General features: G+C 34.4%; 3 protein-coding genes, 1 long non-coding RNA gene and 1 pseudogene across 12 annotated transcripts; 2 read left to right on the top strand and 3 right to left on the bottom strand.

Annotated features, from left to right (window-relative positions):
- Positions 1-12,035: 12,035 nt before the first annotated feature.
- On the bottom strand, positions 12,036-16,267 carry LOC145115929 (uncharacterized). Of its 8 annotated transcripts, none has more exons than XR_013711774.1 (11): positions 15,774-16,267; positions 15,623-15,703; positions 15,254-15,459; positions 15,104-15,176; positions 14,785-15,026; positions 14,533-14,629; positions 14,295-14,343; positions 14,151-14,202; positions 13,683-14,010; positions 12,381-12,972; positions 12,036-12,292 (listed from the first exon to the last, which is right to left on the bottom strand). It is a non-coding gene; the product is annotated as an uncharacterized LOC145115929 (long non-coding RNA). The 8 variants fall into 8 exon arrangements; XR_013711773.1 differs by having other exon boundaries at positions 15,254-15,703; positions 15,774-15,963; positions 16,039-16,267; XR_013711772.1 differs by having other exon boundaries at positions 15,254-15,703.
- A 301-nt stretch (positions 16,268-16,568) lies between these two features.
- Positions 16,569-17,813, top strand: LOC145114244 (uncharacterized). The gene has a single exon (XM_079050247.1). It carries the CDS (start codon positions 16,569-16,571, stop codon positions 17,811-17,813), a length of 1,245 nt encoding a protein of 414 aa, XP_078906373.1.
- A 28,417-nt stretch (positions 17,814-46,230) lies between these two features.
- LOC145114243 (uncharacterized) lies at positions 46,231-46,977 on the top strand. The gene has a single exon (XM_079050246.1). It carries the CDS (start codon positions 46,231-46,233, stop codon positions 46,975-46,977), a length of 747 nt encoding a protein of 248 aa, XP_078906372.1.
- Positions 46,978-50,777: 3,800 nt separating this feature from the next.
- LOC145117974 (small nucleolar RNA R71) lies at positions 50,778-50,877 on the bottom strand (annotated as a pseudogene).
- Positions 50,878-57,658: 6,781 nt separating this feature from the next.
- On the bottom strand, positions 57,659-63,452 carry LOC145114124 (nuclear transport factor 2-like). Of its 2 annotated transcripts, none has more exons than XM_079050128.1 (9): positions 63,252-63,452; positions 63,024-63,090; positions 62,002-62,139; positions 61,620-61,908; positions 61,113-61,535; positions 58,651-58,772; positions 58,510-58,575; positions 58,371-58,437; positions 57,659-58,294 (listed from the first exon to the last, which is right to left on the bottom strand). In XM_079050128.1, the coding sequence occupies exons 2-9, from the start codon at positions 63,069-63,071 to the stop codon at positions 57,990-57,992; spliced, it is 1,458 nt and encodes a 485-aa protein (XP_078906254.1). In that variant the 5' UTR covers positions 63,072-63,090; positions 63,252-63,452; the 3' UTR covers positions 57,659-57,989. The 2 variants fall into 2 exon arrangements, with proteins under 2 accessions (XP_078906254.1, XP_078906255.1); XM_079050129.1 differs by having other exon boundaries at positions 58,510-58,569.
- Between the last annotated feature and the right edge of the window lie 8,637 nt (positions 63,453-72,089).

The raw sequence follows: 72,089 nt of genomic DNA, 5'->3' as shown, positions 1-72,089 counted from the left end.
TCATTATTCATTGCTTACTGTTTCAGAAAATAAACTTATTACTCGAATTATAACCACAATTGTCCCATGCTCCAAGCATGCACACTTTGGTTTCCTATGGTCCATACTCTGTGAAATAGATCAATTGAAAAACTTTTCTAATGAAACTCATTTCACAATCCCCAATCCTTATTATTAGTATAAGAATACCAAATTCTTGCCACTTTTAGAATATGCCAGATTCTAACATTTTATGCAATGATTCTTTCGTAATGTCATAGCACAAAAGTCACCAAGACCCGGCTAATGAAATTACAAGGTATTATATCGGAAATTGCTTCAAGACAATTCCATAGACGTGAAGTCTCACATTCAAAGTACATTCCTTTGAACATCCTTCTCGCATAAAAGTTTCTAATCTAGACATATTTCTTAATATCCAACTCCCATTAATGGAAACATTTCCATATTTGCCATATGACAACTCATTCTTAATAGAATCTTATCTATTCATAATAATGTCAATATAGTCCATCCAGTACTATACTTCCAACTACTCATAAGCGACAAATCCTCAGCGAACCTTAGATCGTCCTTTGATAGTTGTTTAATTATTTTAGTCAAATCCAGTTCTAGTCCTTTTTTCCCTCTTAATGCCCTAGGCATTTGGAAAATTTTAGAATGGTCAAATATTATAGCATTTGCAATCGATCCTATACCCTAAGCGTATGGGACACGATGCATAATGTCTTACAGAAAGATATGATACTTTATCAATCTTCTCCCATAATATTTTATGTGTCACGTTCTCACAATTCGAACTATGAAGAGGGATGTCGTAATCATAATCGAAATTTGAGAACACACTATGTATCCTTTGACAATATTATATTAAAATTTCTCAATCTAAGCTTTAGATATTGAAACGAAGTATAATATTCTCTCCCTTAATTATAGCAAAACAATTTTTCAACCCTTGCGACTTTGCAAAGTATAACTCTTGTTTTCTATAATTAATATCGCTAACTTGCAATACTTACCATAATAATCATGCTCCCACTATCATGATGATTATTTTCTTACCAGCATAACACTTATGCTCCCACTAGCTTTGACATGTATTCAGAAAACAGCTGAACTTCCAGAGAACAATGCTTATTGAATTCCTTAAGTTCATATTTCTAATACTTGATGCTTTGGTAAGCCTTTATCTAAGCTTCTTAAACTTGTACACCTTTGCCTTAGAAAGCTCATATGTGTGTCTAGACAAATTCAGAACTTATGTTACTAAGTCCCAAATGTTCAGACTAATTGCCAAATCTCACAATTCGAACTATGAAGAGGGATGTCGTAATCATAATCGAATTTGAGAATACAATTTTCACAATTGCTATCTTCTTAAAATCTCTCTTAGTGAAAGCATTTCCTCAATCATTTTCATGAAGGAGGGAAACCTTATGTCATTTAGCTTTTATGGTGTATGTGTTCCTATCCATGTGAATTTGCCAAAACGAAGGTTTGCGACAAATCCAAAAACATATGGACTGAACTTTCTCAATCTTGATTTCTTGCCTCATGGTAACACGAGTGCCCACCATGTCTTCCAAGTAGTTTAGCAACTCACCCTTACATATCAATGTACCTTCCATTGATCAAGGTGCTTGCCTTTATGCATACAAATGAAAACTCATAGAACTCAGATGCATAATTAACTTAATCTGGAATGGCACAGAAACAAAATTATGTCAACACGATAGGTCGCCAACCTCAAGTCGTGTGCTAGTGATTAACTATTGGTTTATTCTTGATTAGCTCTTGAACTTTTCAAGACAATTGAGACTCCCACTGACTTCTTGACATATATGATTCTCTTTTTCAAGGAACTTTTCTTGACAAAACAAATATTCAAGAGTTAGTGCGAAATCCCATCAAGACTAACACTTAGCTCAATTGGTTCTTGTTGGTCTTTGTCTTCTGCAAGACATCACAACTTACCAATTTCAAATGTGCAGGAATAAGAAGACTTTTTCCAATTCCACATTTGTTGAGTGTTATAAACCTACTAAAGACGTGTCACTCAATTCGCAATCTTGGAGTATGACTCTAAGATTCGATATTGGAACGAAGTATGATTGACTTCTTGATTTAACCATTTCCACAATTCCCGATTCCTGTACTAAGACTTACTTAGAGGATCAATTGAGATATGGTTCTTAATCATTAAGATTTATCATAAAACACAATAAAAGGTACTCTCCCTTCTTCTTAGAATAGAGAAACTTTTATCTTTCTGCCTACTTGATTCTTCTTATTCGTTCTGCTATTGATTGAAACTCTTTCAATCAACTCAGAATTAAACTTAATCTTATAAGTATAACCATATTTACTAAACTTTAGTAAATCATGACGAATATCTTTATCACTCTTGTGGTGGACTTGATCAACTCACAACCTAGTGTACTCGATCTCCTAGTCCTTCACTTGACACTTTGTTAAAGAATTAGTCTAATTTCGAAATATGAAGTTTCTCATTCATTCTTCACACAACCAAGTTGTATGATTCCAAGTTTCTGTCCATTTGAAACTTGGGCGATGAGAATCTTCCCTTATTTGGCAAATTCTCGACATTTCCACAAATAACATAATTAAGAATCAAATCCATTATTGCTAATAATAGAAACAATTAAACATTAATTTTTCATACACACCATTGCAAGGATAAATAAATAAGATAAAATCAAAATTTATTTTATTGCGGAAAAATTTGTCCTTACAATGCAATTCAATTAAAAACTATGCTATTTCATATTTCTTATCATTCTATCCTAACTCTAGAGTAGCAGCTCAAAAATTTGATCTTCGAATCCATGCGATCGAAATCCATTTCTTCATGATCAGATTCAGCACGCTTCTTCCTTAAGCTTCCTCTCTTTTCTTCGATCCTGCAAAACGTCAAAATGTAATCTTATCACATCATGTATCAAGAATCAAAAAATAGGAACTTACAGAGTTAGTTAGTGGATTTTACCTGAAGTAGAGCCATACGTCTTAACTCTCCCATCTCTTAGATCTCTCAGGTAGTTTGGGCAGCTTCGTCTCCAATGCCCCTTATCTAGGCAATAAAAGCAAATGGACTCCTTTGGCACAGCACATGGGACAATCTCATGCTCAGTCCTTTCTGGACTTCCAATGTTGCCAGTGTTCATTGAAGTTTGGGAGTTTGATTCACCAGACAAAGTTGCTTGACCAGCACGCCAAATCATCGCTGATTCAGCAGCTATAAGCAAATAGGTGAGATCAATGAGGGTCACGTCATGGTCCATCATATAGTACTCTCTAACGAACTCACTATATGATTCAGGAAGCGACTGAAGAACCCAGTCAACAGCCAACTCACCTGAAATCTCGACACCCAACATCCTTAACCTATCAATGTGTGACTTTATCTCCAAGACGTGTGCACACACAGGTTTCCCATCTTCGTGTTTACTTGCCAATAGGGCTTGAGTGAGTTTGAACTTTTCAAGCCTTTGAACTTGTGGGTTAGGGAGAATAATTGGAGGAGGTGGAGGAAGTGAAGCATGACTCTCATTTCCTTGATCGTATCGTGGAACGTCATCTTCATTTGGAAAGCTTGTTCCAAGGGACTTGGGAAGACCATTATAAGATTTAGACATCTACAAAACGGGAGAAAATTCAAGTTAGTTGATAAGAATCCTTGATGTAACACCCAAATGAAACATCAAGGCTAGGATCCAACACAATACTCTACAACCTAGAAGAGGGATGCCGTAATCTAGTTGCAGAATATTTGAAGGTAGGTAAATGACGATTGACCAATTTCCACCATGAAAAACAAAAAAAAAAGTTTTAAGTTTTAAATGAATTGAAACTCCTAGATCTTTTGAGATTCATTGAACTTTTCAATGACATGTTTAATCTCGATTATGCCCTTCAAATTTGCGACTGGGATGCCGAGGATCACAAACAAGGTGTGAATAACCATACGAATCTACGTGATGCACTCAATGATACTATCACCTAATCAATGTGCCGGTTAACCACACACGCTCCATTGATCTATGATAAACATCGAGCCACCCTTCACAACCAATGTCAACCCCAAATTAGTGTGCCGGTTAACCACGCACGCTCCACTAACGTTTGGCAAGGGTGTGAAGTGTAATTCCATGGATTAGCATACAATTTCACTTTTGCCTAAAGTAACTATGATTTGGGAATTTATAAAAGCATTTAGTTACTTTGTACTTCATTATACTTATAATGGAAGGTTTCGTCCTATCCTACCCGTTCGGCTAACGACCCTCCACTAGTCAAGAATGCGGTGGGTAAGAGTGGATACCCATTCAATCGTCATTTTATAGGCAATTTCCTTAAACACCCCTTATAGACCAGCTTCGTGAATGAGGCCTACTAACGGTAAGACTGACTGTTTACTCATACATATATAATATTAGACTTTTAATGTTACATATAATATAAGGGTGTATTTTATACTTTTAAAATACTAGGTGGTCTAATTTAATAAATTATACTTTTAATTTAATTAAATGTAAACCAAAATTTTATGGAATTATTAACTCTCTTTTAATTATACACTTTAATTAATTAATAAAACCATAAGGGTGTAATTTGAACCTTTTCAAAAAAAAACGAGGGTTTTTAGAATTTAACATTTCAAAATTAAACTTTTAATCAACTTTTAAATTTCAAAACTTGAGGGCAAGTTTTGAAACATTTCAAAAAATCAGGGTTTAACTATTTAAATTTCAAAAACAAAACTTTTAAGTTCAAATTTAAACTATAAAACTTAAAGGTAGTAATTTGAAACTATTCAAACTTTGTCAAGAACATTCTAGATCAACAATTCAAATAAGGCAATTATATAGTTTTGACCTAGTCTAATTTCTTGCAAGATAATACACCAAATAATTCAAATAATTAAATTTAATCATATAAGGAAGTAATTATTCAATTAATATGAAATTATCTTTTATTTAGGCAAAGATAATCACCCAATATCATAAAAATCCGATTTCTATCAATAAAAAACGTTTTGGTAATTATCCCACAGCAAAAATAGGCAAGAAACCCGAAAAATCCTCCATCTGACCCTCTGACTCGTCGAGTCAGGCTTGGACTCGTCGAGTTCACTATGGACTCGGCGAGTCACCCAGTTGACTCGGCGAGTCAAGTCGAAAAACCTCAAAAAAATCGATTTTCAGCCAAAATTTGATCAAATAAGCATCAAATTTACTAACAAACAGCCCTAGGCTCTGATACCACTGATGGGTTTTGAGCAATACATCATTCCTATGGTGTACATGCAAACCCTAATAGCTTTTGGATCTAGTTTGTCTAATGAACATGCAATCGAATATCCAAAGCTATAAACCCTAGATCTATCATATAAGAACTGAAAAAAGGGTTTAGTAATTACCTTTGATTGTTATATAGTAATAACAATCAATTCCTTGCTTTGATTGGCTTCAGAAATCTTAGTGCCTCAAGTGTTGCACCTCTAATGGAGTCACAAACACCACTAAGCAATTGGATGAAGGAGAGAAGAGAGGGGAGGCACCAAAAACGGCTGGGAACCCTAAAGGAACACTTAGCCACGTTTTTTGGGGTATAGGGGTCCTTTATATACATGTAGGCTATTAGGGTTTACAGCCAGGAAACCCTAATCTGACTGCTTAAGCCCTAAGCAGCCCATGGACTCCTTTAACATATCCCTTGGACGAATTCCTCATGGGCTTTCCATAGAATTCGTCCAACCTATATATTATTAGGTGATCCATAGCCCAATTGTAATTATCTTATAATTACAACTCCAGTCCCCTAAGTTTAATTAATCTCTTTTAGCCACTAAATTAATTCTTAATTAATTCTTGACTAATATTAATTAAACAATATGATTTCTCCTTTAATATATTATTCTTATAATATATTAATAAATCATAATTACTCTCCTTAATTCATCCTACATATTGCTATGGTGAAGGCAACCTAAAAGGACCATGCTCATAATCGGGTCAAGTACATACCAAAATAGTTATGGACTTATATACTAATCCAACACATACTTCGTTCCAAAATCAAGTCTTAGATTCATACTCCAATATTGTGAATTGAGTGACACATCTTAAGAAGATCTAACACACTCATCAAATGTGAAGTAGAAAATTGTTTTCTTACTCTTGCGCGTTTGAAATTGGTAAATTGTGATGTCTTGGATAAGACAAAGACCAACTAAGACCAATTGTGTGTAGTGGTTTGTCTTGATAAAGACACACACTAATTCTTGGATATTTGTTTTATCAAGAAATGTTTCTTGATAAGAGAATCTAATATGTCAAGAGGTCAGTGGGAGTCTAAAGATCTTGAAAAGTTTCAAGAACTAATCAAGAGTAAATCTATTAAACACTAGCACACGACTTGAGGTTTGTAACCTATCGTGTTGACACAATTTTATTTCTATGCCATTCCAGTAAAGATACCTATGCATATGAGTTCTACGAGTTCTCAATTGACTGCATAAGGGCAAACACCTTGTTCAATGAAAGTACATTGACTGGCATAAGTGAGCTGCTAAATAACTTGGAAGCAATGGTGGGACCCTTGATGGCAAGAAATTAAGTATGAACAAGTTATGTCCATAAGAGTTTGGATTTGTCACGAACATTATCTTATGATTATGGTTATGACAAATTCGCATGGATAGGAACACATGCACCATAAGATCTAAGTGTCGTAAGGTTTCTCTCCTTCATAAAATGATTGTGAGGAAATGCTTTCACTAAGATAGATTTTAAGGAGATAGCGATTATGTAAATTGCATTCTCAAAGTTCGATTATGATTACGGCATCCCTTTTCATAGTTCAAATTGTGAGATTTGGCAATTAGTCTGAACATTTGGGACTTAGTAATATAAGTTCTGAATTAGTTTAAGACACACATGTGAGCTGTCTAAGGAAATGTGTGTGAGTTTGAGAAGCTTAGATAAAGGCTTATCGAAGCACATCGTATTGGAAATATGAACTTTGGAAGTCAATAAGTATTGTCTTCTAGAAGTCCAACTGTTTTCTGAATACGTGTCAAAGCTAGTGGGAGTATAAATGTTATACTGGAATGGATATAATCATCATGTTAGTGGGAGCATGATTATTATTATTTTAAGTGTTGCAAGTTGGCAATATTAATTATAGAAAAACAAAAGTTTCACTTTGCAAAGTTGCAGGGGTTGAAAAGTTGTTTTTGCTATAATTAAGGGAGAGAATGTTATACTTCGTTTCCAATCTAAAAGCCTAGATTAAGAAATTTTAATTCAATTTAGTCAAGGATATATTTATTAATTACATTCTCAAAGTTCGATTATGATTACGGCATCCCTCTTCATAGTTCGAATTTTGAGAACACGACAAATAGAAATATCGTGGCAATATTATAGCAAGAAACTGGTAAAGTATCACGTTTTTCATTATGAATCGTATCCCATACGCTTCGGGTATAGGATCGATTGCATATGTTGTAATATTCGACCGTTCTAAAATTTTCCAAATGCCTAGGGCATTTAGAGGGAAAAAGGGAATAGAACCGGATTTGACTAAAATAATTAAACAACTGTCAAGGACAATCTAAGGTTCGCCAAGGATTGGTCGCTTGCGGACAATTGGAAGTATAGTCATGGATGGACCATATTGACATTATTATGAATAGATAAGATTCTATTTAGAATGAGTTGTCATATGGCAAATATGGAAATGTTTCCTTATTGGGAGTTGGACGTTAAGAATCTATGTCTAGATTAGAAACTTCTATGCAAGAAGGATGTTCAAAATAATGTACTTTGAATGTGAGACTTCATGACTATGGAATTGTTTTGTTACAATCTCCAATAGAGCACTTTGTAATTTCATTGGCAAAGTCATGGTGACTTTGGCGCTGTGATATTACGAAAGGACCGTTGCATAAAATGTTAGAATCTAACATATTCTAGTAGTGGTGAGAATTTTGTATTCTTACACTAATTGTTTAGGATTAAGAATTGTGAAATGAGCATCATTGGAGATGTGTTCATTTGATCTATTTCACAAGGTAAAGACCATAGATAAACATAGTGTGCATGCTTGGTGCATGGGACAACTGTTGTTATAATTCAAGTAAGAAGTTGATTAACCGAAACAACAAATAATGAGTAATCAATATGGTGATTAAATAAAAGGTGTTTTATTTATACTCAAAAGTTTAGGGCCATATTGGATTCGATTATTCTTGTGTTTCACTTTGCATGTTTTGACTTCCTGAATAATAAGATTATTCAAACGTTCCACAGTCGCTCGTATTTTGGGAGTGAGTATGAAAGAAGATCGTCATGAATTGGCTTGTAGATTGTCTAAAGTGTCTTAGACATAGCAAATGTTTGCTACAACGTTCATGAGTGCTTATGAATTAAGATTTGAGCATTGGATTAAACCCACGCTCACTTGGATCGCTTCATGCATTTTATCACGGGTGATTGGTGAGACGATAATATCTTATATTCTTGAAACCGAGACGTGTGAGTTGTAATTTACAAGTCGGTTGCACATTGATAATATGTAAACGCACCAGTAACTTGGTGTTATAAAACATATTGTTGTGTGTGATTTGATGAGTAGGTACAAGCGAGCATTTGAGTCGAAGTTTATCTGTTCCTTTTACCCAAAGTGGGATAAAAGCGATATCTGTAGGCCCCTCGATGATTTAGTGATGACACCCTAAGCGCTTGGCCAAGCCGGGACTAAGTTGATGTGTTCAATTGTAGTCTGTTGTCAGTTGTCATAAATCGGAAATCGGGAAACAACACGTGAACAGAGAGTATGATTAAAATCCATATCTCAGTTCATACGATATCTAGAATGGAGGAATATATGATCCCTTATCTAAAGGACAGGTTACTGATAAGATCAGAGTTCGACAGTGTCTTTGAGAGCTACGATTGCTAATCGGATAATACTTGCATTTATAGTTACTATACTTATCCAAGTGGGAGATTGTTGGATTAGTGTCTAAGCCCGTAACTATATTTGGTAAGTATTTGACTCGGTTGTGCATGGTCCTTTTGGGTTGCCTTCACCAAAGCAACTTGATAGGATGATTTATGGAGGAAGAGGATTAATTATGATTTATTAATATATTATATGAATAATATATTAAAGGAGAAATCATATTGTTTATTTAATATTAGTCATAAATTAATTAAGAATTAGTTTTGTGGCTAAAAGACATTAATTAAACTTAGGGGACTGGAATTGTAATTATAAGATAAATACAATCGGGCTATGGATCACCTTGGAACATAGGTTGGACGAATTCTATGGGAAGCCCATAAGGAATTCGTCCAAGGGGTGTTCTAAAGGGAGTCCATGGGCTGCTTGGAGCCTAAGCAGTCAAATTAGGGTTTCATTGTTTGATAACCCTAATAGCCTCACTATATAAAGACCACTATGGCCCCAAAAACGTGGCTAACTCTTTTGGAAGAACCCTAGGACGTTTTTGGTGCTCCTCATCATTCTCATAAGTCATCCTATTGCTTTTGGTGTTTGTAAACCATTAGAGGAGTGACATTTGTGACTCTAAGCTCCAAGGAACGAGATTCAAGCCATTCTATAAGAGGTATTCATCTAGATCTGTTCTTACATGTTAATTTCGATATACATATGCTAGATCTAGGGTTTATGAGCTTTGGATGATTATTGCATGTTCATTAGACAAACTAGATCCAAAGCTTTAGGGTTTGCATGTACACCATAGGAATGATGTAGTGCTCAAAACCCATCAAACATATCCGCAGTCGTCATAACTGTCACTCCTAGATCCTCTCAAACAAACTGGTAGGCACTCCCTTCAACCCTAGGTACCTCAACACTCCCCTAACACCCATCCGACATCTGCCAAGATAAAGGTACAGGGCTCTGCAATGCACCTGCAATGAAAATGGGAAAATTGGCATTGATGTGGCCAACCTAATCACAATAAAAACAAACTCGCGTGCCCTACCAGCAGTCCCTGCCGAAATGTCCCTCTTTGTCGTATTTGCGGTAGGAAAACAATTGGCATACCCCATCATGAAACTTCTCACTGTTACCACACTCAAAACTCCTCTGATCTTCTACACCTGATCTCATGTCAGCGGACTTGAACCGCTTGGTCGTCGGCTGCGACAAAACTGGAACTAGCCTCTCCTATTTCCTTTGGGTCTCTATCTCAATCTCTCTCATCCTGACATTTAACTAAAGCTCATCCAAAGTCCTGTACTGGGTGTTGGACATGAACTCTCTCATCTCAGTCTTGAGCATATTCAAGTAACGGGTCATCTTCACCTGCTTTGAGGATGTATACACAGGAAAAAATAGGACCCTTTCATGAAACATCTTGGTGATCTCGGTCACCGAATCTGTCGTCTGCTTGAGCGACAGGTACTCATGTGTCAGTCATTCTCTCTCTCTCTCTCTCTCTCTCTATCTCTCTCTATCTCTCTCTATCTCTCTCTCTCTCAACAAGCAAAACATAATTAGTGTAATGCATCTCCAAGAACTGCTCCCAACTCACTGCAGCTCGCTCCGCAGAAGAAAAGGTTTGAGTCGCAAACTTCTACCAGTCCTTTGCCCCTAGGCGAAGCAGGTTTAAAGCAAATCGAACCTTCAGGTTCTCTGGACAAGAACATGTGTAGAAACATCCCTCCACATCAGATACCCATCTCAGAGCAACAATTGGGTCCTTAACCCCGTCGAACTCTGGAGGCTTCGTATTACTGAATTCCCGGTAATACATCGATTCACCTCCCTGAAGTCCTATATCAGCGACGACTGCAGTGGCTGCGACAACAACAACCTCAGTAACGGTAGCATAACGCTTTTCAAACATCTCAATCAGATTGTTCTTGATAGACACGCACCTCTGGAATTGCCTCTTTGATCGCCGCAGACACCTCGATGACAATAAACTCATGGATCTCCTCATCATCCGAACCCGACCTCTCCAAATCGCTAGTGCCCGAACCTAAACCTCTGGTCATCACCATTCTGAAAATATACAAATGAAAGGGTCAAAAACATATCATCGCTATTGCAGGTTATACACTTAAGGGTTCTAGAGTTCACTCAAACTCCAACAACAAGAAGATTTGGACCAAAAAGCTCATAAAATGACATCACAATAGATCTAGAGAAGTAAGGAGCAAGATAGTAACTTTATACCTCCAAATGATCAGAAATGTGATGAAGATGATGGATCTAAGTTGTAATTAAGCACACAAGCAATAAGAGAGACTCCTTCTTCCTTCAACCTTCACAAAATGGGCTCACACACTCAAAACACACACAAGAAGGCTAGGTTTCGTGTTAGAGGGCTGGAGGCTGAAGATGAAGACCTAATCCAAGAGTTCAAGCCTTTAAATATGGAAGAAACCCTAAATTTCAAAGGCTTGGGCAACAACATTTACCACGTCGTGGCCATCCTCTTGCCACATCGTGGTGACCATCTAAAGTGTGTTCTTCATTAAGCAACATACCATATCGTGGTTATCAGGCTACCACGTTGTCGTGCGTCCTAGTTAGCAACCCATAATCTGATTTAAGCCCAATATCATCTTAAACCCAAACTCTTAATTCCAAACCCAAAAACCTTATTCCTTAAGGTCCAAACTCGATTCTTTTTGACCCGAGACCTTTACCAGATCGATTAGCGCTGAACCTTCAAGTTATGATTGTCTCGAAACGGGATGTTACATATATCCAACAATTGTAGGTGGCTAGATAATATATCAGTGACCAGTAACCGAATGCACATATATTAGCAGCGATAGATTGTGTCTCCAAGTTAAAAGCAAAAACTAAACACCGTTAAAAAGACAACTAAATACGAAACAATTTAAATTTCAAGGACCACCAAAATCAAAAACAAAAGGTAGGGATTAAACACACACTTAGGACCCTAACCACATTAATTTAGTATTTTAAATGTAACTTAAAAATACAATTTGTAAAATATAATATAAACTAGATGAGGAGCCCCGCGTTGCGGGGCATGGAGCTAAACAGATACGATCGAAAGTTTTACGGGAAAAAATTTCAATAAAAACAGGAAGGATTTTTTAAATTTGAAGTACAGTGCTATTCACTACATCTATAACCTAAAAATGGAAAAGTCACAGTCTCACGGTGCCGTCAATAGGTACTTCAACCTTATGTCACGTTGCCGATTGTAGACTTGGAATGTCCCTTGCATTCATCCAAAGTTCAGATGTCTCTGCATGGAATGGAATCAGTCTTTGCATTCCATTGTAAGAATGGAATGAGTTTCTTGTATTAAATATATTAACAGCAATGAGCTTTACCTAAGGATTAGGGACATAAATATTCTCATCTTTGTACATAAGCCAGGCGGAATCATCAATTCCGGAGGCTTGCTGCTGTTGTACCATGGGAATTGTTGTTGCAGGAATGGTGTTAGCCACATGAGAACTAAATCCTTGTATGGAAAAAAAAACACACAAATGATCAATTATCAAATCAGTCATTTTTTGAATCAAACCATCTACATTTTTTATTTTACCCATAAATCCAATAAAATACATTAAAATAATATTTTTTGGTGAATTTCGCTTCACGTTGTCGGTGACTTCATTGAAGGCGATGAACAGACACCGAAGGTTTGGGAGGAGTTCAATCGTTACTCCTCCCGCCACCCTGACGGAAAATCGAGGGTTGCATTGGTAGCGAACTCGATATCCCCATCGGCGACATCCACAGATGGCGGATTCCCTGTTCAAAAGTTGGGTGAAACCAAAAACACAACACAAACAGTGATGAAATCTGGAGGGAAGTTACAATAAAATCAAAGTCTAAGCTAGTTAAAATCCGAAATTAGAGGTGAGATACCTGGAATTCGGAAGCCGACCTTGAAACCCCTTTCAAATTCGTCGAAACCTACATAAGAATGAAATGAAATTAGACCCAGCCAGCTGATGCAAAACTGGAACGAAGCGGAGTGTTGTAACCGAGGAACAGTGAAGCGGGGTCCGGATTTGTGTACTTTTTTTTGGTCCTAACCAAATTAACAGTATGTAGGGATAGTTTTGTCCAGAACTGTTAAAATAAAAAAAAATAAAAGATTAACTATAAAAACAGTATGTAAGGGCAGTTTCATCCAAAATTGTTAAATTAAAATTTTTTTATGTATAAAAACATTATGCAGGGGCATTTCAGTCCAAAACTGTTAAAATCAAAAAAAAATTAGCTATAAAATAGTATGCAGGGGCAGTTTGGTCCAAAATTGTTAAAATGATTTTTTTTAAGTTTAAAAACAGTATGCAGGGGCAGTTTGGTCCAAGAAAATTTAAAATCAAATTTTTTTTAAGTATATAAAAAGTATGCAGGGGCAGTTTGGTCCAAAAATGTTAGAAAAAAAATTTCTAACTATAGAAACAGTATGCAGGGGCAGTTTGGTCCAAAAATGTTAGAATCAACAATTTGTAACTATAAAAATAGTATGTAGGGGCAGTGTTCAGATACATTTTGGTAAATAGTTCTGTAACTATAAAAACAGTATGTAACATATAAAATATATATGTTACAGATAATTACCATATGAAGGAAATAGAGTGTTTACAAAGAATAGAAGAGTGATAGGAACATACTGGTCTTTGAATCTAGCAAACCAATTGCACCGGCAAAGCAGAATTCAACGGAGAAGGCAAACTTAGGTGTGGTTTCCTGTCGATGTTCTCCAATCTGTAGCAATCGATTCCAAAACTTTGTTAATACACCCGATGAGGCTGATCTAAAACCGATTGATCTGAAACTACTTGATTTGAGTGGATAAAGAATCCATCAGGAAAAAAATCCCGGATTCCCAGACACCGCTATCACCGGCATCGGAGACACCACCGCATAAAAAACAAACAGACACCGTCCGGATTCCCAGACACCGCTATCACCGGCATCGGAGACACGACCGCATGTCGCCTACACCACCAAAGCATGCAAAAAAAAAACAAAAAAAAATCTTCATTTTATAACATTTGGATTAACATGAAAAGAACACCATAACCAATATATGTGATTATGTCAAAAAATCATTCTCTTATAAGCCTTTATATTATTACCAGTAAGCACAAGTGCACATGGAGGCATAGGCTCCCATCCAACCAAGTTGGCCTGCAGAAACCAATGTCAACAATAATATATCAACGAATTGCATTCACTGGCTGTTCAAAAATAGAGACATTATGATCTGAAAAACGACTCGCCTCCAAGTCATCATAATTCTTGTAATACTCATATTGATCAGGATTTTGTCTGCATATATTCAAAAGAAAAAGAAACGGTGTAAATAACTTGCATCAGTCAACAGAGAGGATGGCTAAAAAAATTTACATTTGGCATATATGACAGGTGTAATGTTCGGTAGACATATGTGTGTAAAGCTCATTGTCCCCATAAAATGGTGAGCTGCAAAATTCACATAAAGGATGTCCTGAAACCAACCTCTTTCATTTTCAGTTCCATCAACTTCAGAGTCGCCTGTGTTTATATGTTGTTTTAATTGCGCTTTGGAATAAAGCTTCTGTTCACAGATAAATACCTGATGCATTCCATATGTAGATAAAGCAATCACATCAGACAACTAAGATATAAACAGAAACTCCAAAGGGTAATGAAACAACCTTAATAAATAAAGGATCAAGAAACGAAACATGCATCAAGTAACATAAATCATAATAAGCATTAAAGAATTACCAAAATATCTTATTTAGTCTTTTTCATAAGACCAGTTGTAACACAGATCTGAGCTTGGGAATTATGCTCCACGTAACCATGTTGCATCTGTCATAAATGGTTAGCATTTGAAGTTAAGAATCAACATCAGGACAACATGTATAATAGTAACATAATTTTAATTCAATTTTTATCTTGATATGACAGTAACGAATCGGCAGATCTGAACGTGCTATATGTCACCAGAAACACAGGGCCATTATCTAAATCACACACACACCATAATTAATCAATCAATAACAATAATCACAAGGAGAACATAAAAGATGTCTTCAATTACCTTGTTGAAGATGGCTTCAGTAAGTTTTATTTCATGTATTTACACAATCTCCATCCAAAAACACATTCGTAATCTGCAAAAAAGAACCTCACCTTAGCTTTATATCATGTATTCCTTTGTCATATTCGTACACCAAGATAACATCCATACTTTGCAGATTTCTTGCATGTTTTGCAAGTTATAAAGCAGTGTGATTAGCAAACTGAATATAATCAATCACCAAGGCCAAATGGGTAAACCCTTCCAGCATGAGCATCCGCTGCTTTTAAGTAATAGGGCATCAAGCACCTTATCTTCTACAGGGGCATTCGAATCAGCAACCGTCTTCTTAAAAAAATTCCCTCAACAAACCCCCACTAAAAAATCAACAAAAAAAACAATATTCAACATACATTACACAGATCGAGGCTAAAAGTGTGCGAACATAGATCTACAATAACCAAAAAGTGTAGAAACAAAAACAATCTACGAACATAAATTTAAAATTAAAAACCCTAATAAGAAAGCAAACTAAGTAACCCAATTCACAGCAGGCGGCAAACAGCCGGAGTGGAGAAAGTGGAAGGAGGTGTCGATGGAAGTAAGGTGTATGATACTCATCTGCAAAGACCAAAAGAAAAGGGTTATGCGAGAAGGGTCATAGACACCGAACAAATTCTTATCGACTTACAGAGTGGGTGAAGCGAGGTTGAAGTGATGAAGCTATGCAAAAATTATGTGCTGGTGACTGGTCCGACGATCTATCACTCTTTCGACGTGTCGATTTCATATATCGATGGTGGAAGTGTCGAATTCACATACCGACTGTGGTTTACCCCCGAATTCTCTTTTCCCTTACTTCTGTCTTGTGTCCGTCTTCCCTATTGGCCGATGAAAACAAAAGAAACGGGTGGAGCCAAAGAATAGAAGGCTGGAAATCATAATAGAAAACCTACCGGAGGAACAGTGCCCTGGTTATTACGTGATGGCGGTGCTCAATCGGTTCTAAAGAGAAACCCTCACAGAGGGTAAAGGAAAGACAGTGGAAGGATCGGGAAGCAGAGGAAAAAGAACAGAAGGTTTGGATAAGGAACGGTGGAAGGAAGAAACTGGAAGGATCGATTACCTACAGGTGTGGGGATAAAATGACCGGCAAACCGGCACTATTCCTAAAGATGGTCATCTTTAATATATACAAGAGTCAAAGGGCTAATTTTGCCAAAAACACAGGAGTTTACTATTCATCTTTTAAGACAAGTTTAATATATATATAATAATAATCATAATCATGAGAAAAGGATTTATTATCATTCTCTCTCTCACGTTATACAGGGACCAACCAAAAAGTCTGTCACTAACACATTACAAAAGAGAAGTCAACAACAAAAAAGTGTCAAAACCCAGAAGACCAAAACCGGCTCACTGATCTTCTTCACCCACTCACCACTTTCCTCCATTGTTGTCCTTCTCTCCCAAAGAGACAATAATGGCCGATGGCTTCTCACCACCCTCTTACAACCCTAATTTTAAGTTAATACCATATATAGTCCTCCATGATTTGTCTCTTCTCTGTTCCTTCATCATATCTCACCCTCTCTACTCCTCTTACTTCATCTACTTCGCTCCTTACTTGATCAAACTCGTCTCCCTTGTGTCTCCTCTGTTCATCGTCACCGTACTTCTCTCCCTCCTCCTCACGACCACCACAGCATTCTGCCCTAAGTTGCCGGAATTGGAACTTGGAATTCTTCAAATTGCCATAGAGGAACTCCGATCGAACTTGGATAATGTTAGCGGAGACGTGGAAGAGTGTAATTATGAGGATTTGGAGGTTTATAAGATCTTATTTGATTGTGCATTATCGATCACGTTTTGTACCGAAGAAGCGTCGATTGCAGAAAATTCGGTTCACGGCAGTGTGACAAATGATGTTACAACTAGCGATTCTGCTTTGGAAAAATTATGTTTGGAGAAGATTCAAGTAAGCCGGAGAAATGATGATTCAGAGGTGGTTAACCTAAAAGAGGAAAAAGGCTTGGAAAAATTGTTTCAAGAGTTGGATAGATTTGAGGAATCTAAAACGGCGAATCAAACAAGCGCAGATTTTGATAAAGTTGTTGAAGAATTACAAAAAGCTGAGCCAGCTCCGGTGAAAAATATCAGTAGCGGATCCGATGTGAAGTCGTTGGCGAGAAATTCAAGTGATAACAATATATTCAGTCAATATTCCGGTAGATCGAGCTCCTGGAGATCGAATTCTTCGAGTACACTCAGCAGCCATGGATCCATGAGAGACGAGAAGGAATGGCGGAGGACATTAGCGTGTAAGCTTTTCGAAGAGCGCCATAGTATACGAGGAGGTGGGGAAGGTATGGATTCATTGTGGGAAGCTTATGAGAACGATAGTTCAAAGGATCGAAAGGAAACCATGAACAGTACAATGAACAACAAGAAGATGATGCTGATGAAGAACAGCAATGGCGACATCAAAAGCTCAGACTCAGAAAAAGCAGAGGAAGAAGAAGAAGATGATGATGATGAAGATGAACCTGAAATGAGTAATGGGCCTTTGTGTTGCTTACAGGCATTGAAACTATCAACAGGGAAGATGAATTTGGGAATGAGGAAACCGAATATTGTGAAGATTACGAGAGCTCTCAAAGGGTTTGGATGGTTGCATCATGTGAAGAAAAAGCATGGTAAGAAAAGTTCTGGTTCTTTCACGGATTAATAACCAACTAATTTTTAACTATTGTGTGTGTTTTTTTTAAGTACATATATATGATCTTGATATATCTTATGCATTTTCTTTTGGTGTTCTTAGTTCAATCTTTATTTTTATCTCATTTTGTAATTACACTAAATTATATAGGAAATGGGCAAACATTCTTAAAATCAAGCGATTCTAACAATCCCCGTCTTATTTTTATGGCTACTTGATGATGCAAATTTTTGCATACAATATTTTTTTTTTTGGAAATAAAACATTCGATTATATATTTTTAGAATTTATATAAATGACTTATTTTTTTTATTACCCATATTTGGAGGGCTTCTCGTGTTCTCAACCGATAAATGACTATTAGCGTGTTCGGCAAAATTAGCTGGTAGTGGGTGGCTTGTAGCGGGTAGCTTGTAGCTTGTAGCGTTTTGTTAAACGCTACATGAAGTAGCATTTGGATTTGGAGCGTTTTGTTTAAACCAAAAGCTAGAAGCTTGTAGTGCCGAACAAGACTTTATGTTCAAAACGGAGCGTGTTGTCAAAAGCTAGAAGCCATCAAACGCTCCATGTCGAACACGCCCTATATGTGAAAAAAATAATTCAAAATTTAAAAATTAACCTTATAAATTTACCACTTCAAACATTTATTCTTAACACCATTTTTTTCTCATTCTATTAACATACACACAGACATTTTGCCATATCTCGAACCATGAAACAAAATCCCAACACCTACTGACAAAATCTATCCCAAAATTTCGACGGGACGTTTTCACTATAATTTTCGATCTTAGATTCACCACAAGTTGGTTTCATAAATTTGATTTAAGCTCCCCTATCCCAAAACAAGAACTCTTCCAACATCCTTTTCTTCAACAAAAGTTTTTCCAACAACTTGTTTCCGCCTACCAACAACCTTTTGTGTAACAACAATTTTCACAACCACAATCTGCCGCCGAATTCTCCCAATGAAGTTGAAGAAATACAATTCAAGCAACCAAATTATCGAAGCTAAAAGGAAAAAAAATCATAAACATGTGTTTGATGGGAGTGTGTAATTGGAAAGAAAAACAAGAAACCACTTTAGCTAAGACTTCGATTGTGGCTAGCCAAGACCCGATCAAAGGAAATGCGCAGACGGGGGATGCATTTTGGGAAGCCGTTTAAAACATCTTCCATGAGTAAATGGGGAAAGGTGTGTATCATGTGGCTGACCAAATAGCATCCAAATGGCATGGCATGAGGTTTAAAATAACATAATTCAACGGAAATTCACAATAACCTCAAGAACATGAACAAGTGTGGGGCGCACGATATTGTTTCTTCATGTTCAAAGCATTCGAGGAAATCCCAATCACGTAGCCATTATAACAATCAGATGGGTGGACATTTATCGACAACAACAATGATCCATATGATTTTTACCCATAAGAACATCTACCTCGGGCCATGGGAAGGAATAAAGCAAAGAAAGCTAATTCTGGTTCTAGTTCACAATTTTGGAGGTTAGCGGTATCAATCATTTTAAAGATAAATTAAAGATAAATTTGATCGATACGTCCAACTCCACGAGTGGAAGGTTGAGATCTTGGAGGAAGTAAAAAAGATATTATAAAGAAATTCAACTTGTGAAACAAACTAAGAATGATTTGAAAATTTTAAGATGAAAGCTGAAGATTGCGAGAGGGATGATCTAAAGATATTCATTGCAGGTCAAACAAAACATCAAAGATAAATATAGGAATATCTAATTTCATTTTTCAATGTTCGGTATTTTTTTGTATGTTTGTTGTTTATTTTTTCGGGTTTCTTTTAAATTTAATTTATGTAATGTTTTAGTTTTAATAAAAATCTAGTATTTTTATTTCTTTTAATTAATTAAAAAATATATAATTTAGTTAATTAAAAAAATAAAAGATAAATTATTTTGATGTTATGATGTGGTGGGTATACCAAGTTCATTATGATATGGTTTTGGTACTAAGTTGACAATATTTTTCATGTGAACATGTGGTGAATCATGAGGTATATTGCAAGAGGTATTGATATCAACTTTGTTATGCTGTTTTTCTGTCATATTAATGTCACATCAAATTTATCATATCTATCCAATTTTTTGTCATTTGGAAGAAATAATTTTCCATTTGAAATGATTGGTTGTCACGGAAGGGTCCGTCGATACAAAGACACATGCATGGGCCAAATCTATATCTTCTATCGGGTTCCATGCTCTCATCACAGATTTCCCACAGTTTAGAGAGCCATTTTCTAAGATGGAATTGAGAGAGATAAAATTAAGGTCGTAAGTTTGAAAAATGAAATTTTGAAAGTGGTAAGGATTGATAGTGGTTGTGGATATTTAAATAGGAGAAAAAGTAGGTAAAATTTGAATTTAGGGTATTAAAAATAGTAGAAAATAAGTAAAAGAGAGATAAGAAGCGTAACAAGTTTCTACGGAATGAGAAATTCGATCTCAACATGTTGAGCTTTTGACACATTGTTTTACCGAGCCAACTCAATATTATCGAATACTTTGGTAAGGCAACTGCTTCTAATTTAAGAGAATCTCAAAATGGACTTATTTGATAGCCTTTTACTATTTCATTGACCACTCATAATCATTTAATACAATCGGGTTTTTTTTGTGTATTTGTATTAACCGCTCAATATATATTGAGCGATAAATATATTATGATCATTTATACATCTAACCCCTTCATCTTTCATCATATTATAATTTCACCTTTTTAATTATATTATAGTTTTAAATATCTTCTAATTCTTTAACTAATTAATTATTTTCATAGTTTTCTATTTATTAAACATATATTCATTAATCTACAGTAATAATATTTATTTAATATATTCCGTATTAAAATATGATGTGTTTAGAAATGACTAACTAAATGAGATGATTTTATGAAACACTTTAAATAGAGAAGAACCAATATGTTCAATTAAGAAAAAAAAACTATTGAAAAAGTTTAACCATTGAAGAGTTCATTTAATTAGAGGTCAAAATTAACATAATAATGAGGTGACAAAAATAATAAGTTATAATATAGATCTACCATTAGATATTCTCTAAATCTTTAAGTCGTTTATCATTTCAAAACTTTAAGGCTGGATAGAATGGTGTCACAGAAGTTGTACTCACTTCACTGTCACGTAAGCGTCACGTCAACTTTTACTACAAAAGTATGGTTCCTTGCCAAACCCAAGAAGTGGTGTCACACCTTTTTTTTAATAATTTAATTTAAATAAAACTACATTTTTAATAAAAAAAACACAAAATTTCATTACTTCAAAATAAAAAAAACATTGCATTACTTAAAATTAAAAAAAAAATAACATGAAATTAAAAAAAAAACTACAAACTTAAAAAAACACACATCAAATGATTAAAAACTTAGGAAAAAAACTATAAATCTCAAAACCTATTAGCATAACGTTTTTTTGAGATCGACTTTCATCGCCAAAACAATTTCAAGCTCCTCCCTAGTCATCTGAGATGTGTCCATCGTTAGTATCCTCATGTCACTATCCCTTTGTTTCTGAAACTCTCATTCAGATGCAAGTTGCAAAATTTTCTGTCTATTCTATCTTTTATATCCTTCATACTGGACTCCATTTCTTTCAACTCATCCGAATCCAACGCTTTGCCTTTGCCTTTGCTTTTTGCTTCGTCCCTTCCCATTGGTCGGGAAGGCGGTGAAACTTGAACGGGTTCATCATCGTTGAGCTCGAAACCAACACGAGCCTCGGATGTAGTGTGGTCGGATTCGAATGTTCTTGAGTGTTTTGAACCACTATCGATATACTCGTTAGATGTTTTGTTGTTTTGCCGTTTTTTGTTATCTTTCACAAGACTCCAAACTTCAAGAAACATGAAAGCCTTCTTGTTTTCTTTTTGGTAAACTTTCAACACTTTCTACAAAATCACATCATCACTTTCTCCGCTTTTCCATTAACGTTTCATGTTGTTGTACAAGTCATTAAACAACAAGACTTCGTTATTCATCTTCCTCCATTCCGAGTAAACTTGGTGTTTTGAACGATAATATACATTGTTCATTCCTTTATGGAACCTATGTCGAACCTGCATCCAAAAATGGTCATGTTTTTGTCTTTTCCTGTCGTCGCATCTTCTGAAATATCGATCCATGATTGTGCTAATACTTAACACTTCTTGGGGTTTCCATCCTTTAGCCTTCGCATTTTCTTTTCTTTTAGTTGGTGATTGAGTGAGTTGAGTTTCTTGAACGAATTTAGGTTCAGAATCAGAAATGGGTGTTTGTGGTTGTGATTGAGTTTGTTGAACAAACTCAGGTTGAGACAAAAAATCAAACGGATTCAAAATTGGGTCGTGTTGTGGTTATGTTTGTGGAAGTGTTAGTGTTTGTCGATGTGGTTGTGAAAATTGTTGTGGAAAATACGGTAACATATCGTTATAGTAATAATACGGGGGCGAATAAAGCGGTCGATCATATGAAGGTCTTAGGGTGGGGATGTTTCTAGTGGGTTTTTTTTTGGTTGTTGGAAGAAGACATCTTAAGTTTTTTTGAAGAAAATATGGAAAAAGATGAAGAAATTTGAGTGAGTTGTGGGCACAAGGTGTAAAGGGGGGGGGGGGGGGGGAGGGGAGGGTGTTCCCCTGCCTATGTGGGCACAAGGTGCGGGCAAACCACGGCCCACTCCTCCGAGTCTAGAAGCCCTTAGAATCTTTGGAAAGTGTGCCGAAAGTAAAAGTGTAAAACAACTCTACAAAGCCTACAAAACTTGTAACTTTTAGAAATTAATTAATATTAATTTATAAAATGACGATTTCATGTTGAAGGTTGTGGACCAAACGAACAACCTTTAATTGACCAACCAAAACTAACCTAAGTCCCATTTGTTATTATCTGCCAAGGTTCCAAGGCCCAAATCAACCATTCAAGGTTTTGAAACAAAGACCGGGCCATCCTCGGATCCGATCAAGATTCAAGAATATAAACTCCCCCACTTTGCCTGCCCCGTCCCCTTCGGCCTTTTGACCATATCTAGTGCACTTCCGCCCATATTCCCATTATCCACCATTTGCACCCTCTTTGGAAACCTTCAAATGACGTCGGTCCCCCTCCCATCCACCAACTCACGCACCCCTCCCCTCATTTTCTTCTGATCGTACTCCTCCTATGAACCACTACCAGCGGTGACATTAATCAAGAAAAAATCACATACTAGAACCCAAATGAAAACCAGAATCAAAAGACTAACACATGTAAACACACCAGAAACAAAAAATTGATATCTAAATAAAACCCAGATTTGGAAATCAAAATCTAAAATTCAATCATCGCATATGCTTTATCCAGTGACCCGTCAGTCTATCACCAAGAATCGCATAAACCCAAAGAAAAAATGACACAACACTTCGACTAATTGACCTCTGTCGGTTTCAATGGAAGGAGACAAGATCTATAGAGAGAGATTGATTTTCAGGGGAGGTGTTTCTGTTCGCCGGTAACCCAAATCTAGGGGTGATTATTTTTCGTCGTGTTTCCAAACTCGTCGGAGGTAAACCGATTGTAGTGTTAATCGTAGAGGTAGAAGAGAAGGTGATGATGAGTAAGGAGTTTTCTCCAACAAATAAATAAGAGAGGCTGACATATATTTAATTAATATTTTTTTCCACCTTCATTAATATTTTTTGAATTAACTGATAATTTAAAAAGAGTAAAAAAATCAGTAACGGTAAATCAGTCTTTTTAGAATGGATAAGGATCAAGCGTGTAACAAAATTATAAAGTAGGTTCGGTCCGAGTTAAAAAAAATTGTTAGGGACCAAACACGCAGATTACCCTAAACCACAGGGACCATCCATGTAATTTACCCATTTATCTTCGTAAATTCTTACTATTTCTTAAGATTTGATTTTAATCAAATAAAGTTAAAATATATAACTAGTATACCTAATAACTATATCCATTCTTCGTATTATCTTTGTATTAATCACTTAATCAAATAAAGTTAAAATATATAACTAGTATACCTAATAACTATATCCATTCTTCGTATTATCTTTGTATTAATCACTCAGAAATAATAATCCAAGCCTTAACACACAAAAACTTGATATCTCAAACGTAGAAATAACAATTCATCCGGACGAGAACTGGAACTCAAACGTAGAACTGGAACACAATGATATGATTCATCCAAACATCAAACTATAACAATCTTCCTATTCAAATAAAAGAATAGTTTTATTCTGTTTTTGTCATGTGTCACTCTATTAGACATCCTAGTTAATGTCATGTCACTTGTCAACCTATTGATTCTCCATCTCAAATTTCAAAATTTAATTTGTTACTCTAATTAGACAAAACTGCAAAATTGGTCCTTGTGGTTTCATAAAAACTTTGGATAGGGTCCAAAACGTTTCCGACTTGCATGGAAGGTCCAAAATCAAAAACTTCCTTTGATTTTAGTCCATTTTAGTCATTACAAAACCTGAAAAGACTTTTTTACCCTTGTGTTTTTTTTTTCATTTTTAATATTAATTTTAACTATTTTATAATTAAAAAAAGAAAATATCCTTCTCTCTCTCTCTCTCTCTCTCTCTCTATATATATATATATATATATATATATATATATATATATATATATGAAATGCTTTCTCTTTTTTCCATTTTATTCCTCACTTTTCATTTTCAAATGCAATTAAATGAAAAAAAAAAACCCAGATCAGAGGAGCAAATCCATGTCAAAAATGGAATAAAAATCAGTGAAGCATTAATATCAACTTGCCCATTTCCCGACCATCTTCTTCTTCCCCTGTTAATCAACCCCCCTGATTGATTTGATTGAACCCACCTACCTCATCTCTATGTTGTGTCTCATCAGAGAAACGTGGTACGATGTCTCTGGCGAGACCAAGCGTTCGTCACCGACTTTGCCTCCACCGACGACTTAGGAAGCTAAAACTCGTGGCTTCCCTTATTTGATCTCCATTCTTGCAATTAAAGGTGTTTTTTCTTGTTGATCTTACCCCTCTTTGTGGAAATCAAAAACTCAGAAGATGAGATGATGTAAACTGAAAACCCATAAGAATATTTAAACCAATGTCAGAGAATATGAAGTGGTGGGTGAGTGATGTCATCAGATGTCGTGACTCCTAGAACCAACACCTTTATTAGCGGGTTTCGTTTGTGAGAGATTTGATTTCCAGGATGTATATGTGAGAGGTTTCAGTTGCAGGTAAAGATGAGGAAGAAGAATATGGGAGGGAGTGGAGATGAACCTGCATCAACGATATGAGTCTTCCTCAACAGATCGTTCGATAACGATGTGTGTTTTGGGGTTGAACCAGCAATTGTTTATGAGACTCACCACCAGAAACAATATCTAAATCTATAAACATGTGTGTTGAATCTAAAATCAAGGTGCACTAACTTTCTGAGATAATCTCCTCCTTCTTCAACACATAAACAAATACACACAATAAAATTAATGTTGATTTCGTAAGTGTCTGCTGATTTCGCCATCGGTTTAACTTGGAAACTGAATCAAAAGTGTGTATGTGTGAGAGTGTGTGTTTATTGTAGAGAGAGAGAGAGAGAGAGAGAACGGTGGAGGTGGGTGGGGATAATCCCTTTCTTTCCTTTTTTAAGTTAAAATGGTATTAAATTAATTATAAAAAATACAAAAAAGAAAATGAAAGGGCATAACCGTCATTTCAAGATTTTTAGACTAAAATCAAATGAAGTTTTTGATTTTGGACCTTCCATGCAAGTCGGAAACGTTTTGGACCCTATCCAAAGTTTTTATGAAACCACAAGGACCACTTTTACAGTTTTGTCTATTAAACACAAACAATCTAATTCCATACTTTGGCTGCTAGCATTGATGGTTCAACACCACCACCACTGTTTCCGCCACCGACAGCTGATGTACTTCCCTTACCATCTTTTGCAACATCTTCTTCTTGATGCATGGGGTGGTTCATCTTGCTTGAAACACTTCAACTCTGACTAGCACCATGCCACTCCATCGCCATCAGCAAAACCATCACCCTTGTGACAATATTGCTTCTACCCTGATCAGCACCATCTTTAGCTTCCACTGCTCATAAGCACTATCATTTTTAAAGGCTCCGTTAATATCGATCCTCAACCCACAATCGCTGGCGGCACCACCTCCAACGGCAAATGGTGTTGTTTCGATGCAAATTCCACCATCCTCGGGTTGAGCTCTCCCGTTGCAAGTACCAGCTATATCAGGTGCAGTTTTGCTGCAATATCTTTGACCATTAGGTGAAGTTCCACCTCCGTTTATGTCCACACCTTCGGTAGCGACATCAGGTACAGTTTCGTTGCAATCACCAACACCTTGTGTTGTAATTAGTGCAGTTTCATTACAACTACGTAGCATCCCCAACACTACTATCATCAACATGCATCATGTATTTAATTTTGTGGATCCATGCATCATGAATAAAAACTTAATAAAACTCTTGTACTAATTTCCAAATACTAAATCTCTTTATCATGTCTTTCTCATATTTAACATTTATCCTACTTTAGTAGCAAATAATATTGTATAAACCTGTCATGATATTTTTTTATAACTGTAATTCTACCGTATACTTGATTAGTTCACTCATAAATAATTTATAACTATATCAATAATAAAATCCGTTATAACTTGACCACTAAAGTTTATCTTGGCATTAATTTCTTAATTACATGTTATCCCTAGTTTTCATTAATTAAGTGAGAATGCATTTATGTATATTTGTCATTTCTTTGTAATATATTATGAATTCATACTTCATTTTATATATATATATATATATATATATATATATATATATATATATATATATAGATAGATAGAGAGAGAGGATGACTCAAAAATTAGTAAGGATTGTGAAGACAAATCTTAGCCACTTATTGATGAAATTAGACGGTTGAGATTTCGTTTGGCAAAATAAATAAGTATTAAAAATCGAGTGATCATTTTCATAAGAGAAATTAAATATACTCTTATTTTTCTTTCTAATTATTTTTCTATCTATTTGAAATGATGACAAGTGTCATAAAATATATTTAGTTTTATCTAAATATAACACTTGTCACAATTTCATGTAGATAAAAAGATAAGTACAAAGAAGAAAATGTAAGAGGATATTTAATTTCTTTTTTCATAAATATCATAAAAGAGAAGCCAGAAGTTTTGTAAGTGTTAAGGGTAGAAAGATAAATGAAAATAAGGAGATGCATATCATCGGACATCATCTGACAAGACAAGCACGTGACCTACTTTCTCGTCCCCATCTATTACACGTGCCGCAATAAGATGAGTTGGGTTTTTATATTTTTTTCCAATTTGTTTTGGCAATAAGTTTTTTTTTAATAAAAAAGTTTGGAAAAATAAATTTATTAAAATTTAATTCTCTACAAGATGAGCATGATTCTATTTGAAAAAAAATTATTATTATTATTTTGTTTTATATAAAAAACAACCAGAAAAAAATTTCTCCAAAAATCATAAAAATTTAAAGGATACTTCTATTCAATATACTAGTGACTTTGTAAAAATAATTTTTCAAAAATAAGTTTTTGAAGTATTTATTTTTAATTTTAAGAAACATTAGTTTTAAAAAAATATTGAACATAATATCATCCAAAATTTGATAGTTTAAAATATTTATGTTTCAAAAAGAACTTTTGATTTAACTTGTTTATGATCATTAATTTGTTATGGTCTAAAAATATTTAGATTCAAATATTTTATAATCATTAATTATATCTTTTATGATTCAAAATTAAATAAATCAAAAATATATCACGATCCACAATTTTGTTGACCAAAAACATTATTTAATTGAATGTATTATTGATCCAAAACCATATTATTCAAAAAAATGATTTGATTCAAAATAATATGATTCAAAGTTTTATGATCCAAAAATAATATGATTCAAAAAAATTATGAACGAAAATATTATCATACTAAATATTCTTCTTATTTAAAATTTTATAATTGTTAAACATTAAAAACTCAAACCGATATTTAGTTTAAAAAAAACAAAAAAAATCTAAAAAATAAAAATAAATAAAAACAAAAAATAAACAAAAACAGTAGTATCTTCAAGTATGTACTAAAGATATTAAAAAATGGAAAAAAAACGAAAAAACTGAAAAAAAATAAAACGAAAAAACTGAAAAAGAAAACGAAAAAGAATAAAGAAAGAAAAAATAATAAACAACGTTAAAACCAAGCATATATCTGTTTAAATTTAATTTTTTTGAATAAAAAAATAAAAAATAAACGAAAATAAACAAACTGAATAAATAATAAAACTCAGTTAAATGACAATTCATGAATGTTTTTCGCACGTAATTAAATCATCGAGTCTGTATTAGTTACCACGGACGTGGGTCGCATGCGAACGCATCACGACCAAGTATTGAGTTTGAAGTTTGTGCCCTTGACGAAATAGGTGGTGGAGAATTGTCCTCGCAATTTTTTATTTTTCACCGAAACCAGACCCTATATATATATATATATATATATATATATATATATATATATATATATATATATATATATATATATATATATATATATATAGGGTTGAGTTATTGTGCGAACTAAAAAAAACGTGAGAACTTGCTAACTATGTATCAACAGTTGAAAATTACGTGTTGGCAGTCATATGAACTATAGACACAGATATGTATGCATGAATTTATTATGAATCAAGAGACATATGACTACATACGCATATATATGCATGCATACATCAGCAGTCGTATGGATTGCACACGCACATATGCATGCATGCATCAGTAGTGCATATATATATATATATATATATATATATATATATATATATATATATATATATATGAAAATTTTTCAAAAAAGATGTCAAATCCTTTTTTTTAGCTTAAATATGGCTTAGACGCTGCATTTCGTTAATATTTGTGTTTTTGTTTTTGAAAAATGATGTTTGGATTAGTAGTTTTCAAATTCTTACAAATATTTAAGTTCCAAAAGAACTTGCATATATATATATATATATATATATATATATATATATATATATATATATATATATATATAACTTTTTTGAGTAAATTACTGAAATCGTCCCTGTGGTTTGGTTAAAATTACGTGTTTCGTCCCTAACTTTTGTTTTGCACTCGGACCGTCCTTGTAGTTTGATTTTATTGCGTTTTTAGTCCTTATCAGACATGAATTGACTATAATACCCTTATGAATTTTTTTTAAAATTATTTTATTATTCTTATTATTATTTATAAATCACTACATCATAAAAGTTCACCAGCCCCTCTTACCTCCTACCACAACCTACAACTTGGTTGTTTCTCCATCGATTTTACTCCATCGCCGCCAGAAACCTCCCTATCTCTTCATCTTCTCCGGCTCTGCTCCACCTTTACCTCAACACCCCACTTTCATCTAGAAATTAGAAAATGGGTCGTACCCCCACCTAACTTCTTCAACTCTTATAAACCTCTATTTCTCTCTAATCTTAGTTGAGCACGTGAAAACCATAGCTAAATGGAGCTCAACCAGCCTTCAACAGAAGGCTGCCGGAAGTACCGGATCGCAAGCAGAAGTACTGGATCGACGTCAAATGGTATCGTCGTCGGATTCGCGCTATCGTCGTACTGAAATCCCCGCCACCACCAAAATGTTTTCTGAAATTATCTCTCTTTCACGTCGTTTCTCTCTGCTATCTCTCTTTCTCACCGTCTTTTTTTGTTACCGGTGGTGGTTCGATTTTAGAGGTGGCGGTGGCGGTGGCGGTTAGGTTTAGTGGGTTTAATTTTAGGTAAGATCGAGGATTTTTATGCATTTGATTTGTCTGGATGGTTGCATCAGGTTTTGATTAGGTTGAATTTTTTTTTTGGATTGCATTAGGTTTGGTTTCTCTATATTTTTTGTGCTCGCCGGAGTTGATAAAGGAGATTTTGGTGCTCAGGATTTCAATAAAGACATGGTGTTGAGCAACTCCATAGAACAAGAAGGGACAAAGCAGAGAGGTCAGGGCGCTCCACTGATTTCCGACTACGGTGATCCGTGAATTGGTGGTTGCCGGCGATGGAGGCCTGGGGAAGAATCTGAGGAAAAGGAAAAAGATGAGCGGGGGTGGGAGTTAGGAAATGGTGGTGGGACCCAATGATTTTTTTATTATAAATAAGTATTTACTGGTTATTTAAAATGTTGAAAAATATAGTAAGGGTAAAATTGTCTTTTCATGTCTGTCAGGGACCATAACCGAAACAAAAACAAACTAGAGGGATGGTCCGAGTGCAAAAAAAACGTTAGAGACCAAACTCGTAATTTTGACGAAACCACAGGGATGATTTCAGTAATTTACTCAACTTTTTTTTTCATCATTTCCAATCATGTAATTCATGATAGAAGATTATACAGTTGTGAATCCATTTTTTTCATATTTTAATTTACTATGATATTGTATTTGAAAAATTACTCAATCTTGAATTTTGTCACATTAATCTTGTATTTATGTGAGACCATCATATATGATAACATTTCATCTCGTTCATTCCTAATAATAGTGTGTAACATAGGTCTTAGTTGAAACCATACACAAATTTCCTCCTTGATTTGTCTACATTATATCTTATATCTTAGAATTTTAAAAATGTAAAATTTTATGATGTTACACCTTACATGCAGGTCAGATCTTGTAATCCCTATTTAGGTTATGTGCTAATATCTTAGAATGTGCTTCACCTAACCATAATCCTTACTATGAAAGGGAATCCTTAGGATAAACTAGAGGCTAGCAAGAAGCTATAGGTTACAATTTGTTCTTACATTCAGTGGTCGCGTAGTATAGCAGTTATCCCAATTCAAGGAAGCACATTTTCTCGCTCTAATTTTAGCCAATGAAGTGATTCTAGATTTGACCTACGGTTAACAACAAAACAATTTTTTATATATGGTCAAAAGTTAAATATTTAGTTGTTTTGATGATATTAGGGTTTATGTGTGGGTAAGCTTTATTAATGCAACAAACGAAAGAAGAAAATCTAGATCATACATATATTAAGCGAAATAAGAAAGTCATGATATCCATTAATAAACGTTTTGTTATAAGGTTCGAGTATTACGTAATCTATGGTTATTTATGATTGAATTCGATACCTAATATGGTTTTTCCACTTGTGAACATAAATACCATAAAAATGTACTCCTTTTAAAAACAAAACACGTCAAGTAGATGATATATAATAATATAATATCTATGATTTATAGTAACACGTTAAAAACATCTTAATGGTATAAATTCATTCAACTTTAATATACTACAGAGTGTCACTATTAGGGAAAACAATTTATAGAGGACTTGTGCCAAGTACTCGAACATGATCCATTGATCGTTGATGTTTAGTGATTTGCCTCTCACATAATACTCCATAACCCATAACTCATGTGACACTTATAACAAAAAGTCTTATTTACTCATATAAGTATATCGTTTTCATAAACGAGAGAAACTAACTATGCACAATTATCATAATGAAACCATAACAAACCATTACCAGACTTTTTGAAAGGTGAAACAAGATTACATAAGAAATCCTAAAAGTATCTTTCAAAGAGTATTCATATCTACTATTACATCAAAAATAATCCATAGATTATTTATTATCGATGTCGTGCCATTGCCGGTTCTTCCTTTTTTGTAAAATACCATTGCCTCTGTTAACCCCTAGCTATACATAATATACTTATTTGTCCCAAATAACCTATTAATGATGTACATTGAATCCTACTACTAGTCCATAAAAAAATCAACACTTGAATTTCAATTGAAAAATAAATATGAGACACAATATAAGGATAATAAAATTTATGGTTTCAAAATTTTCACAACTCCCAAACAACTTCTTGAACAATGATATCAAAATAAAAAGATTGTGCCTTCATGAACTATAGATCATGGTTATTTATGGATCGTTTTCCACACCATAACTACTAGCAAATATTTCAAAAATATACGACTCATGGATCGGTAAACCTCCTACCACATGATTGTTTTTCTTAAACGATCATAAAAGTAAATTCAATTAAATGAGGCTACTCAATATGTGAGTTATGTTTGTTTTTAGTTGCTCCATATATAACTTATATGTCAATAACCTATAACATGGTGTGTTTGGCTCTTAATTCTATGTTAACGACCATAACCCTATATGCATAGGCGAATCTACATACATCCCGGGGTAGCCCGAGATGCCCCTCAAAAAAATTTAGTAGTGTAATTTTTTTTCTTATTGTATATTACGCGAATTTTTTTGTCGGGATATCTCTTACTTTGACCCTGGCTCCACCACTGCCTATGTGGAAAAATTCTCGATATGTGTCCGTCTTCCTATTGATTGTGTAGAAACATGCCTATTATGCATCCCTTCATTGCCATTTTTATCCATGGATTAATCAAGAGTTCTTTGTTTTTCTTCTTCTCTTTTTTTCTTGATTTTCTTTTCTTTTTCTTTTTTTGCCTTTCAAACATTCAACATAAGTTGTTCAAATTAATATATATATATATATATATATATATATATATATATATATATATATATATATATATATATATATATTAAAAGTGGAACAACATTTTAATAGTAATGTGTTTCACTTTGGATTTTGGCCACAGTTGTTTTGGTTTGTTGACACTTTTAGTCCTTATGTTTCTGAGTTTACAGTTTTACCCCATGCAAAGCATGAGTTTTCCACTAGTTGTCTATTAAATAGGTTTCTTTGTTGTTTCTTTAAGTAAAACTACATACTCGGAGCATTATATCTCTATTCTTAATAAAATACTCCTACACCAGCCACGTGTCTTCTTTTAAGCACTGTTTTCTGCCACGCGTAGCTTTTTTACACCCTCGCTTTTGTGTTTTCCCGCTCAAGCATGTCCTTTAGAATCAGATTCTTAGTTTGTATTTACTATCAATCCCATAAAATTAGCAATCAAGATGAAATCAAGCACTATAATCACGCCAAATTACAGAGATACGCGTATGTGAGTCAACTTCTTCCCCTAATTGTAGATTCAAAGTTTGAAAACCCTAAAAACGATACCCATTATCTTCCTGAAATCTTCCTATCATTGTCGTGTCTCTCTTATCTATCGAAGCTTCTCTGTATCGCATACCGTATCTTCTTGCTTCTCTCCGAGAACTAAAAAACCCTAGACGCTGGTTTTTGCTTCATTATCTCGCAATTGGTATGTAGTTTTTGTGCCTTTGTGTTGGTATCTTTATTTTTGAAACATTGGTTGAATGGTTAAGCATTTTTGTTTGCTGATAAATTTGTATGACTGGCATTGCAAAGAGTAGAACAGGTTTGAAGCTTCTGTCATTTTTATTAATTTATTATGTTTTGATTTTGTGTATTTCAGCCCTAATAGTTCCGATTTGTTCTTTGTACTCCATTTTTTTTGTTCTTTGGCTATGGAAGTCTTCCGACAGACATTGAATTATACTGTTCACTGAATCCATTGGAATTGAGAGTTTACTATGGGCTTATTCATATCTATGTGGATGTGGTTTCAAAGAGGAAAAATAAGTTGATCTATCCCTAAATGATCGTACTAAGAATTTGGAGGATTGAGTCAGAAGTCAAACTACATGATTTTATGAAACTTTGTCTGTTGAGTCAAATTAACTAACTTTCAATTTCAAAACTATTTATGTGTTTCGTTTTCAAAGTTTTGATAAGTGACTGGGTAAATGCAATTGGTTGTAACACACTAAATTATTGGAATTTGGTTTAGTTTTTTTACAAGTGTTATTTTAATTCGTGTAATATGCATATTCTTGGACAAAAAAATAGAACCAGATAGAATAATCATATAGTGATTATTTTAGTCCGACACGAGCAAAAATGTCTAATTCATTACTCAAGAAAAAAACTTAAACATAATGCCTCAACATCATTGTATCCAAATTATAGTTTAGACTTTAGAGTTTGTGCCAAGAACACTTTTTGTCCCAATGACTTAATGTGGCATTATCTTGATCCAAATGGAAAAGTTCAAGGCCCGTTTTCTGTTATACAACTTTAAAGATTGAGTACAATCGGATACATTCCGGCTGATATGAGCGTGCGAGCAAGTCACAAGGGCAAATTCGTACTTTTGAATGATTTATTAAAGGAACAACTTCTTCAACTTTTTTTTATCTTTAATCCTTATTCTTCCTAGCCGATAATGTTTAAGGGAAGAAAGTATTGACCTATTTATGGTTATGTTATTATATTTACATTATTCTTTTTAATCTTTTGTAGGTATAATTATGTTTGTTTTAAACATTTTCTGTTTTAGGATATAGTTAAGGCGAAATCATGTCTCTCTGGGAAGATTTTCCTTTTATCGCATTTGTTAGTGATCAGGTGATCCCTTTTGCAAATTATATATATATATATATATATATATATATATATATATATATATATATATGATGATTCTATCGACCTAAAATTTCTATTTTTGTTAATGTTGATCAGGATAGAATGAATTATTTACCATGTAAGAGTGAAAAGTTAAGTATTTAACTTAAAAGAGAAAGAAAATGCACAAACTTTTGGTTGACAGCAAATATTTTTGAAACTTGAATTGTGTGATATTGAGCCATAAGTATGAGATGTGATAATTGTGATTTATCTACTTATAAGCAATATGGATTAAGTTTTACAAACTCATTCACCATTTGTGAAGGAAATAAATCTTAGTCACTTATATGAAAAAGGAGATTCAATATCAATTGTTATTAATGCTTTTAAAGAGAAATCTATTTGTTAACGAAGAACGAAAGAGATAATTCTTTTTTTTAGAAATATGAAAAGATGAAATTGATGCAACGAGAGAGATAATTTTTTTTAAGTGTGTGCGATGTGGATCTCTTTAACTTCACATTTATCACAATCCTTTAATTATATGCTGATGTTGATCTACTTTTATTTTTTTAGAGAAAAAGTAGCATGTTGCATGTTGCTTTTAAGGCAAAAAAGAGCATGTTACTTTCATTTTTCAGCCAACAATGGCATCCTACTTTCATTTTTAAGGAAAAAGAGCATGGTGCTTTCATTATTAAGCAAACAATAGCATGGCAATTTCATTTTTATGAAAAAAAATAGCATGCTACCCTCTTTTTTAAGCCAAAAATAGCATGCTACTTTTTTTTAATGAAAATTAGCATTCTACTTCTATTTTTAAATGAACAATAAGATGTTCCTTTTATTTTTAGGGTAAAATAGCATGCCTCTTTCATTTTTATGGAAAAAATAGCATGCTACCCTCCTTTTTAAGCCAAAAATAGCACACTACTTTCTTTTGTAATGAAAACTTGCATTCTACTTTTATTTTTAAATGTACAATAAGATGTTCCTTTTATTTTTAGGGTAAAAATATCATGTTACTTTCATTTTTAAGGTAAAAAGGTGAATAATACTTTCATTTTCAAGCCAATAATAGCATGATACTTTCATTTCTAAGCCACAAATAGCAAGCTACTTTGATTTTTAAGCAAAATTAACATTCGACTTTTATTTTGAATCAACAATAACATGCTACTTTCTAATATTTAGAGTCTTACTTTTATATTTTATTATTACATGCAACATTGTACTATGAAAAAGTCACGCAATTATATAAATTTCATGAACTGAGTTATGAAGGATGATAACTCTTGGTTATGCTTCAATGTATGTTCCTAGAGGAATTTAAATTTTGCTAGCAAAAGTTTGAGGTTTTTGTTAACTATTTTTGAAAGCGGGAATTGGTGCAGTGGATGTGATTTGTTTTGCATGAACTACTGTGCAGTGTTGATAACGTTTGAGTTGTAACTGATTCGGAAAACAAATGGAACGACTGATTTGGAAACGATGTATATGTAACTTTGTTGGATTACCTTTTGTTTCTAGATTTTTAGAAAAACATTAGGGTACTACTATGATGGTGGTTGTTATCTTAAGTATATCAAATTTTAACAATTGATAATTTGATCTCTCATTATAATGTCAATTTACAATCTATATATTATTCTTTTTTTTTTTAGTTTCTTAGTTTTTATTTATATACGTAGACTTCTTTTAGCAAATCACTTATTATACAATGTATTATTTTAGCTCTTTTAAGTTATCAAACCGTGGATTCCACGGGTTATAACCTAGTTTATTCCATAAATGAGTCGTTGTGGAGTATGCAACAAGTCTTATCATCATTTGTGGTGTGAGAATTTGAATTCAAATACGGATTTTGCTCATGTTTACTAACAACAAGAACTTCAATGCCAAAGAGCTAGCGAGAAGCTAGAGTACATAAGCAGAACAAGAGAAAAGCATTACATACACAATTCCCACTTTAGCTTCCTAGCTATACCTTTCGCTTGTAACATTAAACCACATAAATGAGATGTACATTACCTTGAATCTAATTAGAGGATACTTTTACAAATGCTCTTGAAACAAATATCATTTCTATGAGACCATAGAGTCCACAAAAAGGCTATGATAACATATTGTAAACACAAACACTGTTAAGCTTAAACCACCGTACCGATCAGATTATTGATACCATTATATATATATATATATATATATATATATATATATATATATATATATATATATATATATATATATATATATATATATATATATATATATAAGAGAGAGAGAGAGAGAGAGAGAGAGAGGGAGATCGGAGTTTAGGCCACCATTTACCCAGGTGAACCATCAACTCTTTAGCCGTCGATCGAACAGGAAAGAAGCGGTCTACGAATCTAAACAACAATTGCCAACATGGTAGTGCGTAAATTGCATGGACATGTCCCTATGAAAAAGGTTGTACTTGGTACTGGGCAACCTATTCAGCCTCAAACGCCACACAAACAGGTTAATTTTCCGGGTCACCCTACTAACAAGGTTGTCCATTGTAAGCAGCCTCTTCAATAGCTCTCTGAAGTGATCTAATAGATTTTGCTCATCGTAACACTTACCTCTTATATTACCCAACTAATATTAATTGGTTATATATTGTGGACATAATTTATATAAGTGGAGCAAGATAAGAGGCTGCCGAGAAAATAATCCTTTTGCATACATATATTTTGACTAGTGATTAAGTAAAATTCTAAATTGCATTTTATGAATAAGAAATTTTGTGAGTTAGACTTGATGTATTGATATCAGATAATGTTTTGTTAGTGGACAAAAAAGATATATGTTGCTTCCTATTATCAGTTTTTAAAACATTTACGATATACTGTAATCCTATGTGATTTGTTCTGTAATAAATACACCTTTATAGATTTCACCAATAATTAAATAAATATAACTAATTACTCTTGAAAAAAAATAAAAAAATAAAAAGCTGAGGTTTTGTTTGACGCGGTATAACGAATTTTTTTAACATATATTTTTTTGTCAAACTTTATTTTTATAAACTATTATTCTGACTTTTCAACTAGTATAGCAAATATAACCTAAATAAAAGTAATTGACTACCAAACAAAATCTAAAATTTATTATTCATAAATATGAAACAAAAGTTACACGCCCAAATTAAGATAATTAATTTCGAACAACGGACACCTGAAGGAACTAAACCCTAGATATCAAAACCAAACAGCCTAATTCCATACTTTGGCTGCTCAACGCCACCGCTTCCACCACCAACTGATGGGCCTCCTCCCTCACCATCTTCTTCCGGTCCATGGATCACCGGTGGGTCCTTATCACCATTGCATTCGGACTTGATCCTTTTTTTTGCGGGCATCACTGGTCCATCACCATTAGCAGCACCCGCACCCCCAGCGACATTAACGCTGCTAACCTCAGCACCATCTTTAGCTTCCTCCGCAGCCTGTTCACCATCACCACTATCACTTTTATAGGAAAAGTTAAGATCGACCCCCAACACATCGTCATCACCTCCACCGGCAGACAGTGCAGTTTCGACGCGAATTCCACCATCCTCAGGTTGAGCTCCCCCGTTGCTACCACCATTAGGTGTAGTTCCATGATCGTTTACCACACCTTCAGTAGTAGCAGGTGCAGTTTTGGTGCAATCCTCAACGCCATCCGCAGCAATTCCGCCTCCGGCATTGCCTGCAGAAACATCAGCAACAGCTACAGCAGTTTCGATAGAGCAACCACCCTCAGAAGCATCCCCGGCACTGGTACCGTCACCATCGCGTGTTTTTATGGATCCATGCACCATCAAAAAAATAAATAATTAAAATCCAGATAATTAATTGCAAGAAAAAGAAAACCCTAAAATTGTGTGAAGTCACACAAACACAAATACCTGGGATCGGATTGCGAGTATTCAGATCTTGTCTCCGAAGACTTTTGATCTTCGGTACAAGTCTTATCCACATTGTTGTGCAATTGTCGTGGATTTTCGGATCCTTCCGATCCATTCAGCAACGTCTTCTGCTGCATTTCCATGACGAAAATCTTAGAGAGAGAAAAGGAGATCTAGAGAGAGAGAGATCTAGTAGGGTCTGAAATCTAAGTGTTTGGGCTTGTATATATAATGTAAGTGTGACATGCTTCAAGCGGCAAAATATTTTTTTAGCATATGGTATAATTCAAAATATTTCGATAATAATCAGGACGGGGTAAGAATATGGTGTCCCAAAATATAAAAGTTTCAATTTAATTTTTTTATAAATGATAGTTCATATATATTTATTGCACAAACAATTTGAGTGACATGCAAATAATGCATTATGTTGAAAAAAAAAATTAAATGAATTTGGAGGAACCATTGATATAACTTTTTCGACTAGAGCGTCATATGTGAATAATTTCATTAAAAAAATGATACACCTTTTATTTTATTTTTTAAATGATCTTAGATATTATTAATTTACAAATTTTCATGATTATGTTTATTTTATAGAAAATTAAATTTTAAGAATTTTGATTTTTTTAGATTTTTTTTTTTTAAAAAAAAAGTTATAGCCAAAAAACAAAATTGATGAAAAAAAATCCATCAATTGAGAATATGACATATAGCATAGAGAGAAAAGAAGATGGATAGGGGCGGAACTGACACCTTGGAAGGGTTTTTTTCTTATTTTTCTTTCTTCCTTTTTATCCATTTAACCTCCAAACAATTAATATTTACTGAAAAATGTCAAAATCCTGTACATAATTACAAAAACGCCATATCATCTCGCGAGATATTGATAATAAATAAAATCATTTCTCCACCTTTTATTTTATTTTTCAATCCTACGACAAGATTTGTCCTCGTAGACCTCATTTATTTTTGAGTTCTCACTCGATCCAACATATATATATATATATATATATATATATATATATATATATATATATAGAGAGAGAGAGAGAGAGAGAGAGCTACGTTCAAGTATTCTAACTAATTATTGTGCGAATATCGTATGCTATGATAATTACTAAAAGAATAAGTTGTTTAGCAATGCGAATACGTTCAACCTTACAAAAATATCGTCATTTTCATGCATTATCGCTAATTATTATTTATTTTTCTTCTCACACATCGTTTTTCACTCATTTTCATTCTGACAAAATACGACCAATAAACATTCTGACAAACATTCTGACAGAAATGAGAATAATAATAATAAGTGTATAATAACCTTATAGACGATTTAATTAGTGAGAATGTGTGTTAATGACAATAGTTATATAAGATTGAACGTATTTATATTATCAAACAACATATTTTCTTTATCATTCTCATAGCATACGATATCCGCACAATAATTAGTTAGAATAGAATAAACTAAGCATATATATATATATATATATATATATATATATATATATATATATATATATATATATATATATATATATATATATATATATATATAATAAAGGAAGAGAAAGAGTTCCTATCATATTAGAATAAGAAGTATTATGAAAAAAAATCAATGATTAAAATTAATTCTCAAAATATTTAAAACTTTCATAAATTAAAGAGATTAATTATGAATAAAAATGATTACAATTGTCATTAGAATCATTGATTTTTTGAATTTGATGATCCTGAATTATTCTTAAATTTATCTTTCTACTGGATTTTATGACATCAATACACATGATCAAGACAGCAGAAACAAAACAATATATGTATACATGTACCTTACGATCTAGGTTTTACTAGTTATAGCAACTTAATTTAAAAACGAATAATAGATGGAATACTATTCTTTCGTTGCTTTGACTGTGATCTCGTAACTGACATCTCTTGCCAAGGATGAATGACCTAAAGTAGAATCTCTCTAATGTATACGTATAGTCAGACCAACAACTTCAAAAGCTAATAAGGATTAACCCTATATTAGGGTTTATGCAAAATTTTAATAACCATAGGAGATGGGTTATAATTTTCACGGAGAGGATAGATGCAGAGAGTATGGACGATTTTGAGAAAGTAATCAGCAGCCAGGGTTTGATCTATAGAAATCTATTTATAGGCAGCAGATAAAGGTTTCAAACTCTTAAGATAAACCTTACCTTATTCAAAAACATATATATCCATATCTATGGATAAGCAGAATCGACTTATGCAACTCTACAGGAGCTTCTGGAATATCTCAATTAATATCTAAGAATTAATTAATATTCAATCCATTTAACTAATTAATTAAAACTATTTAATTATTTTCAAAATAATTTCCAATTCATTTATTATTTACTTAATAGTTAATAACTTATTTTTTCTCCATTTCCTTATAGTTAATTATGTTATGTGACCAAAAAAAAACTATTTTTATCAAAAATATTACCAGTTGACATCGAAACTATTTTCAATATCGTATGTGTATCTTAACTATATAATTTCTTTGAAAAAATCAACAAATGTCTCTTATTTAAAAATGTTGAAACATTCTCTCTCTCTCTCTCTCTCTCTCTCTCTCTCTCTCTCTCTCTCTCTCTCTCTCTCTATATATATATATATATATATATATATATATATATATATATATATATATATATATATATATATATATATATATATATAGGTTTAGGTTCTATGGAAAACAAAAAACCCTAAAAAAACCCTAAAAATCATAAAAATGTATAAAAAAATACTTAGATAATTACATATAAAAAATATAATAATTAAATTTTGAAATAGAATATAAATATTTATTGTCATAACAATAAAAAAAAGTCATTTTTTCTCTAGATGTCAAGAAAATTTTAAACAACTCTTATCGTCGCTATATTAATTGGTTTGAAAAAAAAAATAAAGAAAAGTAGCTTTTAAAATCTAACTTTTAATTTATATATATATATAGAGAGAGAGAGAGAGAGAGAAAGAGAGAGAGAGAGAGAGGGTGAAGTTCAATAGAGAACCATAATTAACCAACGAACCAAGGAATCAATCTTTTTTTCAACTTTTAGAACTTATTTTTTATCAAAAAAAAACTAAAAATACAGAAATTCATAACTTTTTATCCTTTTTCCAATTATATCAAATTCGATTTTTTTTACGTCAAATTCACAATGTGAATCTTTGAAAATTCACAATGTGAATCCGGATTCACACGGTGAATCCGAAAAATATTTTTCACATTCACAATGTTAATATATGAATTTAGATTTTTTTTCGATAACGAATAAGCTCTACAAATTGAAAAAAAAGAATTGGTTCCTTGAAGAACCAATATATATATATATATATATATATATATATATATATATATATATATATATATATATATATATATATATATATATTTCTAATAAAATATATCTCTATAGTTTTAAATATCTAAACATATGTAACTATTCTTCAAAATGAAAATATCCATATTTTTAAATACATAAAATTTTACGTAACTATACTTCAAAACAAAAGTATCTACACTTTTAAATACGAAAAAAATATGTATTTACCATTTCAAAAAATATATTAAAATTTTTAAAAAACATAAAAAATACGTATTTATGCTTCTAAACAATGTCAAAATTGTAAATTTGGTCCCTCTGATATGTTAAAAATTAGATGTTTTGTCCAAAATGTTTTGTCGTTGCAACAGTGGTTCAAAATAAGAATTTTGTTGTAGTTTTGGTCTAAAACTATTTAAAAATATTTCAAACAATGGATTTGTCTTTTTTAATTTTGTTTTTCATTTTCTTTTATTTATAAAAATTAAAGAAAAAGCTAAATAAAATATCACCTAACCTCTCTTTAACCTCCTCTCTTTCTCTCTCTCTCTCTCTCTCTCTACGATTCAACATTCACAATGATGAAGCAAATTTTCATTTGGCTTCAAATTCGACACACATGAACTTACAATCTCAAGAATCAAAGGAGGCTACCAGAATGCACATCAGAAAACTCAAAGGTAACCCAGAAGCTTTGCAATTTTATGGTGGTGTAGGGTTCAACTTCGGATCTGGAAGACTTCACAGAAAGGGAAAGATAAAAAATCAAGATCTTTAAGAACGATTTACGGAAATCTAGACCGATAAGTTGCAGAAACCCAATTGATGAATCAGAAGACAAAGAACATTGTGATGAATCAGGAGACGAATAACATCAGCGACTACCCATTCATCTGTCTACATCTCTCTCATTCTCTTGTTGCCACCATTCTCGTTTCCTGAAACCCTAATGTTGCCGCCTTTCTCATTTCAAGATCTGTAAGAACGAGTCTGGACTAGGATTTTGTTTTGGTTTCAAGATCTAAAAACATATCTCTACCATTATCCTGATGCAGGTTTACGAAACCCTAGCAATGAAGTCGGCGGTGAAGGTGTAGACGACGTCGTATTTGTGCAAATGACGAACCTTCAATCTTCTTATTGGTCTTTAATCTTCTGATTCATCTGACCACCTCCCCATTATCATATATGTAAGATAGATGGCGAGAGAGGTGCGGTTCCACCTCAGATCTGTATGAGAGAGAGGGAGAGAGAGAGAGAGAGAGAGAGAGAGATGAAGGTGTTGACCGGTGGTGGTGGCTGTTGTTGTTGTGTTGGTTGGTGCTCATGTGCTAGTCAAGGCTTATGACTTTTTATGTGACAACCCGTAATTTATGACTTTTTATGTGACAACCCGTAATTTCTATCTTGTAAAAGTCAAACTTGGTCAACTAAGTAAAACATATCAATCAAGGTTCAAACTTAATTCTTTTAATATCTTAATATAGTTAGATTAAGGAGCTAAAAGTGTATGGAACTTGTATATATGAGTGATAGGGTTTATGGAGGAAAGTCATTTGGAACCGAGGACAGCAAACCTTGCTTAGACCGCAAACAAATCTTCGGGCCGTGAACGAGCCTTCTGGCCGTAAACGAGCCTTCGGCCCGTGAACATGCCTTCGGACCGTGAACCCTCGGTTTGCGGCCGTGAACTCCCTCCTATATATATTAGTGTTAACTGATTTTTGACTCACTTTTTCACTTCTGACCGTAAACTCAAGCCATTCTCTCTCAAGATCTTTGACCGCAAACCCTCATTCCTCTCAACTACCATCCTTTCCTTTGAATATTCATAAGATATTGCTAAGGGTCTTCAAGTGTTCTTCATTTCTCCAAGATCTTAGGGTCGTGAACACTTGCATCATCATCATCACACCAAGAACACCCACTGAGTTCCAGCCGTAATCACTTGAATCTTCAAGGGCCGTGAACCCTTTACGGCCGTGAATACCGAGGTCTAGTTGTGAACACCAAACAGTTTCTTGATTTCGGTTCTAACACTTCTTTTGTAAGTGTTCCTTACATCCTAGGTTGTTTTTCCTAATGCCTTTGAGGGTATATTCACTAACTCCATGCCAATATGTTGCATAAATTGCTATTTAGGACTTGTTTTGTTCCGGGAACTAGCTTGTGAATAAATCATCCTATATCGAACATTCAATCGTATCACTCACATAAGGTGAGTTCATACCCCTACAAATTTCACTTTTAAATGCTTTTAGGGGTGTGACATTTTATGATATTGTACAAATTTCACTTTTAACTATTCTATTAATGCAATGGATGTTGTTGCTTGTTTTACTATTGTGCATTGTTATGATATTGTACATGACGTCCTTCGCCCCCGAACGTTTCCGCCGTTCTGGTTTGGGGGTGTGACATTTTATGTGTCTTCGACCTGGAGATGAATGGACTATTTTCTTTGCTCATGGGTTTGAAGAATACATGAAGAATACCACAGAGAGAGAGAGAGGGGGGGGGGGGAGAAAGAGAGAGGAATTTTTATTTTATTTTTCATTTAAAAAATAAATAAAATAAATAAAAATAAGAATAACAGCAATGTAAAATGGAAAACATTCATTCTAACTCATTTAAATTTCTTGAGGGATCAAAACTACAACAAAAATCTTATTTTGGACCACTGGTGCAATGTCAAAACATTTTGGACTAAACATCCAATTTTTGACATAACACGGTGACCAAACTTGCAATTATGTCTCTAAACAATATATATCTGTAATTTCAAACACATAAAAATAGTTATTTATATTTCTAAAAGACATTAATATTTAAACTCTTAAAAAATATATTTATACTTTTAAAAACATAAAAAAAAATCTTTTTATTTAGAAAAAATCGTATAAATATGCATTTTATGTTTGTTAGAAATATATTAATATATCTTTTAGAAATATATGTATTAATATTTATTTTTAAAAGTAAATATGTATTTTTATGTTTTTAATAATATAGATTCATTTTTTAGAAGTTTAAATACTTACTTTTATATTTATAGAAATATAAATATATTTTTTACATATAAACAAGTTTTTGCTTGATATACTTATAAATATGTATATGTACTTCTAAAAATGTATCTATACTTCTAAATATATATATTTTTACGGTTAAACCTTATAAATCGACAAAACAAAAACCATATATAAGTATTTAATAAAACATAAATACAATGTTTAAATTAGCATATTTTTCATGTATAAATATGTTTGTTTTGCATGAATTCTTTGAAGTATATAAAAACATAGTTAGGGTATATATATATATATATATATATATATATATATATATATATATATATATATATATATATATATATATATATATATATATATATATTTTTTTTTTTTTTTTTTTTTTTTTTTTATTTTTTTTTTTTTTTTTTTGCGAAATTTATTTCATGGTAACCTAAAAAAATGTTATAACATCTAACGAGAGCACAAGTGAAAAAAATAAACTTACAAAATTTAGTTTTCAACATGATGTCAATGTAAAACTGTACTTTTTGACAAATTTAAGAACATTTGTGTCAATATCCCTTAAATATAATATGTTTTGAATTCTTTCATTCAGTTTGAACCCTAATTTTTTATTTCTAAATTTTAGAGTAACCATAAAACACCGAATGGGAATTAGTTATTGAACAATAATTCAGACTACATGTACTAATTAACAATTCAAAAAAGATATTCATAGAAAAAATGAGATATCAACTTATCGGGTCCGTATGCTATTTAAGATTAGATTTACTTATTTGATTGTTAGTTTCAGGTTTATAATCTATATAACGTATTTATTGCATGATTTTGAAGATCTAGAAACTAAGTGTTCGAGTAGATTTTTCTAAATGATGTTATTCCAAAATAGAAATTAAAACAAAAAGATAAGAATATATTTTAAGAACCATATCCAAATCAAATAAAAGTTAAGATTGTTTTACCGCTTGACGAACTTGACTAGCATATAATGCAACATCAAAAACATGCAAAAATCTTCCACCAATGTTGCTTGCACTATGTCATATGTGATTGGTACTAAGCTTAATAGGTTACTTTGTAGTTTTTTCTTGCATCGGGTTTGAAAGTTAACTTGCACAAAAGCAAAGTGTATGGTGCTGGTGTGAATAATCATGAAGTGGAGAGACTTGCTAGCATTTTAAAATGTAATTATGCTTCCTTCTAGTTTACGTATTTAGGTTTACTGATTGGCGATAACATTAAACTTTCTAAACATTGGAGCCATATCATTGGTGGGTGTCTCACCTTGGTTAACTTGGTTCTTAATAGCCTCCCTTTATACTACTTTTCTTTAATTAGAGCTCCTAAAAAGGTTATTCATGTTACTGATGGTATTAGAAGGCAGCTTTTATGGGGAGGTGATGATGACAAGCGAAAAATCAATTGGGTGGCATGGGTTGTGGTGACTAAACCAAAGGATATGGAACGCCTAGGCGTTGGATGTCTTGATTCGGCTAACTTAACTCTCCTTGCTAAATGGTGGTGGTGATTGAAAAACAGGTATGATTCCTTTTGGAGTTCTTGTATAAAAGTCATTCACAATTTGAAGCTTATTGATGGTAAGGAAATTGCTAAAATTAGTATAAAGGGTGTATGGTCAAGCATTTGTGAAATTGGATGCGAATTTTCTTTTGGAAAGATCATTGGTTTGGAGATAATAATTTAAAAGATGATTTCCTTAATCTTTATGCTATGGAAAGAAAGAAAGATTGTCTTGTGGCAGATAGGGTAAAAACTGAAAATGGTCAAGTGGTTCAGTACGACTGTGATTGGGTGAGACAACTTCGTCAAGGTAGGGAATCCCGTCAATTTTCTGACCTGGTCAACCAGTTACCAGTTTTTCGTTCTGTTAATGGAATGGACAAGTGGTGTTGGGAGGCGAATGATGGTAATATATTTTCGGTTGTTGTGAGATTATTGATGGTTAATCAGTCAAAAATTAACAATTTGGAGAATTTTAAGTGGGTTAAATGGATCCCTTTGAAAATCAATTGTTTTGTGTGGAGGTTACTTAAAAATAGAATTCCTACATCTTTAAACTTGCGCAAGAGTGGGATAAATTTTTCGACCACTTTATGCCTCTTCTGTTGTGATGTTGAGGAGTGCATTGATCACATTTTCTTCTCATGTACCTCGTTTGCTTCTGTCTTAAGGAGATGGTTGGTGAGTTGGTCTTCTACTCTCATTAGACATCCTACTTCACGTGTGGAGCTAAATGATATGCTTAAGATCTCTACTGGAAGTAAAAAATTGATGAAGCTGAAGTTGTCTTTGATTTATACCACTCTTTGGATGATTTGGAAGGCGAGAAATGCTATTGTTTTTATGAACGAAAAGCGAGCGATTTTTTTCGACTACGGATGACATCAGTCTAACTACTTTCAACTAGATTAAATGTTGGTCTAATTGTAATACTCTTAATTGGCATGCTTGGAACTCTTCCCCTCTTTTAGATTGTTTCTTGTAATCTTTCTTGAGCTTCTCTCTTGAGTTGTTTTTTTTTTTTTATAAAATTGTCTGTTGTCCCAAAAAAACACACACATACATATATTGTGTGTACATTGCACTCAAAATGAAAAAAATAGAAGTAGAACCATGAATTTCTAGGAAGAGCATAATTGATTTACAACAAAATTTGTTTGACACTATCAGAAGAATCTTGGAAATATTAAGCAATTGATATCATATCAAAATAAGGAAGACTTCTTATTATGTTAAAGATCAAAATCTAAATATTTTCAAGCCTTGAATGTAGAGTGGCTGATGTACAATTTATATACTACCAGTTTTAAATTTTTAAACCTAACCTACTTAAATAACTAATTGCACTTAGGCAGTGTACCTAGTCAAATTATAGGATAGTTTAGGTAAGTCGGGTGTCAATCACAGGGAACGAGATTTTTATTTAGAAAATAACTACTAATAATTAAACTAAGAAACAACTTTAAATATGGGGTTTTTACTAATTTTACAAGTTCAGTAACTTAATTCAATCAACTAATAATTAAACAACCATTAAAACTACGTAAGAAAATAAAATGATTTTTAATTCAAGTTTAAAGAGTACTTCCGTTTAGTTCCGAATTCCCCCTCTCCTATGGTTGATTTCTAGTGGATAAAGTATATTGATTACTAATTCATTAAATTACTAGTTTTCATGATTCAAAACCTAGTTTTGCCAATTTATGAATTACTATGCAATGATCAAGCACAAGTTAGATACAAAATTGAGATAAGAACGAATTGGACTATGAATGATAAATCTATATATTGAGATAAGCACGAATTGGAATATGAATGATAAATCTATGAATTACCTATCCAAGATCAAGACAAGAAACTCAAGCACAAATTATTGATCAATTATGCTCTCTAATACAATCAAAGTAGCTAACTTTTATGTACTTAACCCTAGGATTTGTTCAATCAATGATCTAATTATTTAATGGTCATAAACAACTAGATAACAAATTCATGCAATTAGAATGATCACCTACTACACAAAATTTGTATAATAAGCAATATAAGCTAGAACTTCAACATGCTAGGATTGTGATTATCAAACACTAGTAAAATCAACATAAAACATCCATGAATTAGAAATAACCACAAAGAACACGGGTTCATCTTCACCAAACAGAAGTATAAGGTGATTAGCCCATAACTAAAACAGAAAGAAACATAACATCAAAGCTAATTATTCTAGACATGGTTAAAGCTAGAAAACCGAAAGATTGTAAGCTGTTCTTATTCTAATTATCATCAAAGCTTGAACATCAAACAAATTCTCAACTTCCAAGGGTTCTCCAGAGGGTTTTAGTCGTAGCTTTTAACTTAATTCTCAAGAATACTCCCGAAATTTGACCTAAAGTTCGATATATATAGTTCCCAAAAATTGGTTGCCATGTCGTGGGAGTTAGGCTCCACACCGTGGTCATCACTTAAAACGTGTATGCGCTAACTCTCGGGAAGCTTCTGTGTCAAGAAAGGTTGTCACATCCATGGCCGGCGTCAGAAACGCCAGGCTGTGAGAACTTAAGATGTTGGAATTCAGGTCAAGATATGTGTTGGATAATACACAGTATGTACTAAACAACATAGCTATTTATTCATTAAATAAAATGTATTACATAATTGTTCGATATACAAGTAGTTTACGAAAGCAAAGTACAAAAGAAAAGCACATAAGTTCCAGGCTGCATCACTGGGGTTATCTCCTCCTTCAGACGGGTTCATTCTCCTGAGAATACATGTGGTTTGAAAGGTCAACATAATGTTGGTGATTCCTCAAGATTTATTGTTATAAAATATGTACGGGTATTTAGTTGTTTTTTAACCTAAACTTACTTCCTTGAGTTTCTGAGTACTATCACTACTTCCATAGGTAGGTTCCTAGTGGTAATCAAAGATAGTTAGATGATGGTTAACCTAAACTTGCTTCCTCGAGTTTGTGTGTACATCACTACTTAATTGGATTAGTTCCTAGTAGTAGTTTATGATAGCTAGTTTTAGTTTGACAAAGTTACAATGAGTTCCTATAATCTAGTTATGACTGTTGATCCTGATAATCCACGATGCTTCATCGAGCGTCGATGTGTTCAAAAAGTTATGCTTGCTTCAAGTTGTTGTCGGGTTATAGCTAGCAACCACAGGTGGGAGTGTCAGTCTCGTATGGATCTATACATATCTCTCTCGTTCACTTAAGAATTAACGATTATAGGTCGGGCGTTAGCTGAAAGTCTATCAGCGTGTTGATGAATTGTGCCTCATCTAACTCTTGTCGTGGGGGCCTCCCCTTGTCGGTTGTGTTGTTATTTGCATTGTATTTTTACAATTTTCCTAATTTTATATATATATATATATATATATATATATATATATATATATATATATATATATATTGCATTTTGCGTAGCCGAGAATTTGTGCAAAGTAACACTAGGTACTAAGCTTATCCAAAGAGTGGCTATAATAACGAGTTTCAGCGTTTCCTGGCAACTAGCCAGCGTGACAACTAGGTATGATCTTATTTATCATAGTGAATTAGCATAACAACTAGGCATAATATTAGCTAAAGAGTTTGGGCAGAGTAACTACCGGGAATAATATTATCTTAATGTTATGGACATAATTATGTAACTATAATTAGTGACAACTATGTCAAGTTGCATTTTAGACATGTATTCCCCCCCCCCCCCCGCGCGCGCGGAAAGATTTGGAAAATGGGGTCGTGAAACTCACATGTGAGTATGAAAACGTTGGTGTAAGGTAGAAATTACAAGTTAGCACTTTGAGAGTCGATCGGGGCGATGGCACGCAAAACGGTATAGAGAGATAATCAAAGAGTGGGGTGAGGAAAATGAGTTGTCGAAACCTGCTATATTATAGCAATTTTGGAGCATGTGTCGTGCATTGCACGCCGTACAAATATGTGTGAACCGTACGATGGTGACACGTGTCCTCATCTCAGCGTGACACATCATCCCGTATCTCGACGTAATCGGGTGTCAGTGCGTGCAGCGCACTGTGCGCGAGTGCGTGTGACGGTAAAATTTCAATTTCGAATTTCGCATACGAACTCTGTTCTCAATGACTCTTATATATCCGTGTAGGTCTCGTCATTCTCTACAACTTTCGTTTTGGTCATTTTGTCTAGTTTTGACTTTCGTTTTTCGACGTGTTTTTATTACTATTATAATCTTATAAAAATCATAACTCTCACATTAATGTTCTTTATATCCACGTGTAGGTATTTCCGAGTACTACAACTTTCTTTTAGATTCCAATAGCTAACTCTCACTATATTTTAATTTCTTCTTATTATAGAGATTTATAGTGTTAGAGGTTATCATAACTTCTTCATGCGAAGTTAGATTGAGATTTGTTAAAATCTTTTGGAATTGTATGGATGTGTACTTTGATTTATACCATAAGGTATGTACGAAAGTTCATATTTGTATTAGAATTTTCCATGAACTACAAAGTAAGTTTATTATATTACTTGTTTGACATAATCACATGTGATTATTGTTGGCCTATTTTGACTGGTGTTACACTAAGAGATAGTTTGAAGTCACTTGCACCTGGATCTATCACTAAATGGAAAAAACTAAGAAACAAGTTTATTAAACAGTGTAGTCCACCTTCAAGGATTTCCGAATTGAAGAAACATATACATAATTTCTAACAATTTGATGGGTAGTCGTTATACGAAGCATGGGAGCGTTACAAGGGAATGCTACGAAATTGCCCTCAACATGTCTTAAACGTGTAACAAGAAATCTCCATTTCTTATGATGGAATCAATGTGAGCACCATGCAACTATTAGATTCCCACGGACCTATGACGAAGAAAGCTCCTGCTACTAACAAGACTCTTATTGAAGAATTTACAAAACATTCAAGAGAGTATCACAACCCAAGGGAGGATATTACTAGACAAATATCGAATGGAGATGGAGGGCAAGAAGGTATTGCTTCAATAATTACAATGCTCGACACCATGGATAGAAGAATCACAATGATGGGGCAATCCATTCATGCGTTAGTTGGGTGCGACAATTGTAGCGGACCACATCTTACAAAGGATTGCAATTTAGATGAAAATGGGTACAAGAAATCTCAAGTTTGATATTCAAGTAGAGATAGATATGATGAAGATTGAAGGAAATCAAGATGGAAGCCATATGATGAATACAAGAAAGAAAAGGAGGAGAAATATCAACAAAAAAATCACGGCTTTTACCAAAAAGAACAAGCCCAACCCGAAAAGATAGTCGATCTTGAATCAGTATTGATTAGATTCATGGAAGCAAGCAAGAAAAGACATGACGCCATGAATGCAGCGCTTAGAGAACAACAAGCTTCTCTCCGGGGTCAACAAGCATCTATTTTGAGTATCCAAACACAAATCAGTCAATTAACAAGGCTTGTGCAAGAAAGATTGTCGAATTCACTTCCAAGAAACACAGAACCAAACACAAAATCTTATGTCATGGATGTATCCACAGAAGAAGGGGAGAAATTAGAGCCTATGGTGGTCCTTGAAACAATAGAAAAGCAGTCTGATCAATCACCCGAAAGATTAGAAAAAAGAAGAAAAGAGTGACTCTGTCCAGTTACCACGACGTGGTGGCCAAGATGCCACATCAAGGGACCTGGAAAAAAAATCATGATTCCTCATTTGTAAAACCCCATCATCCACCCCTTCCATACCTATATCAAGCCAAATAGGATCTCTTGGAACAGGAACACAAGAGGTTTATGGAACATACGAAAGGGTTTTTGATTAATACTTCATTCATTTAGTCCATTACTAAGATGCCCACATACGCGAAATTTCTCAAGGATCTTATTCACAATCAGAAGGATATGGAGAAGTTATATAAGGTGGTACTTAATGAGCAATGTTCAGATGTGGTGATTGAAGGTCTTCCAATAAAGATGGGAGATCCTAGGTGCCTTACTTCGCCTTGTGAATTTGGAAATTTAATAAAAACAAATGCATTAGCCGATTCTGGAGCTAGCATCAATTTGATTCCATTTTCATTTTACCAAAAGCTCAATTTACCGGAGTTGAAGACCACCAAAATGATAATTCACATTGCGGATCGATCGGTCACGTATACTCGTCGGACTTTTCTGGAGATTTTCCGTTTTAAGGACTATTTCGTAAACTGACCCAAAATATAGGGACTTTTCTGGAGATTTTTCGTTTTAAATCAAGCAAACATAATATATTAAATAAATTCTAATATTCTTTCAATGAACCAAAACATAATCAAATAAGTTCATCTACATTGTAAACAAAAGTATTGGGAACTTAACCCATTATCAAGATAAAACAAACAAGAGAAATCGAAGGAATGCTAAACATAATGTAAAGTAAACCGAAACAGCTCATCTCGGATCGATTACTCCTCTTCTACGTCTCCTCTGCTATGAACCTTCTATGTTGATGTGTTATGACTTCTTCTATGTGATATTCTACATTTGGCCAAAATCAGGTTTCTATTTATAGACTTCTTAACCGACCTAAAATTATGGCCCGAATAGAACTTTCGCGTCGCGAATCCTTAAATTTTGTATTTATCTTGAGAATCTTCTTATTTCTTTCCTTCCTAATCTCTAGCTATTTTTCTTGCTTCATACTTCACGAAAATATGCTTAAATTGGTCATTTTCAACTTTTATTTAATCATTGCATCTTTTTAGCTGCAAAATACAAATATAAAGCAATTAAGTACCTTTTGCCCTATTTTTAACACTAAATCATTCATAAAAGTATCCGAAACGTCCCTACAAATATGTAGAATTTACAACATATGAGAGTCAAAACCTTGTGAATCCCCAATGATTCCAAATATAAAACTTGGAGTAGATGATGGAGATCTCCTTAAGAATATAGAAAAATATAAAAAAAATTGTGCGAAAATCAAACTCTAATGATTATCTTACCATATATCGATTTCCCAGTAACCATGGTAAGCAGTGTGTTTATGTCATCTCCTATAACTTCACATTGGGGCATCGTTGTCCATATTTTGAAATAGATAAAGGATGCATCAGGCTATGGCATTACCAAAATCATAGGTATCAACTTATCATGATGATGGTGATCCTACGAACAAGTGGTAAGAGTAAGAAACAAAATGTTGTTTCTCAATCAAGTGCAAAATCTAAATACATGGTTATAGCTCAAACCACATGTGAGCTAATATGGTTGAAAATTTACTTAGGTGAAATTGATTTCCTTTGATCTATAAACAAATGAACATATGGTGTGACAATAAGAGAGCTATCCACATTGCAAACTATCATGTTTTTCATGAAAAGCCAAGCACATCGGTGTACCTCACATTAAGGGGTTGTTTTTTTTTTGCTGCAGATCTACAAAATCACTTTTGTCTGTGTCGCGCAAACCACGCACAGACATATACCCTTGCAGTGTGTTTGTTTTTTCGAAATGCGTAGATCTAAAAACGTTTGCGCGAGGTCTTCACCACACAGACATGGACTAGCCACTTCTAAGGCCTGCAAATTCTTTTAACCTTTAAATAAATAAATAAACGCCTTTTGTTTTCTTTCTATCGGCGCCTCCATCAAAACTTCCCACCCTCAAATCCTCCCACCATCGACGCATCCTGCCTTGCTTCCAGCATCGTCTTCACATTCATCAGCTCCGATCAGCACCGTTGCCCTCCCCTCTGATCGTAGGCGAACAGTCTCCCATCGAAGGTAACAAATCCTCTACGCAACAAACAGGTAAGAACTCTTCTGTTTCTGATGATTTTTTCTGTTTTAGTACGATATTAAAGGGTATTTTCCTCAAAAACTCTCCATTTTACTGAAATTAGCTGATGTTTATGTAGCCTTTCTTGTTTCTTTCTTGCTGAAAATTTGAAAACAGCCTTTCTCTTGTTTAATTTTGTTAAATATTGTTGAAACACAATATTTGTTTATGTGTCTTGCTGAAAAATCGAAATGTTGATGCTTATGTGCTATTTTTTGCTGAAATAATGTTGTTTAAGTGTTGTTTTGTGCTGAAATTGTCAAATAATGATGCTTATATGCTGTTTTTTTGCTAAAATTATGAAATAATGATGTTTATATGATTTTTTTGTTGAAATTGTGAAATAATGGTGTTTATTTGCGGTTTTGTTTGCTGAAAATGTGAAATCATGATGTATATGTGTTGTTTTTTTGGTGAAAGTGTCTTTTTTTATGTTTATGACATGAAATCAGTTCTTTATTTGCTTTACCTAAAGCTTCTATGATATATTGGTTATTAGAAATGGGAGAGAAACAACAATAGACCAATGAGCATTTAAAATCTTTATTGGAAACTTGTGTTGAAGAAGTTGAGAATGTAGGAAGAAAATGTTTAAGTTTGCACAATGATTCATGGATAAGGCTTAGAAGAGTTCTTATGGAAAAATTTGGCATGGATTTGACTCAAAAACAAATGAAAAACGCATATGACAATATGAAAGCCAAATACATATAGGACTGCTATATTTGAAAAACAAAACTAACAATATATACAATTCTCAAACAAACACTTTCAACTTAACAGCCGAGGAGTGAGATGATTTTAAGAAGGTATATATATATATATATATATATATATATATATATATATATATATATATATATATATATATATATATATATATATATATATATTAAACATTTATGTTTGAAGTTGCCAAATATCCTTATACTAGTTTTTGTTACATTTGGGTTTAGGGGCATCCGATGGCGGCTTCATTGAAAACAATTACATTGCCTTTTCCAGATCTTTGTGTACGTCTTTTTGATGGAAATAGTGTCACGGGTAATTTCAAGTGTTACTCAACCCAAACATCATCAGGAATTGTATCATATTTGTGTCATGTTCCACCACTTCATATTAGGGACACCCCTTCTATTGCAATAAATGATGATGATGACACTTCCCATCATGCTAGTGAGCCTTTTTGTGAGCCACCACTTTCTGCTGCTTCACCATCTGGTAACCCCAACAAAAGGGCTAAACCCTCAACTCCTAGAGCTCCTAGTGACTCACCTGATAAACCTTCTATTATTGTTGACGATTTAGCATTTAAAAGGAAAAAAGCTCTACAACATTTGACTGAAGTGTATACAATTCCTCAATGTTTAGAGAAGTTAGAGGTTCTTGACTTAGGCCCTACATATCCTCTACGATTTACTGCATATCACATTTTTGGAGGGACCATGAATATAAGAGAGATGTGGATGAATTTTCCTACTGTTCCCGAGATATTACGAGGATGGATCGAGATGACGAGTACAAGTTTAGGAGTTTTAAAGGACGGAAAGATTGTCTGATGATTTTTCTTGTGTTGAAGGTTTTTTTTATTTGTGTTGGAGCTATTTGATAAGTTTTTTTTTTTTTTTTTTGTTGGAACTATTTGCTACTTGAAATTTGAAACCATTGTCCAATGTTTTTTGCTACTTGGAATATGGTTAAGGTGCTATTTTTTTGCTACTCGAAAATTGAAATATGGTTAATATAATATTTGTTTTGCTACTTGAAATATGGTTACTTGAAATATGGTTAAGTGTTGTTTTTTGCTACGTGAATTTAGTTAATATTTATGTTTTAAAGTTCTACTTTTGTTGATTAATAGGTGCATAATGGACCACGATCAAAAGATACTTCTTGTAATTCTTATGTACTTTTACGTCCGTTATTTTTGGAAGAGGAGTGTGAAACGAGTACGTGACAATGATTCGGAAATGACAGGACACGAATACACATTAGAGTTATTGCAACGTAATCCTTTACAATGTGTTGAACTACTACGCATGTCTCGTGAATCCTTTGTCTGACTATGTGCTCATTTTAGAGTAAATTACTCGTTAAAGGATAGCAAACATGTATCGGTTGAGGAAAAGATGGGGGTTTTTTTTAACGACAAACTAACTAACCTACTCCTAAATAACCACTTATGTCTCCACCGAGACTTGAACTCATGACCTCTCATATTAGAGAGTCACTCCTTACCACTAGGTCATTGGCCCTTTGGAGATGGGTATGTTTTTTATGATGATCGGTCATAACCAACGTTACGTGATTATCAAGCGGAGATTTCAACACTCAAAGCAAACAATTCATAAATTTTTTTATGAAGTGTTGGAAAAAATGATGTTTTTCGCGAAAGACATTATAGTTCCAACTTCTTTTAATCTGAATCCAAACATTCCAAGACATAATAGGAGACTACGAAGGGTTTTCAAAGGAGCAATTGGTGCACTTGATGACATTTGATACATGTTGTTGTCTCTGCTAAGAAACATTATCTATATAGAAGTAGGGGAAAGGGCGATTGTTACCAAAACGTATTGGCAATTTGCGACTTCAACATGGTTTTTACGTTTGTTGTGGCCGGTTGGGAAGGGGTAGCGTATGATGCTAGAATATTATTAGAAGCATTAGTCGATCCACATGCATCATTCACGTTTCCACCACCAGACAAGTTTTTGGTTTTTTAAATATTTTTATCTTAGTTTGAAAATTGATTAGTATTTTGTATTTTTATAGAGAAATATTATATTTGTGATGTCGCGTACGCAGACATTCGAGGATTTATGGCCACGTATTGTAATGTGAGATATTGGATTGGGGATTTTCGTCAAAAATGTGCATTAACCAATAAAGAAAATTTTAACAATGGACATTCAAAACTTCAGAACATCATTGAGCGTGCTTTTGGTGTGTTGAAAGCACGATTCCCTATATCAAAGAGGATGACACCATTCTCGATTTCTACACAAAGAAACATTGTCATGACATGTTTCGCGCTTCATAATTTTATAAGGAAAGAATGACTGAGTCATGAGTATTTCGCATGATATGATGAACCCACTGACTCGTTTCGAAATAACAATGTGCGCGTTGATGATGATGAAGACAAGGTTCCAACACATGGTACGGCAGCGGACCGTGAATATATGACTTAGTTACGGGATGAAATTGTTGAGCAGTTGATGCAAAATATGGATTTAATTATAAATGAAATTGTTATTGTAAAACATTAATTTTATTCAAGGTTGTACAACTATTATTATTAGTATTTTTGTGTTTAAAAACCATTTTAAGTTTGTAAAATTAATTTATTTGAAATTCAGTTTATTTCAGCAGCTTGCAGACATTAAAAATTAAACAGACTTTTTATTGCAGACAGCTGGCGTTTAGTCCACCTTTTCTGCTGCAGAGTTTTGCAATTGTTGTCCGCAGACTGTAGACATTTTGGCTTCAAAAAAACAAACGCCTAAAACTAGAAGCATCTCGCTCATATATTCACTAAAGCACTACTTGCGTGTCAAGTAAAATTTCTTATATTTGTTACAAGTTTTAAATTTCTTATAACTGTAACAAGTTAAAGACGATCAACATCTATACTTAAGCTTGAGGGGGAGTTTTAGAATCAATCACGTCCATTTAGGCTTTAACCTCTCGCTCAATGCAAGAATTATACTCAACAAATCTGATTCTCTCATATTCTGCAAAAAAGACGATGTACGCAAATCATATTTTTTTCAACTTTCAGACGATGAAAGAGGCAATAACAATAGGCACAATAAAATCATCTCTACTCTACCAAAATCCAGTTCGAAATTCCAAGTTCCAAGGAAGAAAAATAAAAAGAATACAAATAAAATAGCTGGGGCAACTATACTACACAACATAAATAATGACCAAAAACCCGACCCACGCTTGCTTTTTCTATCGTAGACAAAAATCTCCCAACTAATTAAATCAATCAAGTCTTGTTTTTTTATCCCCCCTCCCCTACCAATCTCGAACAAAACCATCATCATATCATATCATATGATGCCTCACTCACAGGTTCAAGCAGTAGCAGGAACCCGTGGTGCCATGTTCTTGGCTGTTCCATTAACAGCCATCCCATTCCCCCGGTTCATTCGCTCTCTCTGATATCCATCTCCACCACCACCACGGTTTGCTGGTACTCCTCCACGGCCGCCGCCTCTGTTGCCATAATCATTCCTCCCACCACCAAAGTCACCGCTCCGATTGTAGCCTCTTCCGCCACCAACACCACCACCATTAAAGTTTCCACGACCCCCTCTCATTCCATCGTTCCTGAATCCAGCCCCCCTTCCAATCGGAAACCTTCCCCGTGATCCTCCTCCTGTTGTTATAAATAATAAATAAATCTATAAGATATGATGAGAAACACATATTTTAAGTTTTAATTGATATCTTGCCTTTAGAGTTTGTGGATCGTTTTTCCTCAACAACAGCATTGCGTCCACCAATAGCAACAGGTGAACCCTAAAACACGTCATCATAAGTAGATAACTTCCGTTACATTACCATCCAAAGTGATGAATGAATTTCACATACCTCAATGGCCTTTTGAACAGCTTCAGGCGTCTCAAATTCAACAAAACCAAAACAGAATCCCTGTTGCTGTCATATGAGTTTCGTGAAATTTAAAAAAAAAAAAAAAATGTGTTATTATTATTAGAGGAAGTGGACACGAACCCTGTTGCTTCGAACTTGAATGCCATTGGTCTTAATAGGACCAAACTTCTTGAACTCCTCATCCAACATAGCAGGTGTGGCACTCATAGGCAGACCCTTGATGTAGATCGAATACCCATCAGCTGCCCAAAACAACACAAAAACTCACATTTTACACCAAAGTTTATGTTTTTCTATTCATTGCACCATATTTGCTTTCTAAATTTTCTTCTTTACAATTTTGGCCCTTCAACTTAGAATGTTATGTATTTTTACTTTATTTAATTGTTTAATGATATTTTGAACTGTCATAGCATTTGTTACTTGTAATATATTCAGATAAAACATACAACTTTGACTTATATATTCTTATACTAGTGTAATATTTGGTTAAATGTATGTGCATATTTTTCATTAAATATGTGTAATATTTCCATAAATGCAGAACAACATATTTAAATAAAATACACATTTTTTATTTATATAATATTATATAACTACTTTCATATTTCTTTAAATGTATGTATAATATTTCATTAAATGTACGTTTAATGTCTTTATAAATGAATGTCTAATATTTATGTAGAATACAACAAGATATTAAAATACAGCACCTACTTTTGACTTATATATTGCAAAAATAGTGTAATATTTCTACAAAGGTATCTATTAAATTTCATTAGCTGTATGCCTACATATGTGTAATATTCATTAAATGTATGTGTAATATCTCTGTAAATGCGTGTGTATTATTTACATAGAACACAATAACATATTCAAATATAACACACAAGTTTGACTTATATATTGTAATCTTTGTGTAATATTTCTGGAAATATATGTATAATATTTTAATAAATGTATGTTTAATATCTATATAAATGCATGTGTAACATTTATGTACAACACAACAACATATTTAAAGAAAACATCAATATTCGACTTATATACTGCAACGAGTTGTGGGACCCATGTACTACACGGGTTTATTAAAAAAAGTTAAATATAAATGTATAAACATTTAAAAGTTTGAATTTATAAGCAAAATAATAAAAATACTAAATTATTGAAATTGAATTGTTCATTTCTCTTTTAGATTTAAACAAATAATTTAAAGGGGTGTTTGGCTTAGCTTTTCACAGCCCAAAAGTCCTTTTTGGAAAAGTTACAAAAAGTCAGGAAAACCTGACTTTTCCAAAAAGTTCCTTTTCCTTGTATCAAAACTCCAAAAGTAGCTTTTAAAACTAGTTTTGCCAAACATCTTTTGCTTTTTTTCTTTTCCAAAAAGGACTTTTGGCTGTGAAAAGCTAAGCCAAACACCCCCTAAATAAATAAACAAAGAAAATAATTGGGCTTTATTTAGGAATATTGAAATGAAAAAGAAAATTGCATTAATAAGATTGATATTCATTTATTATTACATTTATTACAATTATTACATTTTAATACTATGTGAAAATTGCATTAATGGTCTCTCAAGTTTGCTTGTAATGTATATTTTTACTTTGTTTAATGGTATAATGATGTTCTAACTATATAATTTGTTACTTGTAATATTAAATTATAAAATAAAGTTGCATTATCTAATGTTACATAAATTTTAATGTTTCCAACTAATTTAACAATACTTTTTAATAACTTAAACATAGTAAAGTATAAAAATAACATACAACTTTGACTTAATATTTTAATATTGGTGCGATGTTTCTTTAAATGTATGTGTAAGATCACTATGTATGGGTGTAACATTTCATAAAATGAAATTTGTAATGACTACACCAAATTTTGCATTTTTCAATCTATTTTGCACCACATTTGGTGACTTTTCTTTTACAATTTGGTCTTTCAAGTTTGAATGTTTTGTATATTTAATTTGTTTAATTGTATAATGATACTTTAACATTAAAACTTGTTGCTTGTAATAATAATTTATTAATTGAAGTTCATCAAATTATAATATATGTTGATTTGATTTTGATGTTTCAAACTTATTAAAAAAATTATTATTTTTTATTATTAAAAACATCAAACAAAACACACGATTGACATATTATTGCAATACTAGTGTAACATTCCTTTGAATGTATGTGTAATATCTCTATAAATGCATGTGTATTGTTTACTTAAATGTGAGTTATAAATGTAACTATTTTTATTTAATAAAATATTTATTTTAATAATATGATAATTAATTTGAAATTAGTTACATACAAATAAATCATTTTGGTTTCATTTGTGTAATAAAACAATATATAAAGTTATTGTAACAAAATAGACGAGTCAAATACTCAAATTTGTAAAAAAGCTAATATTGTTAAGGGTATTCTTGAAAATCCATAAATGTTAGAAAAAATGAATATAGTCAATACTTTTAGTTTTAAAAATGGAGTAATATGAGAGAACTTATTAAAGGAGCAACATACTTTCAAACAGAGTGTAAGTAAGCAAAAACATGAACATGATTTTAAAGAAGGTAAGCATACCTTCTTCCTCATGAATGCCATTTTCAACAGCATCAACATTAGAAGCAGCTGACTCAGTGACTGAGGCAATTGGCTGAGCATTATTCACCTGATGCTCTTGAATCCTTGGCTGAGGTTTCCTTGTAGCAGGTGGTGGTGGGGATGAGAAAGGCACATCACTCTGCTTCAGATCCATTACAATAGAAGCATATGACTTCTTTGGAACTTCCTCAACTTTGGTGTTGGATTCAACAACCAGCTGTGAAACCTCCTGCACTTCATCAACAACCTCCGCAACCGGCTCCTCCTCCTCCACCTCCACAGCAGTAGCAGCAACCTCCACAGCTTCCGGTGGATGAAACACCACTTCCCCTTCAGATTCCTCCGCCAATACAACAGCCTCTTCAGGGACAGGATCTTCAACCACAGGAACACTTTTTGGCACTACAGATAAAAAGTTTCAACAGATACATAACAAAAGACGCTTTTAAATTTATAATATCAACTAAATTTTATGTTTTTTGTCACCTTGCTCAGGATTAGTAGGAGCCTCAACATCCTCAGTAAGAGCATTGTTTACTTCATTATTAATGGCATTCTCCATGTAACGAAACATATCATTTAACACAAAGTAGCCTTTGTCTTGTGGTGCAAGGAAAAAAGATTGAGTAAAATTTCGGACAATATTGTCCTTTCCAGTCAGGTATCCAGTGACTAGAACATTGACACCACCATCTAAAGATTCTTGTGCATCAATGGATTTAATCTCAGCCCTGATCTCATCATAGTTAAGAGATAGTATTTTAGTATTGATAGCCTGCATGCATATCCCAATAAAAGCAAGAAAATATCATTAGAATCAAAACCAAAAAAACAAGAAATGTCACAGGAAACAAATGAAAGGGCATACATCCATGGTAGTGGTTATGCTCATGGAACCATCTTCCTCAGCGCGCCCAAGTTTACTGATATCCTGATAGAATCGATAAACTAAACCAGGAGACTGGTGTAGTATATGATAATATTGCTGAACAAAAGCATTGCCAACCTATTTATCAACAAGACATAAAGATTATCCACAGCAATGCAAACAGTATAAGAATATAGGAACTCACATTAAGTACTTTAAAGCTTAAAGATTGTTAATAAGTGTATAGACACATACACTCATAAAGTAATGCATTTGACATATGCATGTATTCAATAAAAGAGAAAAGATGGTATATATATATACTCAAAAACACAACCTAGGTATACAGATTTATTGGAAACTACTAGTAGAGTCACCAATTAACCTCAAAATAATACAAAATAATATTGACCAACATGGTTTAACAATTCATATTCAACTAACATTAACAATATCAGCATTGACTATTAACATCAATAGAAGAATCATCAAAGCACAAAGCATATTCGTATTGCTCAGATGAATCCAAAACCTACATTGCCTTACACCTTGTGTCTAAGAGGAAGGCAAACAAACCTAGATTGGCTTTGGACCTTTGCAAGAATCATAATTACAGCTACACAACATAAAATACAAGTGTGACATAATTCAAAGCTCAAAATCATAGTAAAGGTAGAAACCAAAATCATGCAGGAGTGTAAGCTATTATGTTAATGTCAGAAAAAAGATGATTGGATTTCGTTGGGTTAATAACAGAATACTAGTAAGATTCCACATTTCCACGTTCAAGTCATAACCACATTCTATTCAGAATCAACGATCATTTTCCTATTTCAATAACAAAACAACCACGCAAACAAAAAATAAAAAAATAATAATAATAAACAATATGACGTAATTTTAAAGCTAATAATCATACGACCGCCATAAATTACTCAAAAAAATTTAAATTCCTTCACAAACAGCAAGATCACAAAAATAGAACAAGCAATCTTTAAATTTTTAAAGAAACCGATACATACAACTTGAGCAGAGACAGGTTGCTGCGGTGTCGCTGCCGGAGCCGCCATTGTAAATTAAATCAAAACCCTAACCAAAAGCACCACAAACGACCAGTCATTACATATATAAAGAAAATAACATCGGCGAACGGAAAACAAATCAAAAACAACAAATCTAATAAAAATAGCATTATATGTGCAAACATAAAAGGAAAAAATCGATTAGAGTGAGTATGAGTGAATCTGTACCTGGATTTCGTTGAGCAGTGATGCGAGATGAGGAAAGAGATTGAGAAAGAATCTCTGATCCCTTTCTCTGTTGATATATTTCCTATGTGTGTGCGCTTTAGGGTTTGTTTGTGTCCTTTGACGGATCTTGGAGAGGCGAAGGCGAACGCAAGTACGTACAAGGTAAAGGGGAAGTGTGGGAAAGGGTTTCCAGGGCATTTATATAGTACGAAAGAGTGTCTTTGATTTTTAGTTTCTATTTTTATTGTTCCCAATGCAAAAATGTTTTTTGTGTTGTTAGGTATCATTTACGATATCTCGATATGGAATAAATATGTATCATATCATCTACGATAATAGATTTGGAATAAACTTTAGTTAAATGGTTTAGTATACGATACGAAAACGGTAAAATTAGAATCTAAATCTTTAATCCAAAATAATTTTTTTACTTAGACAAAACTGTAAAAATGGTTTGTATTGTTTCCAAATTTTAGTCCAAACTTGAAAAATATTAGATAAATGGTCCTTTTTAACATCTTTCGTTGGGTATTTAGTCCTTTCGAAAAAATAAAATAATTGTTATAGCCTTGATATATTCAATTTTTATTTTTTAAAGTTATTATCATTTATAAATATAAAAAAGGGCCCACACACCCCCTATCTTTTCTTCTTCCTACAATTTTCCTTCAGCACCTCTAACCATAGTTGTCGTCGGCCTCCACTACAGCAACCATGGGACCACCGCAACTATCGGTAGCAGCAGCGTCGTAACCACCACTGTCGATATGCACCATAACAGAAGCAACGAGGTCGTTGCTTGCCTTACCTCCTTTATCCCTCTATCTGAATCTCAATATCTCTATTTGTCTTATTTCTCTCAATGAGGTAGGGATTCGGAGGAGGCAATGTGGATATCGTTGACGATCTAGCAATAATGTGAAGATCCGATGATGATTTGGTGACAGAGTATAGATTCAACGGTCCATGAAGGAGGTGGTTGTCGGACATGTTTTCTGGTGAGGTTTTGAGTGGTTCTCTTCAGGGGTTTTATTTTGGTGTTAAAGGGAGTCAACCTGTGTTGATCTCGTATGCAATGATCGCGCGGAAGTGCACTCCGACGAGATTGGAGCGAAGGCACACGGTGGCAATGGTATCGATTGAAAACTGACCAAGATGGTTTGGATCAGACCACTTGATGGTTCGATTTGTGGTGAAGGTGTCGAGTTTGGTAGGTTGCAAGGTGGCCTGGCGATTGTTTCTTATTTTCCAACGAGATTATCGTTTGGTGGTGATGGGTGTTGAACCCAAGGTGGAGGAGGAACCAAGGGTAATAGTGGAGGGCGTGGAGCTATTTATAGGAAGAAGAAGAAAAAAAACATAGAATAAAGAGATTGGGTTAGGAGTAGAATATGTGAGATGTGGGGGTTGTATGTTACATTTTCTTTGAATAACAATAGTAAATTAAAATGAAAAATAATTATGAAAATGACAACATAGTCTTTTTAGTTTTTGAAGGGATCAAATGAGCAACGATAGATGCTCAAAGGATCATTTATCCAACTTTTTTAAGGTTCGGACCAAAACCCCAAAAAAAATGCAAATCACATGGATCATTTTTAAAGTTTTGTCTTTTATTTATATGTAAGTTTATATATATATATATATATATATATATATATATATATATATATATATATATATATATATATATATATATATATTGAGCATATACAAACCAAAACGATGGTAAAAAAAGAAACGGAAATTGGGATTGTGTCATTTTGTAATGTGGAATCATCTTAGGGGCACTTTGATTTAATGTTGATTGGATCCGGTCAGAGCTTTTTGGCTAACTCGATCTGGTTAGTGTGTTTGATAATGACATTCAAGCCTATTACTCGGTTAGCCAACCTCTTACCCGGTCATGGAAAAAAATAGTTGATTGAAGCCATTTTTCTTGATTGCCCCTTGTTTATATGGACGTTGCTTTTTTCTCCATCAACCATCACACCTCCAATATTGCTTCTTCTCTATTGACCCACCAAAAACGTTGCCACACACCCCTACCACCACCACCAACTCCATTATCCTTTTCCTAGCATGTGACACAATTTCTTTCATCTCCTTACCCAGATTCAATTTCTTCCAACAGCTTCTCATACCTCCGACATGTATGTCGGCTCTTCCCACCTCCGACCTACTCCTTCGTTGTTGAGGTATAAAGTCTTGTCCAACACGGGGCACTTAGAATCAAGTGGAGCACTTGAATGAAGCATTTTGAGTTCATTTGGAGCACTTAGAACTCAATGGAGAACTTGAGGTTCATGGAGCATGTGGTAACGGAACGGATCATCTAAGATGACTTTGGATCATCTGACAAAGTAACAGATCAACCGACAAAGGAACGAATCTTCCAAAAGGAGTTTTGGAGCAACTTGAGTGACTTGGAGCAACTTAGAGTGGCTTGGAGCAACATGGAGAAACTTGGAGCACTTGGAGCAACATGGAGCACTTAGAGCAACTTGGAGCACTTGGAGCACTTGGAGCATTTGGAGCAACATAGAACATCATGTTGCACCATGTAGAAGGAAGTTGCACCGTCCTTAAGGATGTTGCACCAAATGATAGCATGATGTGCCATCATGTCTGAAGTTGCACCAAGGCGATGTTGAGCCAAGGAGATGTTGAGCCAAGTGGAGATGTTGAGCATGAATATGTTGTTGCTCCATCAAGAAGCGAGTTGTGTCGTGGAGGAGATGTTGCGGCATCATGGACCATCTTAGTACATGATGCGTCATATTGATTCATTTGTTGTGCCATGTTGATCCATGTTTTCTTATAAGATGATCATGCTCAAGAAATACATCATGTTGTGCCACCATGATGGATGTTGGACCATTAGTGATCATGATGCTCCACCTGTGCATCATGTTTCTCCACTATGGTCATGGTGGTCCATCATGTGTGTTGCTGATGCTCATGGGTTGTATGACATGGATGGATGTTTTCAGAAGATGTTGCATGGCGGGATATGATTGGCTGTCACCATTCATGGGCCTATGGGACAATGGGCTTGGCCCATTAGGGTTTTAGTTCTGATCCCTCAAGTATAAATACACTCATATCTCCATCATTATGTGTGCGCATAAATTTCAAGAGAGTAATCATTGTGAGGTTGAGAGCACTCCTTTGGAGCAGTTAGTAAGCAAGAGAGATTCTTTTTCTTTTGAGAGCTCAAGTAAGGTGCAACCTTTTGTGCGTGATTATAATTGTTCTTGGAAGTTAATAAAATCCCCTCTCTCTCATTTTCCCATGGATGTAGGTCACCTTGACAGAACCACAATGAATATTGTGTTCACTTGATTTACATTTTCAAACGTTTTATTTCCGCAAGTTCACCGAAGTTTGTTTTGATATTTGTCTTAAGTGCTTAACTTGTTTTGTTGTCACCCAACAAACTGGTATCAGAGCTATGGTTGAATACAGGAGAGTTAAGATCGACAAATTCAATGGGCATGATTTCGGTTTATGGAAAATGCAAATCGACGACTACCTCTACCAGAAGAATTTACATGAACCATTGTCCAAGAGTAAACCTGAACAAATGAAGCAGGAGGATTAGGAATTGTTAGATTGGAAGGAACTTAGTGTGGTGAGATTATCCTTGGCAAAGAATGTAGCTTACAACATTGTCAATGTGAAGACTACTCATGAGTTGATCAATGCATTATCTAACATGTATGAAACACCTTCGCAGCGAGCAAGGTTCACTTGATTCGACAATTGGTAAATCTAAAGATGAAGGAGGGTGGCTCAGTGACTGATCATGTTAATGAATTTAATTCAATCCTATCCATATTAATGTCGATTGATATTAAATTTGAAGTTGAAGTCATGGCATTGCTACTATTATCATATTTGCCTGATAGTTGGTCTGGTACAGTGACAACAGTTAGCAGCTCATATGGGGCGCTAAGCTAACATTTGAAGGCATTCGCGATTTAATCCTTGGTGAGGATTTATGCAGACAGTGTGTTGGATAAGCTTACAATAGTCTTCTGGGTATTGAAGATAGAGGAAGGGGGTCCAACATAGGAGGTGGGGATAGTGGAAGATCCAAGTCGAGAAGGAGAGGTGGACAGAACAACAAGAGGGACGTGCCTGTTGGAACTACAAATAGAGTGGCCATGTCAAAAGTCATTGCCCAATGCTCATAGCAGATAAAGGCCAAAAGGACATGAATATTGTAACGCCCCGATTCTCAGGTATTGATTTATGGTTATAAATTTTCATGATTTCAAGGTCTACTCGACGTGTTAGGTTCCCTGACTCGTCGAGTAGAAGCGGGTTGGTCCACGTGCTTAAGTGACATACTCGCCGAGTCCAGGAAGGGACTCGGCGAGTAGGAGCTGGAGGATGAAACCCTAATTTCCGGGGGTTTGCACCCTATTTAAAGGATCATTTGCCTCCTTTAGCCCCCTTACAGCCTCTTGAGAGTCCAGCAAACCCTAATTCCTGTGTGTGTGCTTCATTTGTGTGTTTTAAGATTTGGAAGAGGATTCTTGGTGAGAAGAACTTGGAGAACAAGTGTCTAGAAGCAAGGAACATGTGGGGATTGGAAATCTACCTCAGTTAGCATATTTTGGAAGGTATCAAGTCATTATATTGACCTCATTTCATTATAGATCTCACTTGGTTCAAGATTAGGGCTTTTCTAGCATAATAAGAAGCTATTCTTGGGTATGAGCTAAGATCTGAAGTTGTAACTTCAGATCTGAACTCTCTTTGGTCTCTAAGTCCATAAAGCTTTTAGCTTTAGCAAGTGTGAACCTTTCCTCAAGTGTAAAACTCCATTTCAAGCTTGGTTTTGTCATTATAAGATCTTAGAGCCTTGCATGCATGTAAAGTTTGCAACTTTACGTGATAACCATGCCTTGGGAAGTTGGATCTGCAATATGGAACCTTAAGACGGCTTAATAAGCGTCTGTATGGATTTGGACTGAAGGGACTCGGCAAGTTGCATGGTCGACTCGGCGAGTCCGATGAAGATTGTCGTGGGCCCGGCGAGTCAGTAGAGTGACTCGACGAGTCAGCTAGGGTTTTCCCGACCTTTGGACATGCATGAACCCGACTAGTTGCTGGGAAACTCGACGAGTTGGCCAAGGATTTTACAGCCGCAAACATTAGGAACTCGACGAGTTACTCAAGTGACTCGGCGAGTTAGCAAGTTATGCAAGGAACTCGGCGAGTGGCTGGTTGTACTCGACGTGTTGAGGTCAATATGGACTGTTGACTTTGACTTTGACCAAGGGTTGACTAATTGAATTCTGGGGCATTTTGGGAAGTTGGAAATTTATAAGTATGGATCATTGGTGGTTATAGGTGTTGGAGTTTGGGGCAGTGTTTCGGGAGCGCGATTTTATGGTTCAGTTCGGCATTGCAAGGTGAGTTATCCTCACTATATTAATAGGGTCTAAGGCACCAATGTTGGCCCTTATTGGATTTGTATCCTGGTTTATTGCATGATATGCTTTTATTGATTTACGTTCTGGTAGTTAGGATGGCGAGATGCTTATGCTTAGTGATCTGGTTAGGTTGGTGTCCTGGTTATAGAATGAGGCTATGTTAGTGACCGGTTAGGTCTGTATCCCGGTTATTGGGATGTTGCTATGATTAGTGATCTGTTAGATCAATTTGACTGTTATATGATATGAGCTAGCGTATGATATTTATGCAGGATGTTGCTATGATTAGTGATCTGTTAGATCAGTTTGACTGTTATATGATATGAGCTAGCGTATGATATTTGTGCAGGATGTTGCTATGATTAGTGATCTGTTAGATCAGTTTGATTGTTATATGATATGAGTTAGCGTATGATATTTATGTGCACATGTTTGTTTGGTTTGGGGTTGGGTTGAGACGATCCTGCTTTGTGCTGTAGGCCAACATACCCAGGGCGGACCGGATAGACTGTAGGCCTAGGAGGGCACATAGTCAGGCCGAAGGCCCAACGAGCGGTCCGGATAGGCTGAAGGCCTTGCGAGGCGGTCCAGACGTGTCGAAGGCTCGGAGAGCAGTCCAGATAGACTGAAGGCCTGCGAGGCGGTCCAGTCATGCTAAATGCTCATTATGCATACTGTAGACTCAGGGAGTGGACCAGGTAGACTGAAGGCCCGGTGCGGGCGGACCAGCCACATTTTAGACTCGAGATTCATGGTTGTTCTATTTACTTATATGTTATATGTTATTGTTATATCGGCATGGCGTTGGTATTTTGGGGGTAACTCACTAAGCCTTCGAGCTTACAATTTCGGTTTATTGTTTTAGGTTCAGCGGATGACCGCGGGAAGGCGAAGGTGTGACCGTACACTTCCTCGATTGATGATTTTGATTTCTGGGAACTCTGATGTTTAAACTATTTTGAAAACAAATTGTAATAACCGAATGGTTTTAAATGATTTAAAAAGTTTAAATTGGCTGGAATTTTATGGAGATTACAAGTTGGTATGAGAGCCTTGGTTTGAGTGAATTGGAGGAACACTCATGTGAATCCAGCCTCAAATCAAGGAAGGATTTTCAAAATGATTTTTAAATGGTTTTCAAATAAGTAAAAGGAGCATGCAAGTGTACGATCAGTCGGAGCCAGTAAGTAGACCCCAAAATACCATACGGTTATTTGATTATGTGATACGATAGAACAACATGCTAGTACTAGGTTAGGGATCTTTAGGAATTGCATGATAGAATTGCTTGATTACATGATGCCTGCTAGCCTAGGGTTTTCTTTATATGAGATTGACATCATTACTGTAGTTACTTGTGTATATATCGCGACTGTACATAATTAAGATCTTATAGCCCGAGAATGTTTGATTTTGGCCTTATGTTCTGTTCTTATTGATTAGGGCTTAGGGTAGGATCAAATATTCGAAAGTCTATAGGGTCCAACGTTATGTATGGTTATCATACACTAGTACTGCAGGGTTGGTGGAAGTTTCATGGATGGGTGGGTAGAGAGAGGTCGGGAGGCCAGTTATGAGATATTTAGCATTCCTCTAGGAGTGAGGATTGAGCGCTCGCTATGATTATGTATATTGTTAGGGCGTTGTGATGATACTTGAGACAAATATGGGTAGGTGTGGAAGGTAGTATGGGCTCGTACTACTGAAAGCACAGGACCCATACACGTAGCAATGAAGTCACAACCCCTAGGGTTGGGTTGGAGTTGGTTCCCTGTCATTATATGGGTTATCAGAGAACTTTCTAGTGTTTTACCATAATGGTGGTTACGAGACGCCTTGAGACTGGATCCAGGTTAGGATCGGGAGCGGGCAGCCGGGATAGCCCAGCATTTTCGGGGGAACGTGTTAGTGATATCATCCGGGAGGAGGTAATCAAGATTGTCCGGGGGAAGTTTCCGGAGATGTCGGGTCTATTAAGACCGTCATGGTTGAGTATTTCGACGAGCTCTAGGTAGCCATTGTCGAGACGGTTGCCGCGGCAGGTTTAGCAGCTGTAACGACGACAAGGGGAGGAGTTGGTCGAGCTATCCAGTTTTGGGACGTATTCTGATGAGCGGAGGGCTGCAGTTACTTGATATCAGGGAGGTATTTTGTATTCATTATTTTTCGTGGGCTGAGCGGGAGTGGCTATCACATGCGTGTATGGATTTGAGGCTTCGGGGATTTTGCCCGAGGCCGAAATGTGAGTCGCGGGGACTCTGGAAAGGAGTGATGATTATGTTCGGCTGGGGTTTTGACAGCTGGAAGTGGAGTGGTTAATTCATGGATTGGGTTGTCGTTTATAGGGCAAGGATTGTGCCCTTTCAGTTTTCTAGCTCGAAGGAGTGAGTCGACTTGTGAACCCAGGATCAGGTTGTATTTCAGCTCGGGGTCAGTTGGTTGCAGGGATTGGCGACATTATTTCAGCGTCGGTGAGCGCAGGTGGGTCGAGGTGGCATAAGTATTTTGTGAGGTCTGGTTGCCTTGGATCTCTTGTATCAGGTGGTAAGGATTGACTGTGCGACCTATTGCAATGTTGGGATTATAGACTATGTCTTGGGAATATTTTGTAGCCCAGTTTAGGGGAGAGATTGATTCAGCTACTGCAGTTCAGTTGTGAACGTTTGAGCGGGAAACTTGTTTGGAACACCTTTGGAAAAGGGGTATTATGTGGGAGGTCTGCAGACAGGGTTCCACAGAATGGTTATTCAACATTGTCAGGATTCAATGGTTTTAGTAACCGTTATTGATTGGCGGGTGAAAGCGCCAAAGGAAGTAGCTCGTTGTCGAGATATTAGTTGGATTATCTATATTTTGGTCTTCAAGATTTGAATGATGGATCATTCAAGCATTAGGGATTGTCAGTTTCACAGGGATTCAGGAAGTGTTCATCTGGTTCTTAGAAGTGTGTGATCATTTGGGATTGGCTAGTAATGGAGCACTAGTTGGTAAGAGTTGGCTGTTATTGGATCGATCGCTGGAAAGGGAGAAAGATTGGGAATTCTACAATTTTCATGTATTGTGAAGACTTAGTTGAATCTAAGTGGGGGAGAATCGTCCCGAGATTCGGAAGCGGGAGTGGTTTTGAAACTGGGATAAGTTTCGCATCCTTGTCAGGAAGAAAGGCGGACCAAGTGGCTGTTTGGTTTGAGGGTTGTGTAATTTGGGAGTTCAGTAAACTTGTGTATCGCGTCTTCTCGGTGCTTGATAGCAGAATTTGGGGAATCAGTTTGGGGTTCCAGTCATGAATTGAGTTCAGTTCGGGTGTTTAGTCGGGTGTGTGATAGACTCCGAGGGTAATTGGATTGATAGATTAAGGGTAAGGTATCAGACTACAGTTGTGTTAGAACGA

Source organism: Lactuca virosa, chromosome 5, assembly GCF_052849685.1.
Source record: "Lactuca virosa cultivar CGN04683 chromosome 5, Lactuca_virosa_CGN04683_v6, whole genome shotgun sequence".
NCBI classification, from domain to species: Eukaryota; Viridiplantae; Streptophyta; class Magnoliopsida; order Asterales; family Asteraceae; genus Lactuca; species Lactuca virosa.
This window is presented reverse-complemented; position numbering and strand designations above follow the sequence as displayed.

Coding starts and splice junctions, on each gene's coding strand:
- LOC145114124 (XM_079050128.1), bottom strand. CDS start 63,071: ATGGCGGCTCCGGCAGCGACACCGCAGCAACCTGTCTCTGCTCAAGTT. Junction 61,909..62,001: donor GCATAACCACTACCATGGAT/GTATGCCCTTTC, acceptor ATATGCATGCAG/GCTATCAATACTAAAATACT. Junction 58,773..61,112: donor TGGCATTCATGAGGAAGAAG/GTATGCTTACCT, acceptor TGTTTTGGGCAG/CTGATGGGTATTCGATCTAC.
- LOC145114243 (XM_079050246.1), top strand. CDS start 46,231: ATGCGAATTTTCTTTTGGAAAGATCATTGGTTTGGAGATAATAATTTA.
- LOC145114244 (XM_079050247.1), top strand. CDS start 16,569: ATGGCCGATGGCTTCTCACCACCCTCTTACAACCCTAATTTTAAGTTA.